General features: G+C 38.9%; 2 protein-coding genes and 1 pseudogene across 4 annotated transcripts in view; 2 read left to right on the top strand and 1 right to left on the bottom strand.

Annotated features, from left to right (window-relative positions):
• Positions 1–17,076: 17,076 nt before the first annotated feature.
• On the top strand, positions 17,077–34,589 carry LOC150025887 (uncharacterized; annotated as a pseudogene).
• An 11,191-nt stretch (positions 34,590–45,780) lies between these two features.
• On the bottom strand, positions 45,781–47,067 carry LOC137829142 (uncharacterized). The gene has a single exon (XM_068635937.2). The coding sequence runs from the start codon at positions 47,065–47,067 to the stop codon at positions 45,781–45,783; it is 1,287 nt and encodes a 428-aa protein (XP_068492038.2).
• Positions 47,068–69,444: 22,377 nt separating this feature from the next.
• The window catches only part of LOC137827713 (ethylene receptor 2), a 4,700-nt gene continuing 2,055 nt past the window's right edge, over positions 69,445–72,089 (top strand). Inside the window, exons 1-3 of one of the 3 annotated variants that reach the window (XM_068633989.2) lie at positions 69,813–70,528; positions 70,832–70,912; positions 71,013–72,089. The exon at positions 71,013–72,089 is cut by the window's right edge and continues 765 nt beyond it. In XM_068633989.2, coding sequence (XP_068490090.1) covers positions 71,118–72,089 — 972 coding nt within the window. In that variant the 5' untranslated portion in view covers positions 69,813–70,528; positions 70,832–70,912; positions 71,013–71,117. Of the gene's footprint in view, positions 70,529–70,831; positions 70,913–70,991 lie in introns of all 3 variants that reach the window. The other 2 variants (XM_068633991.2, XM_068633988.2) reach the window with 2 other exon arrangements.

Below are 72,089 nucleotides of genomic sequence, written 5' to 3'. Positions count from 1 at the left end.
TTTTTGTGAGTGTTAAATTATAACATTTAAAACTTTTAAACAAAAATCATATTAATCTTTATCTTATAGTGAAAACCTACCTCATACTATATAAAACACTAATAATTTCAGTATTAATTTTCTGAACACTTGCGCTTGATTTAAAACCATGTGAATATTTTATGCAAATCAAAACTCCTTCTCTGACCATCCACACATTTGAGCACGTGGATAAAATGTTTCATTTAACATTTTTTTTATCGGCAATACCTAGAATTCTAAGCAAAAACGATTCAACGACTGGTGAAGAGAAAAGTCAACTATAACAGGAGACGAATCTTTAGACTTGAGGAATTAAAATTAGTAAAAACGATTTTCACACAGTTGCATCTTCGTCAATCGCTAATATTATTTAGTTTTTATTTTATTTTATTTTAGAATAAACAAATTTAGTTTACTTTCAGTGGTGCTGCTTTTCTTTAGTGTAGCCCATGGTTGCAGTAAACAAAATTATTGTACGTCAAAATATCAAGTAGTGGAATTGTTTTTGTAAGTATGATACTGATTCAATAAAAAAATCACACCAATAGTTTATTGTACTAATATTTAATGTACTAATAATAATAATATATTGTTTCGTCCGGTTGATCTGGGACGTCTTCGTGCGCGGCCTCAACCGTCAGCTAGGGACTCCTTCCCACTGGTTACCTGTGTAATCCTACAAAGAAGGACAAAGGGCGCCCTAGCGGCCGTTTGCACTCCGACGCTCAAGTCAGCCAGCAAGAAACACCAAAAACTATGCACCTCTGTATCGGAGCACCGTGTATGGCACTCTGAAGGTGGTAAAAAGGAAACTGTGTCTAGTGTATATTTCTCCTTCTAGCAAAAATCTTTCCCTAGTCCCTTGTGCGTAACCTCAAGGCTCGAGCAAGCAACTAAAGAGTTTCTGGGAAATTTGCCAAAAGTTCGAACCCCCTTTCCAACATTCGAAACGCTATTTAAGCTACCCCGCATTCAAAGCACCTTAAAGCGCATTTAATTATAAAACGTAGCGCATTTAATTAGCGCATTTAGTTATAAAACGCAGCGCATTTAAGACGTTAAAAACGCTTGGGAGCCTTTATAGTACCTTAAATGCTCGAAACGGAAACTGTATTAAATGGCTTTAATTACCTGGCACCTGGCTAAATGGCGTTTCTATTCTGACTTGGCTGCTGTACACGTGGAGGGCCTCACAGGCCATGACCCCATCTGGGGGCGTTTCTTCGTGTGAGTCCTCCTGCTTGGGAGTGCTACTGCGCAAGGGGTGACTTTTTGGGTGCCAACTCACGCCCCCAATCATCTAGTCACTCACTTTGAGAGCGTATCTGCCTCCCTCTCGTACCCTGCACCCGGCTACCCTGGGCGTGACCCTCCTCTTGAGTTGTATCTGTCCCAAAGGCGTCTCTGGGGCGGCAGGGGTACTTCACGAGTCAGGCTGCCCTACACTAGTGCTATCACTATGGCCTTGAAGCCACCTTTCTCTTCACCTTATTACTACCCCGGATTATCGGGACCGGACGCCTTCCCACGGTGTCGCTCCCTCCATGGTCTTTCCTACCCATGGGTATCGGGGAACCACACTGTGATTGCCTTGCTTTAGTGATATTTGATCTTGGCGACGCCCTGGCTGGGCAACGCCTTAACTGGGCGATGCCTTAACTAGGCGACGCCTTGACCTTGGCGACGCTTCCTCTTGGCGACGCTGGCACTTGGCGACGCCTGCGCTTGGCGTCACCCCCACCTGGGCGACGCCTTATGTTGACTTTGGCCTCGACGCTGACTTTGACCTTGACTTCGTCAACGCTCGGGTACGGGACGGTACATATATATATATATAAAAGATACTTTTCTATACTATCAACACTATCTATTTTATTAGTTATCTAAATTATAATGTTTCTATAGACTTGTAATGTATATATTATTAATTTGATTTTCACTAGATAAAATTTATATCAGTGAAGATTATTACCTAATTCAAATCTATTTTTTTTAATATGTAGTTTTTATGCACTAGTACAAATTACTTCATTAACGACACCCTTTAAAGACGGTTTGGAAACAACCATCGTAATAAGCGAGGCAGTGGCAGTTCCGTAACTTTTTTGAATTTCTTTTGCCTTTTTAACGATGGTGTGACAGTTCCTTTTTAACATCGTAATAAGCGAGGTAGGCCATTGTGCCACACGCGCTGTGCGCCATCACCGCGCCAGTGCCGTCGAGCTCCGCCAACGCGACTGCGCACCCCGCGCCCCTTTCCCACTGTGCCAGCACTGCCTTCTTGTTGTCCCGTTCGTTGACAAAGTTCTCGCTCGTACGCGAGAGGTTTTTTTTTCAGTTTCGTTTCACTTTTGATGTTAGTATATTTTTATTTATTATTTAATTATATATTAAATATTATTAACTATATTTTCAAAGTGTTTGTTTTGAGTTAGATATTGATTTTATATAATGAACGCACTGAGTCTGAGTCCGAGGGTGTCCGACCTTCGACAATCTGAATTTATTTTTTTATGATTAGATATTGTTTCTATATATTAAGCTAATTGATTGTGAGTCCGGAGGTGTCCGACCTTCGACAATTTTGATTTAGTTTTTAATGATTATATATTGTTTTGACATATTGAACGCACTGGTTCTGAGTCCGGAGGTGTCCGACTTTTGGCAATTTTGATTAATTTTTTAATGATTACATATTGAACGCATTGGTTCTGAGTTTGCACTGTTCTTAGTTTAGCAGTTCTATGGATCGGAGTTGGATTAATACACCACGAATAAGTGATGCTTACAAAAAAGGGGTGGAAGAATTCATACAATTCGCAGAACATAATGTCGTTAGTTGTAATAATGGAGTAAGAATAAGGTGTCCTTGTGTCAATTGTTTGAATGGAAGGATATATTGTGTTCAATAGTGTCAAAGTTCAAGAGGGGGGGGGTGAATTGAGCTTTTAAAACTTTCACGCAAATTCAGATTTTATTACAGTACACAGAAAATAAATCGATTTATTTAGCAATGAACAGATTTATTTTTACACTGTTTATGTATTAAAATCGTTTATATCAGTTAAGTAATTCTTGATTTTAAGCAGATTAATTCTCAAGATACACACACATTGATTTTAGAGATGAAACTATGAAAAGCAAAATCAGTGAACTTCAACTTCTAAAGCAAGTGATAAATGTTCAATTACTAGCTTGACAATTAATTGGGTAACCTTCCACAATCAAACGGTTCCAGTTGTATTCAACAGTTCATATACCTTTTTAAAAGAACCAAATAGGTTTTCCAGAAATCAAGAACAGAACGAACAAGCTCAGAAAGAACAGATTTATTTTTAGTTGAACAGATTCAATTTTTGACAGATTAACCGATAAAGCAATAAAAGAGTGCAGGGATGAAGAGAGATTGAATACACAACGATTATACTGGTTCACTCAAATGAGCTACATCCAGTCTCACCTAATCCAAGGTGAAATCCACTAAACAAACGTATCAAACACAATTACACAGCCACTGTTCTTGAACCCTACAAGAAACTTGGCACACTAGCTGGAAAACACTATTCCAGCACACACACTCTTCAAGAAACACTATCAAGAAGAGTTCACAACCACACTTTACAAGAAATTGAAGTATGAAACGAAAACACCTGATAGAGAATGCAGAAATTTGCCTTAGACCAGTAGAACAGATTGCTAACATGGTGACAACACCTCTAAACAAGCCTTAGAACCAACCAAGAACGACCACACTTTGTGATTTGGAAAATCTTTCAAGAACACATGCTAATCCTCTGAAAATCCTTATTTCTCTGTTGTAAACTTGTTTCCTCAATTATTTGAACAACTTTTAAACGCAAGAACAACCTCTCCTTTTATAGAAAAAACATCTTATAACAGATTTTCAAAAAACAGTTAAAGCTGTTATAAAAAGAATAGATTGAAAATAAAATGAACAGATTTATTTTCAAAGGCAGTTAGAGAATCTGTTATGGGAAGGAGACTTAGTCAAAACCCTTGGTGCAAGGATAAACCGTGAAAAGCCTTTTAAGAGAACCAAGGCACCAGACTTAAAAATAATTTATTCATTTACAGAAGAATAGATTTATTTTCAAAACGATAACAGAAACTTCTTAACAAGTGAAACACAGTCGTTTTGATGGAATGAAGATTTAGTTAAAATACTTGATGCACAAAACATGATTTTCAAAAACACTTAATCAAGGCATCAACTTAAGAAAAGAATTCATTCATTTAGAAAAGAACAGATTCATTTTTTTTATGTAGTAAGGATATTTTGCAAAACATGTGAAAAACAGTTTCATAAAACTTGTGTTTGCTCTTATCACATGGTCAGGGGTTAAGAGGTGAGTTACCTAGCAAAAAGCTTACTCTAAACAACCTCTAAACTATACCTAATACATTCTTAAAGCAAATGTAAATACCAATGAAATTTACACAAATGGCTTTGTGAAACACATGTCTTGAAGGGGCAGCAACCATCTTCAACAGGATATTGAGTGTTTTCGAAATTAGAGAACATATCTTATGTGATGGATTTTTGAAAATTTATACAACATTGACGTGGCATGGTGACTTGTTAGACTTGCCAAGTATGCGCGGAGCTTCGGAGGGAGTTCATTTCTCAATGGATGATAGATTAGAAGACATGATTCGTGATGTGGGAGTAGAATCTTTTGCTAATGCAATTTTCGAAAATATGTCTAATGATGCAGAGACTCCTTTGTATCCTGGTTCAACTAACTTCACACAATTATCAGCAGTGTTAAGGTTGATGAATTTGAAGGCAATGAATGGATAGATCGACAAAAGCTTTACAGAATTTCTCGAATTGGTTAATGTACCGCCCTGGAAGTCGGAAGTGATGACGTGGCAACAAGCTACAGAGTAGGCGTGTGGATAAGGCGCCAGAGTGGCAGAAGGGAAGGAAGTCGGGTGGTTCGTGTAATCGCCAGTTATTAAGTTGGCGTGCTCCGATCTTCAAAATACCAGGCGATCGCCCAGTTGAAGATGAAGTCGCCAGATGTGAACTCAGGCGACCAAGTGATTGGAGATCGCCAGAACAAAGCACATCGCCGAAGGTAAAGGTGGTACAGATTACGAAGGCGGCCGGCGAGACCACAGGGAAGGTGTACGAGAGCACCCTAACTCGCCCGTTCCAGTAAAGATCGCACTCTTAAGATAGCTATGCACTGGGCAGAACCATGCATAAGTAACTTAGCCAAAAGGAGAGTCAGAAGCAGCGCCCAAGTCAATGAGGCTCCAGATGATGGCACGTGTACGACTGGATGCGAGCCACGTGTCCAGGTCTGCAACTGCCAGGAGAGAGAAAGTGACCAAGTATATAAGAGTTCTCAACGAACTTTCTGAGGTACGCACGTTCAGATTACACTCTTTACGCTTGCGAGTTCTAGAGCTTACTGTGAGAGAGAACATTGCACGGTTCCTTGAGATTTCTTGAGTGTTCTTGCTCGTAGTATTTGGTGGTTCTGTCACTGACTTGGGCGTTGGAGTGCGATCGGCCGGAGTGGCGCCGCTCTGTTCTTTTGCAGGTTCTTGAGGTGGATCTCGAAGAGGAACGGAAGCTTGAAGCGGTGCACACGTCGATCCTTTGACGAGGCAGTTTCCAGCGTTCTGGTCAACAGGCAGGATCATCAGGCGCCCACCGTGGGGCCGTGTAAAACTTGCTCCCATCCACAGCGTGAGTTCTTGGAGGTTTTCGAAGTTTCTGCGTGGAAGTGTGCTGGTGCAACCATCGTTCGCTGTTTGTTTGAGATTTGTTCGGTGAATTCGCGTTTTATCCCGTTCGTTGGGGTTCTCGATCGGTGAAGTGAGGTTTTCCTGCTGTTTACGCGTGATTTGTTCGGTGGAGTCGAGTTCTTTCGATCGTCTGGTTATCCGCGAGAAAACCGGTGGTTTCTGGTGGAGTTGTAAGTTTGTTGGAAGGTTTGCGGTGTTTTTGAGTTTTCTTGCGGAGTTTTGCACAGTTTTTCCGATTGATCGTTGAGTCGATCGTAGCTGAAGTAAGTGTCGTTCGCTGCATTCTGTGATTCGCTGAGTTTCATGAGAAAAATGAGAAGCAATCGTTCAAGTCCAGTTGCGCCCGTCGCTGCTGAAGGCGCCGCCGCCATGACCATGGCGCAGATGGCAAATATGATGCGTTCGTTGCAGGCAACTGTGGAAGCCTCGCGCATAGAACAGGCGAGAATGCACGAGGACCTGGTCGCCTCTCGCGCTAGGAATGAGGAGCTCAGCAAGGTGACTGAGGAGTTGCGTCAAGCCCTTCAGGAGCAGCAGGGGCGTTCTTCTGCTGAAGAGGTTGCGCCGTCGTCGCCACCTCGTGTTTTTCCCTTGCCTTTTGTTCAGGCGATTACTGACACGCCTATTCCCGTGAGTGTGGTTCCTGTTAAGGCTGTTTTCACCGACGTGGAGGATCCTGAAGCTCATCTCACCACGTTCCATACGCAGATGATGTTGTCAGGGGGATCAGATGCCGTGTACTGCAAGATGTTCGTTAGCACGCTCCAGGGAACGGCGCTGGAATGGTTTGTGAGCCTGCCTAACGGTCACGTAACCAGTTTTCAACAGTTCTGGAAGATTTTCGTCGAGCAGTACATCGTGAATAAGGCACCGCCCAGGGTGTCTTATGATTTGTTCGATATAAGGCAATATCAGGGAGAATCCCTCATAGACTACCTGAATCGCTTTGGGGCGCAGATGGTCAGATCGCCGGCCAAAGATGAAGAAATGCTGGTCTATGCATTCAAGAAGGGCGTGCTGCCGGGACCATTCTGCGAGGCGTTGATCAGGGCACACCCCGCCACGTTTGCTGAGGTTAGGCGACTTGCAGTGGCTCACATCGCCGACGAGAGTGAGGTCGCCGAGAAGAGAGAGAGCGTGGCTCCCGCTAGGCCACGCGCCCAGACCAGGATCCAGCCGCAAAGGGTGCTGGAGACAGCAGCGGCGGCCAGGAAGGATCAGAGGACTCGCCATCCTTATGATAGGAGGAACAAGGGGAGGGGCCAGGGACGCCAGCAACCAGCACGCCGGGAATACAATCGCCCGCCTAAGCACAAGTTTGTTATGGGATTGGCGGATCTGATCGCCATTCCCAATATATCTGCTAGGTTGAAAGCGCCTGAGAAGGTGGGCGACAAGGTGCTGGGACCAAAGCCAGACGCCTGGTGCGAGTTTCACCAGGGCTTTGGCCACACTTTGGACTCGTGTTTGTCCTTAGGGTATCAGCTCGATGATCTGGTCAAGAGCGGGTTCCTAAATGACTATCTGCTGGACAGGAGGACGGGGGGAGCGTCGAGTTCCCAGCCAGTGGGTGGAGAAGCCCAGCAACACGAGATGCCTATCCACGGGGAAATCCACACCATTGCAGGAGGCTTCTCAGGTGGTGGATGCACCGCATCGCAGAGGAAGAAGTACGCGCGGTCGGTGATGTCAGTGGATATGTTTGAAGATCACTCGCCGGAGGTAGACATTACGTTCACCAAGCAGGATCTTCGGGACGTTGTGCCCCATGACAACGATCCCATAGTCATTTCGTTGATTACGGCGGGAAGGAAGGTCCACAGAGTTCTGGTGGACCAGGGTAGCTCGGCAGACGTGATGTTCTGGCCGACTTTCACGCAGCTGGAGTTGCCCCTTGACCAGCTAAGGCCCTATGGGGGGTGCCTGTATGGGTTCGCGGGTGACCAGGTGGAGGTCAGGGGGTACATTGAGTTGAGAACCACGTTTACAGATGAGGCTGGTTCGAGGACGGAGAAAATCAAGTACCTCATTGTAAACGCTCCTTCAGCATACAACATCCTGTTGGGAAGGCCCACGCTTAACAGGATAGGCGCTATACCGTCGACTCGGCACATGAAGGTGAAGTTGCCGTCTATGGAAGGGGTGGTGATCACGATCAAGTCTGATAAAAAAGAAGCGAAAAAGTGCTATGAGAATAGCCTGAAAAACAAGAGATCAGTGAGTTATGTAACAACCACCTCACCTCCCGGGGTGAAGCCCAGATCGACGGTAACAGAAGAGACCGCCGGAAGGGACGTGGAGATGGTGGACGCTGAGCTGAGGGAGGGGAACACTGGTCTGGAGGAGGAAGAGGCGCGGAATCGCCCTGAGGAAGCGAGAGAGCAGGGAATCGCCAGGGCGGTGATCGCTAGAGAATCCAGGCCAAAACCTGTCGAGCAGTGGCTCGAGAAAGAGATCGGAGGAAAGATCTTCAAGCTGGGAAGATCTCTGGAGGTCGAGCTCCAGGACCAGATCGCCAAGGTGATTGAACGGCATCTGGACGCGTTTGCATGGTCCGCTTCGGACATGCCCGGGATTGATCCCGACTTCTTGTGCCATCATCTGGCGATGGACAATTTGGTGAGACCAGTGCGACAAAGAAGAAGAAAGTTCAACGAGGAGAGGAGGCAGGCGATCAGGGACGAAACACAGAAACTCCTCGCTGCAGGCCACATCAGGGAGGTCCAATACCCTGAATGGCTGGCAAATGTCGTACTGGTGAAGAAGAGTAACGGGAAATGGCGCATGTGCGTCGATTTCACCGACCTGAACAAAGCTTGCCCAAAGGATTCGTATCCTTTACCAAGCATAGATGCCCTGGTTGATAGTGCTGCAGGGTGTAAGTTGCTGAGCTTCCTGGATGCCTTCTCGGGATATAATCAGATCAAGATGCATCCCATGGATGAAGAGAAGACAGCCTTCATGACGGAGAAATCGTGCTATTGCTATAAGGTGATGCCGTTTGGGCTGAAGAACGCCGGGGCCACGTACCAGAGGCTGATGGATCGTGTACTTGCACCAATGCTGGGAAGGAATGTGCAAGCGTACGTCGATGACATGGTCGTGACCTCGCCGGAAAAGAGCAAGCACGTTGCAGACTTGGAAGAATTGTTCACGACGATCGCCAAGTTCAGATTAAAGCTCAATCCAGAGAAATGCATTTTCGGCGTGGAGGCTGGAAAGTTTTTGGGTTTCCTCTTGACTGAAAGAGGCATAGAGGCCAACCCTGATAAGTGTGCCGCCATCTTGGCGATGAGGAGCCCAGCTACGGTGAAAGAAGTCCAGCAGCTAACAGGCCGGATGGCAGCCCTGTCTCGCTTCGTGTCAGCTAGCGGAGAGAAGGGCCATCCCTATTTTCAGTGCCTGAGGTGCAATAGTACGTTTGCTTGGACGAAAGAGTGCGAGGAAGCTTTCGTAAAACTGAAGGAGTATCTGACGAGCCCGCCGGTTCTGTGCAAACCGCTGGTGGGAACCCCTCTCAGGTTGTATTTTGCTGTAACTGAGAGGGCGATGAGTGCGGTGCTCGCCCAGGATCAAGATCAGGCTCAGAGGCGTATTTATTTTGTGAGTAAGGTGTTGCAGGGCCCCGAGACGAGATATCAGGCCCTAGAAAAGGCTGCGCTGGCTGTGGTATTTGCGGCGAGGAGGTTGCGCCACTACTTCCATAGCTTCACAATACTGGTGATGACTGACCTGCCCATCCAGAAGGTCCTGAAGAAGCCTGACGTTGCGGGAAGGATGGTGAAGTGGGCAGTAGAATTGTCAGAGTTTGATATTAAATATGAGCCCCGAGGCCCGATCAAGGGGCAAATCTTTGCAGATTTCGTGGTCGAGCTCTCATCTGAGGCAACGCGAGTTGAAGGGGACGATTTCCGTTGGGTACTCTCGGTGGATGGATCGTCGAACCAGCAGGGTAGCGGTGCTAGAGTCATTTTGGAAGGACCCAACGGCGTGCTGATCGAACAATCTTTGAGATTTGCCTTCAAAGCCAGTAACAATCAAGCAGAATACGAAGCGCTGATCGTCGGGATTTTGCTGGCCAAGGAGATGGGAGCCAGGGTGTTGATGGCTAAGAGCAACTCGCTGCTGGTCACGGGGCAAGTAACAGGCGAGTTCCAGGCTAAAGATCCACAAATGGCGGCTTACTTGGCGTATGTGCAGGAATTGAAGAGTTCCTTTGCCTCCTTTGAAGTAGTGCATGTGCCCAGAGAGCAGAATGCCCGAGCTGACTTGCTAGCTAAGCTCGCCAGTTCAGGCAAGGGGGGTAGACAGAGGACAGTTATTCAAGAAACTCTGAAGACGCCAAGAGCATTTGTGGCAGATCACCTGGTTCTTCAGATAAGCAAGTCGACGGAGAGGGCAGCGAGAAGTCATAAGTCCCTGACGCAAGAAACTCTCAGATCGCCGAGAATTAGAGCATGTCGAGGAGAGAAGGTGAGCATGACGCAGGTATGTGCGATCCATGAGCCAGATACCTGGATAACACAGTACAAGCGATGCCTGGCAGATGGCCTTCTCCCACTGGATCCGACAGAAGCTAGGAAGGTAAAGAAAAATTCTAGCAAGTACACGTTGATTGATGGCGATCTGTACAGGTTTGGGTTCACTCACCCACTCCTGGAATGTGTATATGGCGAGAAGTGCACGAGAATCATGGCAGAGCTCCACGAAGGTATATGCGGAAGTCATGTCGGGGGTCGAGCTCTGGCAGCGAGGACTCTCCGTGTAGGTTACTACTGGCCATCGATGAGAGAAGATTGCAAGAAGTATGCCCAATGTTGCAAACAATGCCAACAGCACGCCGATTGGCATAAGGCGCCTCCCGAGGAGTTGAAGTCGATCTATAGCCCTTGGCCGTTTCATACCTGGAGAATCGACATCCTGGGACCTTTCCCGTTGGCGATCCGGCAGATGAAGTACTTGGTGGTGGCGATTGAATATTTCACCAAGTGGATCGAAGCAGAACCAGTGGCCCAGATCACCGCACACAAGATCGAAGGTTTCGTGTGGAAAAACATTGTGTGCCGGTTCGGAGTGCCTAAGCGCCTGGTGTCGGACAATGGGACTCAGTTTGCAAGCCATTTGTTGAAGAAGCTTTGCGAAGGGGTAGGAATTCAACAAGTGTTTGCATCCGTCGAGCACCCTCAGACAAATGGCCAGGTAGAGTCAGCTAATCGGGTGTTGCTGAGAGGTTTGAAGAGAAGGCTAGAGAAAGCCAAGGGAAGCTGGGCTGAGGAAGTGCCCCGTATAGTCTGGGCATACCACACCACCGAGCAGTCAGGAACCCATGAGACCCCGTTCAGCTTGGTCTATGGGTGTGATGCGATGATTCCAGTAGAGATTCAGGAGAGCTCGCCGAGATTCCAGAACTTCGTAGAGGAAGACTCGAATGAAGAGAGAAGGCTGAACCTGGATCTACTGGATGAGGTCAGGGAAGAAGCGAGATTGAAGGCTGAAGCAGTGAAGAGAAGGGTTGAACGAAGATATAACTCGAGGGCGATGCCAAGGCAGTTTAGAGAAGGCGACCTGGCGATGAGAAAGGCCCACCAGTACGAGATGGAGAATAAACTGTCGCCCAAGTGGACTGGACCGTTCAGAATAACCGAGGCACTCGGGAACGGTGCCTACCGCTTAGAGACATTGGAAGGAGGGGCGATTCCTCGCACTTGGAACGCCACGCACTTGAAGTTGTATTACAGTTGAGAACTTTGTAAGTAAAGATAAACACGAGTTACATTACAATGTCTCTGTTAAAACAGTTGAAGGGGGCACTCTTTTTTCCCTAAGGAGGGTTTTTAATGAGGCCACCCAATGAAAGAAGAGTTTTCAAAATACAAGTTGTTCTAGATTGCGTGCCTGTTGTTTTTAGAAAGTTTTGAAGAAAGACCTTGTCACTTATATGCGACTCAAGGCAAGTTAAAGAAATATAGCATGCTTTCTGAAAAGTTTTAAGTCCTCATCGTTTTTCGGCGATTGGAGGCATCAGTTGAAGTTTTTAAGTCCTCATCGTTTTTCGGCGATTGGAGGCATCAGTAAAAGTTTTTTAAGTCCTCATCGTTTTTCGGCGATCGGAGGCCCCAGTTAAAAGACCTCAACGCCCTCGCGCGTCCTGAGGCAAGTTAAAGACCTCCTCGTCGTCAAGCGAGTGCAGGCAAGGAAGAGTGAAAAGTCCTCAGTGTTTCTGGGGGCGAGAAGATGTAACCCCTGGAGCAATGTAGAGGCACCAGTGAAAAGTTCTCAGTGTTTCTGGGGGCGAGAAGATGTAACCCCTGGGGCAATGTAGAGGCACCAGTGAAAAGTCCTCAGTGTTTCTGGGGGCGAGAAGATGTAACCCCTGGGGCAGTGTAGAGGCACCAGTAAAAAGTCCTCAGTGTTTCTGGGGGCGAGAAGATGTAACCCCTGGGGCAATGTAGAGGCAAGAAAAAGACCTTCTCGCCTATGAGCGAGTTCAGGCGAGTTAAAGACCTCCTCGCCTATGAGCGAGTTCAGGCGAGTTAAAGACCTTCTCGCCTATGAGCGTGTTCAGGCAAGATAAAATCCTTCTCGTCTCGAACGAGTTCAGGTATGGTGTTAAGGGTGGACGAAGTTTGGAAGGTGGCTAAGGCAGGCTCGAAGAGAGCGCCTAGCCACCCGGCCTGTGGTCCTGAAGTTCAGGAAGGTAGAGGAGGATCCGAAAGGCGCCTCTACCCCCAGATCAAAGAACAATGGCCAAGGCGTGAAGCCAGAAAGAAGCTGATCGCCAAGAGTCTCTGGCGACCAGGAAAAGTTCAAACAGTGGCGAGAAAGTTAAAGGACCCGTTTTGATGGAGCAGATCGGGTGAGTGAAGTTTACGAATTTAAACCAGTAGCGGAGTCAAAGTTTGTTGCTTAAGGAACGTTTTTACGATAAGGTTAATTGCCTTAAGTTTACGAATTGATAAAGTGATTGTTGCTTAAAGGTTGAAGTGGTTCGAAGCAGTTAAGTCAAAGATCGTGCCTACGGTTTTGCTAAGTCATTTCTTTGAGATTAAACACGCAAGGAAAGTTGAAGCGATTGAAGAAGTCATAAGAGGAAAAACGTAGACTTTGTCATTAACAGTGAATAACAGTTCAAAACATATATACGAAAGGACATAAAGTCTATTACAAGTTATATACAAGGGGGAGTATAAAAGCGATGGATGAATTAAATTGATCAGTCTTCGGCGGGCACCACTTTTCCATCCACCACTTCATTATTCAGCGACACCATGCTGAGATCCAGATCAGGGAAGAAGCAGGCGAACTGTTCCCGTGCAGCCTCGAATCCGGCAGCCAGAATTTGAGCGGAACTCAGATTGAGATCTTCAATTTGCTTATTCAGCTCTTCAATCTGTTTCTCGAGTTCTTCAGCTTGTTCTTTCAGCCCCTTATTCTGTTGCTCCAGCTCTTCAACTTGCTTTTTGAGTTGTTCGTTGGTTTCTTGAGCTTGGAGAAGGTCTTCAACAACCTTCTTGGATTCCGCTTGCACTTGGCCCAATTCAGCAGCTATCTTTCCCTTCTCTTTGTTGGCCTCGTCGAGATCAGCCATGGCGTCGTCCCTCGCCTTTTCCACCTGTCCAAGGAGTTTCTCCCGGTCGGCTGACCTTTGCTCTAGTTTCTTCACCTTGACGGCGTCAGTTTTTATAAGAGCCTCCAGGTCAGCCACCTTGACGCGATAGGGCACAATCTTGCTCTCCAGTTCAATCTTTTCTTGAGCAAGTTGTTGCACCTTGTGGCGAAGGTCAGTGGCCTCCTTGCGCGCCAGCCTGAGCTCGGTGCTCATTGCGTCCTCCACTCGGGAGTGTTCAATTTCCGCGAGCGTTAGGTTGAAGGACAACTTCTCCACCTCGACCCTCATGGTGCTGTTTTCAGTTTTGAGGTTGAAGAGGTCGTCCTGGAGTTTCCTGGTGGAGCCCTCCACGGCTCTTGTTATGACGGCGGAGATGTCATCTGCTATCGTCTTCAGCTTAGCAGATAGAGGCTCCCACATCCTTGTAACCTCGAGAGGGAGGTTTGCTGCTTGTAGAGGCGCTGTGGGAGCCTGTTGTTGGTTCTCGTCGCCACCTTCCTTAGCAGGTTCTTCAGTAGGCGCCTGTTGGCGTGGTGACGGAATCGGGGATTCAGTGATCAGAATCGGAGAGGTATGAGCAACCTCATCCCCGATTGGAGCAACCTCCGCAGCTGAAGCATTTGAAGGGGGACCCCCTCCAGCTGATACGTATGGTGTGGAGGCGCTCGGGGGGTCCTCCATGAAATTTGGCTCTTGGGCCTCAACTGCAGGTGGCGCAGTGGCCAGCGGGATCGCTTGGACTGGTGAAACAGGAGCTTGTGGTGGTGGCGATGATGGAGGAGGGGCAGGCGTGGATGGTGGCGTTGACGTAGGAAGAGAGGGTGGTGCAGGTGGTGAAGAAGGTTCCACCCTCTTCCTCTTTGTGATAAGGCCGTCTTCAGTGGCCTCGTCGTCCTCCTCTTCCTCTTCGTGGATCACTTGAGGAGCTTTCCTCTTGGGCCTCTTGAGGACTAGTTTCTTGCGTTGGGCGGCGGGTTCCTTAGGTGGCGATCGCCCGTGGACGATGGCTTTCTCCACCACCGAATTGGGCACTGTTTGAGAACCCGTCGCCAACCCGTGGGTTCGGGCGAGCGCCCTCAATTCCGCGAGTTTGCCTTGGCCCAACATGTTATCTGCACAGAGCGAAAATGCAGGAGTTAGTTCAAAGTCAAAGCCAAGGCGCGAAGGCAGTATGAAGCAGCAAAGCAGATAAAGAATGCAGGAAAATAAAACCCAAGTCTTGCGCGCAGCGCACAAGACGCCCAGAAACAGGTTGACAAAAGCGGTATTGAAACAACAGTTTAAATGTTCTAACCTATCCGAATTTCTAGTTGGTCCTCGTAGAATTCGAAGCATATCAGGGTGGTGGTGAGGAAAGTGATGTTGGCCTCCGCCACACTCTTCCAAAAGAGACAGAGGTCTCTGTCCAACGCACCCATGCTGTCAGGACTTTTGGGCCTCCTGAAGCAGCTCTTGGACTCTTTCTTCCCCTTGTCCACCCAGTACAAGGGGAAGCCGTCAAGTAGGGTGGCGTCCTTGTCGTTGGAGCGCACTTGGATGAACCTCCCTTTCCAATCTTTATAGGATTGCTGGAAGATGGAGAAGATCGATCTCTCAGCAATCCCATTCAAGCTAACCCATAGGCGGTCTCCTGGGTGCTTGGCTTCGAAGAGAAATAAAAACACGTCTACGGATGCAGGCAACCCCAGGTGGTCGCACATCACTTGGAATGCTCGCACAAACGCCCAGCTGTTGGGGTGAAGCTGGGCGGCGACAATGTTGAGCTCGGTAAGGAGTTCCCTCTCGAATCGGGTGAAGGGAAACTTCAGTTTCACCTTCTTGAATAGCGTTGTGTAGACGAAGCAGAAGGGCCCGTCAGCACTCACCTTGTCATCAGCACAAACGGGCAAATCGGGGGGGCAAGGTAGCACTATCATCTTCTCATCGTGCTCCTTATGAAACGTTTGGTTAGGTTCATCCCCCTTAGTCAATCGCAAAACTGCCCCAGCAGTGTTCACGGAAGACGTTTCCTTCAACAGGGTCGAGTTGGCCCAGGGGTAGAGTTTTTTGAAGTCTGGTGGGGGAACGGGGGCTCCTCCGGTGGTAGGTGGAGTCGCCTAGACCAGGTTCGGGCGGGAGGGTGCAGGCCTCTCAGCCTGGGAAGATGAAGCACCGCGTGCTCGCGGTTGCGGGTTGAGTGCTTGAGAAGAAGGGTTTCGCGATGAAGGAGGACGATTCGGGGTGATCTTTGAGCGAGTCATTCTCGAAGCTGCAAAGGAAGAAGAAAAGGAGAAACGATCAGGGTTCGCAAAGGCTAACTCGATCATGGGAGGAGGGTGAAAGACGAACGAACGAAGGTTCGTTGTAACGATAGACGAAGCCCTAAGTAACGAGAAAGGAGAAATGGAAAAAAAACCCACAACGTATGCACCAGACAATTAGAGGATGATGCGAATCGGTTAAAATGCAAGAAAAACCAGCAGAAGAAGGAAAGTAGGTACCTTTTGATGATCAGGAAGACGATGAAGGATGATGATGTACCAGGATGTTGAAGAGCGCTGAGAGAGTTTTTTGCAGGAGAAGGTGAGAGCGTTTGGGAACACGAAGAAGAGTGATGGAACAGTAGAGTGAAAATGGGTTTAAGAGTTTTTTCGAAATGGGTTTGGGAAGCGCAAACGGTAACTGAAGGTAACCGTTGATGAAGCCGCGTGTCGAGTGATGGACGAGGGGTTTGGTGGAGCGTCGGAGCAGCAGAAAGTACAAACCGCTTGGAATTCTGCGTCAGTGCCACGTAGACCGGTGTTGACGTGACTCTTTCAGTCTTTTCGCTGGACAAGTCTTCGCTTAAGACTGGGGGGCTTGTGTACCGCCCTGGAAGTCGGAAGTGATGACGTGGCAACAAGCTACAGAGTAGGCGTGTGGATAAGGCGCCAGAGTGGCAGAAGGGAAGGAAGTCGGGTGGTTCGTGTAATCGCCAGTTATTAAGTTGGCGTGCTCCGATCTTCAAAATACCAGGCGATCGCCCAGTTGAAGATGAAGTCGCCAGATGTGAACTCAGGCGACCAAGTGATTGGAGATCGCCAGAACAAAGCACATCGCCAAAGGTAAAGGTGGTACAGATTACGAAGGCGACCGGCGAGACCACAGGGAAGGTGTACGAGAGCACCCTAACTCGCCCGTTCCAGTAAAGATCGCACTCTTAAGATAGCTATGCACTGGGCAGAACCATGCATAAGTAACTTAGCCAAAAGGAGAGTCAGAAGCAGCGCCCAAGTCAAGGAGGCTCCAGATGATGGCACGTGTATGACTGGATGCGAGCCACGTGTCCAGGTCTGTAACTGCCAGGAGAGAGAAAGTGACTAGGTATATAAGAGTTCTCAACGAACTTTCTGAGGTACGCACGTTCAGATTACACTCTTTACGCTTGCGAGTTCTAGAGCTTACTGTGAGAGAGAACATTGCACGGTTCCTTGAGATTTCTTGAGTGTTCTTGCTCGTAGTATTTGGTGGTTCTGTCACTGACTTGGGCGTTGGAGTGCGATCGGCCGCAGCGGCGCCGCTCTGTTCTTTTGTAGGTTCTTGAGGTGGATCTCGAAGAGGAACGGAAGCTTGAAGCGGTGCACACGTCGATCCTTTGACGAGGCAGTTTCCAGCGTTCTGGTCAACAGACAGGATCAGTTAAGGACATGCTTCCAAAAGGAAATACATTACCCAATCGAAATTATGAGGCAAAAAAAATACTTTGTCCGATGGGTATGCAATATAAAAAAATACATTCATGTTCTAACGATTGTATTTTATACAGAAATGATTACGAAGATTTAAGAAGATGTCACAAGTGTGGTTTGTCATGTTATAAGGTTAGAGTTTGTCAGAATGATGAAATTGATGAATTCACAAAGGAAGGTCTTTCTTTTAAGGTTGATTGGTATCTTCCAATAATTCCAAGGTTTAGGCATTTGTTTGCAAACGCAGATGACGCTAAACACGTTAGGTGGCATGCAGATAACAGAAAATGTGATGGACTACTTCGTCACCCTACTGATTCTTTGTAGTGGAAGAATATTGATAAAGAATTTCCTGAATTTGGAAAAGAATCAAGAAACTTAAGACTTGGATTGGCAACTGATGGTATGAATCCCTTTGGAAATTGAAGTAGTAATCATAGTTCATGGCCCATTTTGTTAGTGATTTACAACTTGCCTCCTACTTTGTGTATGAAGCGCAAATACATGATGTTATCTATGATGATCTCTGGTCCAAAACAACCTGGAAATGACATATATGTTTATCTTAATCCATTCATTGAAGATTTGAAGTTATTGTGGAATGAAGGGGTTGATGTGTTTGATGTGTTTAAGAATGAATCTTTCTGATTGCATGCGATGTTGTTTTGTACTATCAATGACTTCCCTGCATATGGGAACTTGTCAAGTTATAGTGTGAAAGGCCATAGAGCATGTCCAATATGTGAAGGCAAAAATCTTATGAGCAGTTGAAACACGGAAGAAAAACCGTGTATCTTGGGCATCGTAGATTTCTAAAGAAATACAATTTGTATCGTAGATTGAAAAAAGCTTTTAATGGATACCAAGAACATGACATTTGTCCCACTCCCTTAAGTGGTGTTGAAATTTATGAAAAAATAAAAAATGTTAATGTGACTTTTGGAAAGATGAAGAAGAAGCAAACTGTAAGTGAAATATGGAAGAAGAGATCAATCTTTTTTTATCTTCCGTATTGGCGTAAGTTTGTTGTCAGACACTGTATAAATGTAATGCAAGTAGAAAAGAACGTGTGTGATAGTCTAATAGGAACACTTCTAAACATTAAAGGCAAAAAAGGATAGTGTGAATGCATGTCTGGATTTGATTGAGATGAATGTACGAGAGGAATTGGCACCGAGAGAAGTTGGTAAACGTACATACTTGCCTGCAGCGTGTTACACTTTGTCAAAGAAAGAGAAAACAAGTTTTTGTGAAAGTCTTAAAGGTGTTAAGGTACCACAAGACTACTCTTCAATTGTGAAGAGGCTTGTATCTATGAATGATTTGAAACTAATTGGCTTAAAGTCACATGATTGTCACGTTCTAATGCAACAATTACTACCGGTGGCTATTTGTGGAATCTTACCAAAAAATGTTAGACATACAATCACTCGACTATGTTTATTTTTCAATTCCATGTGTAGTAAAGAGATTGACTCTCAGAAATTGGATGAACTTGAAGAAGAAATAATTGTTATCTTGTGTCAACTCAAGATGTTTTTTCCTCCATCTTTTTTTGATATTATGGTACACTTGGTTGTTAATCTTGTAAGAGAAATCAGATTGTGTGAGCCAGTTTATATGTGATGATGTATCTAGTTGAACGATACATGAAGATTTTGAAGGGATATGTGAAGAATCAATGTCGTCTGGAAGCTTCCATTATTGAAAGATACATTTCAGAAGAATCTATTAAGTTTTGTTTCGAGTACTTTTCAAAAGCCAAATGTATAGGAGTTCCTAAAAAAGGTTGGCACTCTCGTAGATTGATAAGTAAATCTTCAAAAGGTGGACATGTCATAAGCAAATATAGATAAGAGGTTCTGCAATCACACTTGTATATCTTGAATAACATTGATCAGGTGTTACCATACTTAGATACACACAAAGACATTTTCAAATATAAAAATCCAAGACAATCAGAAAAATGAGCGTTAATTGAGCATAACAAAACTTTCATGTCATGGTTTAAGCAACAAATAATGAATGATCCATCAGCATCTGACACATTAACATGGCTTGCAAACGGTCTCAAGTTTGATTTTTTATGTTGTTCTGGCTTTGAAGTAAATGGTTGTTTGTTTTACACAAAGTCTCAAGATGATAGGAGTACAATGCAAAAATAGCGGAGTCATCTTGGAGGCAGAGTCTATGCAGTTTTCAACAGTAAAGGATAAAAAACCTATTGTGGGATCATTGCCTTATTATGGTGTCATAGCAGAGATTTGGGGAGTTAATTATACCAAGTTTATTGTACCAGTTTTCAAATGCAAGTGGGTTGACAATAAGACTGGTGTCAAAGTTGATGAATCAGGAATGACTTTGGTTGACTTTCGAAAAATAGCTTATCATGACGAACCATTCATAATGGCACATCAAGCTTCCCAAGTTTTCTATATCCAAGATCCTACGTCTGAATACTGGTTTGTTGTGCTACATGGAATAAAATAACATAATGACCCAGAAGATACAAACAATGACATTTGTGAGATTGAATCAATTACAAGAACGACCATCAATAAAGAGTACGAGGATGTTGCTGATGTTGTACATGCAACTCGAAATGATCATGACGAAGGAATATATATTTGTATGTGCATGTGATTCATGTTTAGTTTTAAAATATATAATTTTAATTGTATTTCATATTATTGATGCTTATCGTATTTTTTTTATAACAAGAACATGACAGATGATAAATTTTCTCGTTCAAAAACTAGTATAAGACTTACAAGATTAAAGATGACAAAATACCTTTGTCTATTGATGTCCACACTGTTGTGGCCACTGGGCAATATGCAAAGAAATATAGGAGTTATCTTGGAGTACTGTCTCGTGAAAGGATCTCTATCTTAACTGAGTCATGAGATCACATGACCGACCACGAGAAAAACATGATTTGGCAAGATATTCTGGTATGTAATTGTTTTTACTTTGTTCAATCTAAAGTTCTTTTATACTTTGTTCTTGTTTATGAACTAATTCTTTCAAATAATGTAGACGCATTACAAGATCCCGAATGTGGAAACCTTGAAAGAGAAGGTTCTTTCTTATGTGAGTGTCCAGTTTCGTCATTTCAAATTGTTGAACCCAGTGGTGTTCAAGCTTTAAAGAATCCAAACCCTTTGAAGGATGTTGAAGCCTTGGTTGTGCTTGCTGTTGCTGTGCTGGTTTAGTCTAGTTCTGGGGTAGTTTGAGTGTTGTAATCCACCCCTTGATCGAATCTAAAGCATAGGCATTCTCAATCTTTGTGAAAGTAAAATGTTTTCAAACTAAGTTAAAACAACCGATTGTTTTGTCGAAACAACCGATTGTTTACACTTAGATGTTTTGAGAAAAGATTTGAAACTGTTTTTCAAATGGTTGAACTGTTAAAACCAAAACAACAACCGATTGTTTTTTTTGGGACCATAACAGAAAAACTGTTTTATCTTTGACTGAGCTTTAAATGATTTAACTGCTTACGCTCCAGTCATTAAATGTTTTGACCAATCTTTTAATGCAATTTAAGAGTTTGTTAAGATTTGATAACAAACTACATGTTTGAATAAATTCAGAAAAACAAATTTGAGAATTAATCTTTGACAAGTTTTTTTGCTAAGAGTTTTTGAGTTTTTCAAAGAGCTGAGATTGTTGAAAGTTTGTGATTGATCAAAGTTTGTGGAATAGGATTCTGCTTGTATTGATTTCAGATTATCTTCTGTAACAAGTGTAATCCTTGTACCTTTGTGAAACAAGTTTCGTTTCTGTGTTTGCTGAGATTGGTTGTGTGTTCTTGAGGGGATCAAGATCACCAATCTTAGTGTTGGTGTGTTGGCCAAAAAGAGTGTGTGTCTTGAGGTGTTCAAGGTCACTTTCTTGGTTGTGGTGTAAGTGATCAAGTTGTGATTGCTTAGTGGATTTCCTCAGGGTTTCTGAGAAGACTGGATCTAGCTCTGGATTTGGAGTGAACCAGTATAAACATCTGTGTGCATTCTATCTATCCCTAACTCTTTAAATTCAGTTTTGATATTTGTTAACTGGTATAAACAACCAATTGTTTCGGTAAAACAACCGATTGTTTTTACTAGTTTGGTGCCTTTTGCTTTATGTTTTGAAAAACTGATTTCTTAATCAAGGCTGAATAGATTGCGAAAACTCTCTTTAAACAATTCAACCCCCCCCCCCCCCCCCCCCCCCCCCCCCGCCCTCTAGTTTAAAGCCATATATTCTAACAATTGGCATCAAGAGCTTGATTTTTGAAAGTTATTCAAGTTTATTCAAAAAATATTTTTTCTATGGCTGGAAAATTATCTTTTAAGGAAGGTGCTTCAATCTACAAACCACCTTTATTCTGTGGATTGAATTATAAATATTGGGAAGCAAGAATGAAAATATTTATGGAATCTATTGATCAAGGAATTTGGGATTCAATTGAGAATGGTCCTTACATTCCAAAGTTTAAAAAGAATGGTTCTTTCATTGCAAAACCTTGGTCTCAATGGACCAATGATGAATGTAAGATGGCCAAGCTTGATTGTACTGCTCAAAACATAATGGCTTTTGCACTAGATACTAATGAATTTTTCAGGATATCAAAATGCAAAAGTGCTAAGGATATGTGGGACACACTCAAGGCTGCTCATGAACACAGTGAACTAAAGGAGGCAATGACAAAGAGTCAAGCAAGAAGGAAAAGAAGGCAAAATAAGAAAAGCCTCAACCTTTGCTTCATGGCCAGAAAGGAGGATGACTCAAGTAGTGTAAGTTCATCAAACTCCTCAAACTCTGAAAATTATGGTCAATTGCTTCAAGCCTTTCAAGAAACACATGAAGAAGCCAACTGATTGGCTCTCTTGAACAATCGGTTGAAAGAAAAGAACAGCTGGCTTAAAAACAGAGTAAAGACACTGGAAGAGGAATTAGAAAATTCAGAAACAGATTTTGAAAATCTTGAAATCATTTACAAAAACTCCTCTTGTAAGTGTGATACTCTAGTTTGTGAAAATTGCGAAAATCTTGAAAAGAAGGTCCACTATCTTGTTAAAACTGTGGATAAGCTTTCTAAAGGCCAATCCAACTTTGAGAGTGTTCTAGCATCTCAAAACTGTGTTTTTGGAAAAGCTGGATTGGGTTTTAATCCAGAAAACAAACAAGATAGATTTTCAAAATCTTTTTCGAAAATGCCAGAAAAACAATCGATTGGCCCATCGAAACAACCGATTGTTACATGCTTCTATTGCATGAAAAGAGGTCATTCTGTGAGGTTCTGTAAAATAAGAAAATATGTTGTTCCTAAAGGTCTTATGAAGTGGATTCCTAAGAGTAATAAAGCTTTAATTGATGAGTGTAAACCAAATGGACCCACATTCATAAGGGGACCAAATCTTTGTACTCGAAACTCCTTTTTGTAGGAAATCTTGGAGGAGAGCAAGCAACTGTGGTACTGATATTGGATGCTCCAAGCACATGACAGGGGAAAAATCAAAGTTCCTGAGCATCTCCTTTAAGCAAGAGGGTCATGTCACCTATGGAGACAACAACAAAGAAAGGATTCTTGGGAGAGGATCCATAGGAGACAAAGACATCTTGGTAATCCATGATGTGCTTTATGTAGAAGGTGATCCGGTCGGTCATCGGTAGTCGATGACGTCAGCAGAAGATAACCACGTGGACCACCCGCAAGGTGACACGTGGATTAGGTGGCAGAGAAATCAGGGAGGAGATCACCCGGTATGGAGATCGGTGGTCAGTAACCGAGTGGCCACCGATAGATCAGTTCCAAGATAAACACCCGGGGGGAGAACGTGAGAAGCAATAGAGCACCGATCAGTCATCGGGTGCATGGTCATCGGGGTTTCGTGTTACACGCAGTTAAACTGGGACTAAGATTCCCAGCGAGAGCGTTACGCATGGACTTCGCATGATCATATCTCAGAGAAAGAGTAGCTGCTCGCCGGAAGAATCGTGCATGAGGGTGGCCTGAGAGAGTTAGTAAACCAGTCAGTGATTGGTGACTCTCTTAACCCATTACGTGCATGACATCGTGAAGGGGAAATCGTGTATGCAGGGAGCAATGCTTGGTGAGTGTGCCTAGTCCAGCCACACCTGGCGTCCTCCTGGGAGTGTGCGATTTACCCAGATGGAAGAAACGCGCTAAGTTACTCCGCAAGGGAATAACTTAGGCGCACAAAGAGATGCGCTAGAGCCCTTCAGGTAGTGGCACGTGTACGGTTAGATGTGAGTTGCATGCCTCCACGTGTCACCATCTGAGAGGGGCGCGGCCAAGATAAAGGTGCACTCCGCGTCGTGAAAGGGACACACACAGAAAACACAGACACCCACGTCTTTACTGATTGTGGTACGTTTTCGGAATAGCGTAACAGAATTCTGACACACGCAGAGAACAGCGTAACAGAATTCTGTTAGGCACAGACACAGAGAGAGAATAAAAAGGAGATTGAGTGAGATTATTTTTGTTGGTGATTCTGTGACCTAACTTGAGCGTCGGAGTGCAAACGGCCGCTAGAGGCGCCGTCTGTGTGTTTTGCAGGTTGCGTTTGAAGTTCCCGGAGAAGGTTCTAAGAGCATTCTTGCAGATAGCACAGTTGCATAGGCGGGGTAAGGAAGCGACAAAGCAATTCCTCCACGTTAGAGTTGGCGACAGGATCAGAAGGTCTAAAGCATAATCTGCTGAGCATTAGCCAACTATGTGACAAGGATTATCAAGTGATGTTCAAGGCAAACACATGTGAAATCTGTCTACCCAACACCAAAGAGGTAATGTTGGTAGGTAAGAGAGTTAATAATGTGTATCTTCTAGATATCTCTTCACCATGTTCAATTGGATGTCTTCTATCCAAGCAAGATGAATCTTGGCTTTGGCATAGAAGAATTGCTCATATTCACATGAATCACTTGAACAAGCTAATTTCAAAGAATCTTGTGATTGGGTTGCCAAAACTCAAATTTGAGAGGGATCACATTTGTGAAGCATGCCAAAAAGGGAAACAAGTGAAAAGTTCTTTCAAAATTAAAAATGTTGTTTCATCTTTGAAACCTCTTGAACTTCTTCACATGGATCTCTTTGGACCCTCAAGAACTATGAGTCTTGGTGGAAATTATTATGCTCTTGTTATTGTTGATGACTTTTCTAGGTACACTTGGACTCTTTTCTTGGAATCAAAGAGTGATGCCTTTTCTGCTTTTAAGAAGTTAGCAAGAAGGTTGTAGAACACAAAGAACAACAACATAGGTTCTATTAGAAGTGATCATGGAGGAGAATTTCAGATTGAGAAATTCAGCAAATTCTGTGAGAAAATGGGGATTCTGCACAACTTCTCTGCTCCAAGAACACCACAACAGAATGGAGTAGTAGAGAGGAAGAACATGTCTCTTGAAGAGCTAGCAAGGACAATGCTTAGTGAATCATCACTTCCTAAGTACTTTTGGGCAGATGCAGTGAGCACCTCATGTTATGTGATGAATAGGGTACTTATAAGGCCTATTTTGAAGAAAACTCCATATGAACTCTTCAATGGAAGGAAGCCTAACATCAGTCATCTCAAGGTCTTTGGCTGCAGCTGTTTCGTTCTCAACAATGGAAAGGAAAACTTGGGAAAGTTTGATAAGAAAGCAGACCTTGGTATCTTCATAGGGTATTCACTCACAAGTCATGCATATAGAATCTACAACAAGAGGTTGATGACTGTAGAAGAATCAGTTCACGTTGTCTTTGGTGAGGTAGATCGCAGAATCAATCAAATCCCAAAGACCAGTGTTGAAGAAGATGAACAGAGCATCAGTTTGGAGAAGCTGGAAATTTGTGCAGATAAACAACCGGTTGATTCGCAAAAACAACCGATTGAAATTTTGCAACAGAGTGAGCTGCCCAAGGAGTGGAGGATTCCTAGAGATCTGTCAGTGGATAACATCATAGGGCAGATAAAGGAAGGTGACTCCACACGTAGCTCCATCTCAAACTTCTGCAGGCACACAGCTTTTGTCTCTCAAATTGAACCAAAGTCAATTGAGGAAGCTTTCAAGGATGAGAAGTGGGTTGAAGCTATGCATGAAGAGTTGAATCAATTTGCAAGGAATGAGGTATGGTTTCTTGTGCCTAAAACTAATGAAATGAATATTATTGGTTCGAAATGGGTTTTCAGGAACAAGCTAGATGAGGATGGTGTGATCACAAGGAACAAAGCAAGGCTAGTTGCCAAAGGCTACAATCAAGAAGAGGGCATAGATTATGGTGAGACCTTTGCTCCTGTTGCTAGATTGGAGGCTGTGAGGCTGCTGCTGGCTTTTGCGTGTATGAGTGGTTTTAAACTCTTCCAAATGGATGTCAAGAGTGCCTTCTTGAATGGCTACATCAAAGAGGAAGTCTATGTAGATCAACCACCGGGCTTTGAAGATCATAAGTATCCCAACCATGTCTTCAAGTTGAAGAAAGCTTTGTATGGACTGAAGCTAGCTCCAAGACAATGGTATGAGAGGTTTAGCAACTTCCTTCTATCTCATGGATATGAAAGGGGAATGGTAGACAAGATTCTCTTCATCAAGAAGTCAAATGCAGAAATAATTCTTGTGCAAATCTATGTTGATGATATCATCTTTGGTGCTACACAAGATAGTTTGTGTGAAGAATTTGTGACTGCAATGAAAGGTGAGTTTGAAATGTCTATGATGGGAGAATTGTCTTTCTTTCTTGGATTGCAGGTTAAGCAAACAAAGGATGGGATCTTCTTAACTCAATCAAAGTATTGCAAGGAGATTCTCAAGAAATTTGAAATGGAGAGTTGCAAAGAAGCAAGCACTCCAATGCCATCAAGTTGTTACATGTATGTGGATGTTGTTGGAAAGAGTGTAGATCAAACAAAATACAGAGGATTAATTGGATCTTTGCTTTATCTAACAGCTAGTAAGCCGTGTTAGAATATATGGCCTTAAACGAGAGGGGGGTGAATTGTTTAAGAAAGATTTTCGTAAACTTTTAAGCCTAGAATGAATATACTTTAATAAAACCTTGATTAAGTAATCAGTTTTTTAAAACATAAAGCAAAAGCACAATACTGGAAAAAACAATCGATTGTTTTACCGAAACAATCTGTTGTTTATACCAGTTATCAAATGACAAAACTGAATTTAAAGAGATAGGGATAGAGAGATTGTACACAGTTGTTTATACTGGTTCACTCCAAACCCAGAGCTCATCCAGTCTTTTCAGAAACCCTGAGGAAATCCACTAAGCAACCACACCTTGATCACTTACACAACAACCAAGAGAATGACCTTGAACACCTCAAGAAACACACTCTCCTTGGCCAACACACCTACACCAAGATTGTTGATCTTGATCCCCTCAAGAACAAACAACAAATCTTAGCAAACACAAACGAAACTTGTCTTTACAGAGAATACAAGGATTACACTTGTTACAGAAGATAATCTGAAATCAATACAAGCAGAATCCTATTCCACAACTTTGATCAATCACACACTCTTAGCAATCTTAGCTCTTTGAAAAACTCAGAAACTCTTTGCAAAACTTGTCAAAATATTTATTGTCAAATCTATTTTTCTGAATATATTCAAAGATGCAGTTTGTTATCAAATCTTAACAAACTCTTAAATTGCATTAAAAGATTGGTCAAAGCATTTAATGACTGGAGCGTAAGCAGTTAAAACATTTAAAGCTCAGACAAAGCTAAAACAGTTTTTCTATTATGGTCCCAAAACAAACAATCGGTTGTTTCCTCGAATCAATCGGTTGTTTTGGTACTTAACAATTCAACCATTTTAAAAACAGTTTTCAAATATTTTCTCAAAACACCTAAGTATAAAGAATCGGTTGTTTCGACAAACTAATCGGTTGTTTTAACTTAGTTTGAAAACATTTTACTTTCACAAAGATTGAGATTTCTAATGCTTTAGATTTAATCAAAGGGTCGATTACAACATATAAACTGTACCGCCCTGGAAGTCGGAAGTGATGACGTGGCAACAAGCTACAGAGTAGGCGTGTGGATAAGGCGCCAGAGTGGCAGAAGGGAAGGAAGTCGGGTGGTTCGTGTAATCGCCAGTTATTAAGTTGGCGTGCTCCGATCTTCAAAATACCAGGCGATCGCCCAGTTGAAGATGAAGTCGCCAGATGTGAACTCAGGCGACCAAGTGATTGGAGATCGCCAGAACAAAGCACATCGCCGAAGGTAAAGGTGGTACAGATTACGAAGGCGGCCGGCGAGACCACAGGGAAGGTGTACGAGAGCACCCTAACTCGCCCGTTCCAGTAAAGATCACACTCTTAAGATAGCTATGCACTGGGCAGAACCATGCATAAGTAACTTAGCCAAAAGGAGAGTCAGAAGCAGCGCCCAAGTCAAGGAGGCTCCAGATGATGGCATGTGTACGACTGGATGCGAGCCACGTGTCCAGGTCTGTAACTGCCAGGAGAGAGAAAGTGACCAGGTATATAAGAGTTCTCAACGAACTTTCTGAGGTACGCACGTTCAGATTACACTCTTTACGCTTGCGAGTTCTAGAGCTTACTGTGAGAGAGAACATTGCACGGTTCCTTGAGATTTCTTGAGTGTTCTTGCTCGTAGTATTTGGTGGTTCTGTCACTGACTTGGGCGTTGGAGTGCGATCGGCCGCAGCGGTGCCGCTCTGTTCTTTTGCAGGTTCTTGAGGTGGATCTCGAAGAGGAACGGAAGCTTGAAGCGGTGCACACGTCGATCCTTTGACGAGGCAGTTTCCAGCGTTCTGGTCAACAGGCAGGATCATAAACTACCCCAGAACTAAGCTAAACTAGCACAGCAACACCAAGCACAGCAAAAGGCTTCAACATCCTTCAAAGGGTTTGGATTCTTCAAAGCTTGAACACCACTTGGTTCAACAGGCCGGACATCATGTTTGCGATGTGTCTATGTGCAAGATATCAAGCAAATCCTAAAGAGTCACACTTCAAAGATGCAAAAAGAATTTTGAAATATCTCAAAGGAACATCATCTGTTGGAATATGGTATCCTTCTCACTCTCCAATTCATTAATTGGTTATTCAGATTCTGACTTTGCAGGTTGCAAGCTAGATAGAAAGAGCACAAGTGGCACTTGTCACCTTCTTGGCTCAAGCCTAATCTCATGGCATAGCAAGAAGCAAGCATGTGTTGCTCTCTCTACTGCTGAGGCTGAATACATTGCTGCTGGAAGCTGTTGTGCACAGATTTTGTGGCTAAAACAACAACTTGTAGACTTTGGATTACAAATCAACAAGGTTCCTTTGATGTGTGATAACACAAGTGCCATCAATCTTACCAAAAATCAGATTCAGCATTCAAGGACCAAACAGATTGAGATAAGGCATCATTTCATCAGGGATCATGTAAACAATGGGAACTGTGAAGTGAAGTTTGTGGAGACCAAACTGTAGTTAGCTGACATCTTCACGAAGCCATTACCAAAAGAAAGGTTTTTCTTCCTAAGAAATGAGTTAGGTATTCACGATCTTAATAATCTCTCCTAAATCTGTTTTGATACATGCTAAAGTCTATTTGTGAAGACAAATAGGGGAAGAATTAATTGGTTCTTGTATATCTTTATCTGATACTGTATAAACTGTTAAAATCTCTGATTTAAAACTGTTTTCTGATGCTGCTAATAAAAACAACCGATTCTTTCGTGTAAACAACCGATTGTTTATCATGTTTTATGCTTTGAATACATAAAAATCTAACCTGTTGCTGTAAGAAGCACTAGATAGTATAAATGTTATTTTTGCAAGTATTGCTTCAGATTCAATCAGATTAAACACAAGCACCAGGGATTTGTCTTCATCAAATAGGGAGAGATTGTTGAACCCAGTGGTGTAAAAGCTTTGAAGAATCCAAACCCTTTGAAGGATGTTGAAGCCTTGGCTGTGCTTGATGTTGTTGTGCTGGTTTAGTCTAGTTCTGGGGTAGTTTGAGTGTTGTAATCCACCCCTTGATCGAATCTAAAGCATAGGCATTCTCAATCTTTGTGAAAGTAAAATGTTTTCAAACTAAGTTAAAACAACCGATTGTTTTGTTGAAACAACCGATTGTTTACACTTAGATGTTTTGAGAAAATATTTGAAAACTGTTTTTCAAATGGTTGAACTGTTAAAACCGAAACAACCGATTGATTCGAGGAAACAACTGATTGTTTGTTTTGGGACCATAACAGAAAAATTGTTTTATCTTTGACTGAACTTTAAATGATTTAACTGCTTACGCTCCAGTCATTAAATGCTTTTACAAATCTTTTAATGCAATTTAAGAGTTTGTTAAGATTTGATAACAAACTACATGTTTGAATAAATTCAGAAAAACATATTTGAGAATTAATCTTTGACAAGTTTTTTTGCTAAGAGTTTTTGAGTTTTTCAAAGAGCTGAGATTGCTGAAAGTTTATGATTGATCAAAGTTTTTGGAATAGGATTCTGCTTGTATTGATTTCAGATTATCTTCTTTAACAAGTGTAATCATTGTACCTTTGTGAAACAAGTTTCGTTTCTGTGTTTGTTGAGATTGTGATGGAGATCAAGATCAAGAAGAGGTAGAGGCCGAAGATCAAGATCAAGAGGAGGTAGAGGCCGAAGTTGAAGAGGTTCAAGAAGACATTAGCCTACCTCAAAGGCTTACAAGGAGCAAGATTAAAGAATTAGGAAGTAGTGGTAGAATGTTTTCTCTTTTTATAGTGTCTTTTGTATAATGTTTAAATATATAGTTTTTAGGAAGGTGCTTGGAGGGAAACATTAGATACCTCTTTTGTAAAGCATCTTTAGGCTTTAGTTTAGAATTTTCTAGAAGGTGACTCTTCATGACTCACTATAGGCATTTGGAGTGAGTGAAAGGGGACCTTTGGTTAGCTTGTAGTGCAAGCTTTGTAGCCTTATGACCGGCCCTTGCTCCTATAAAAGAAGGGCTTAGGTCCTTCAAATAATAGAATTGATTTTTGAAGTAATGAAACTCTCCCAAATTAGTGATTGAGTGTAGTGAGAACTTGCCTTCTCCTCTTCCTAGTCTCATCTTTAGTGCCTTGGTTCCTCTAGTGGCGGCAATTCACACTTATCTTGGAGCATTCACACTTCAAGTGGCGTGTTCATCAACCAAGTTCTTCAACCACATAAGTCTTCTCTCTTTTCCATCTATTTCTTCCATTTTCGTGCTCATATGAACTCTTAAACATGTCTTAGGTTCCTTTCTTGAATTTCTATTCGGTGCTTTAGCTTTAATTCATGTTTTGTTCGGTTCATCTTCTTCCTTGCTGAGTTTAATCGGTTCATCTTCTTCCTTTCTTGCTTTTGTTCGGTGCTTTTCAATTGTTAAGCATTTTAATCGGTTCATTTGAGTTCTTAAGCATTTTAATCGGTTCAATTGGCAAGAAATGGACTTCCATATGAGTTTTGGCTTGGTTACTTAAGTTTTGGTGAGTTCTTGAATGATAGAACATTGATCCAATTCTAGAAAAGTGCCTAATCATATTCCAGCTCAAGTTGATTCCATAAAATGTCAAAGAATCATCTATATCTTGCTATTGGAATCATATCAAATTGGTTGTGTGTTCTTGAGGGGATCAAGATCAGCAATCTTAGTGTTATTGTGTTGGCCAAGAAGAGTGTGTGTGTCTTGAGGTGTTTAAGGTCACTTTCTTGGTTGTGGTGTAAGTGATCAAGTTGTGATTGCTTAGTGGATTTCCTCAGGGTTTCTGAGAAGACTGGATGTAGCTCTGGATTTGGAGTGAACCAGTATAAACATTTGTTTGCATTCTCCCTATCCCTAACTCTTTAAATTCAGTTTTGATATTTGTTAACTGGTATAAAAAACCGATTGTTTCGGTAAAACAACCGATTATTTTTACTAGTTTTGTGCCTTTTGCTTTATGTTTTGAAAAACTGATTTCTTAATCAAGGTTTTCTCGAAGTAATTTCATTCAAGGCTGAATAGATTGCGAAAACTCTCTTTAAACAATTAACCCCCCCCCCCCCCCCCTCTAGTTTAAAGCCATATATTCTAACACAAATCAAAATTGATAACAGATTTTCTATATGGTGAAAGGAAAGATGAAAATCCTTGTACAAAATATGCATCCCTTGATGAAGAAACTTGGCAGCAGTTTATGCAGATTCGACAAACTGAAAAATGCCAGGTTAATATCACTTTTATATTTGGATATAGTTTATATTAACGTATTATTAAATTTTGAATGTTGATGATAGGTTGTTCGAAACAAAGCAAAAGCCAGTCAAGCACATAATGATACCCCACACTTATTGTCCTGTGGTGGTTATAAGTTGTTAGAGCAGAAGATGCTTGAAGAAAAGATTAAAGCACGTTCTAATTCCATTGAGGAAATGAATAATGTAGATTCTTTGAGGCCTCCATCCCCACCACTCTGACATGAGATGTCGAAGGGTGCTCGTATATACCCATCAGGGACATTGTCTTCTAAGTCTACAGAACAAACAGTTCAACGAATTGTAAGAAATATGTTTTCCATGTGTTATTTTAAATTCAATGTGTTGAAGTTTGACAATTTCTTTTCATTTGTTTTATGATTCTCTTGCTGAGCAATCAACACAGGGGACTTTTGCTCCATGTGGTTGCAATGATATTCTTAATGTTGCTCTTGGACGACCTGAACACCCTAGACGTGTTCGTGTAGCTGGATATGGGGTTGGGATTCGGTCATACTTTGGACCTTCATCACATAGCAAGGAACAATCGTCCAGTCAACCTACCCAAGAGTATTTACTACAGTTATGTGAGCAAATAAAGGTTGAGGTAACTCAAGAGCTTAGAGAAAGCTTAATGGAGGAGTTTAATGTGCGGTTGGAAAGGGAGTTCGAAAAACGGCGGGAGGGTTTAGGACTCTCACATCAACCACCTACTATGGTAGAAGATTAACCACCTTTGCCTCCTATTATGAAAGTCATCACTAAAGGGAGTTGTTCGACAGTTGATCTATCGGGAGATGACTTTGGCTCAACTAGCCAATACGAGATATATGTTGAGTGTAATTCTTTGACCCGATTTGTTGCCCTGGGTAAATGTTATGAAGGGGTCACAATGTTACACAATGTACCTCTTCCTTCTAATTTCATGAAGGTCACGGTGGAGAAGGTCCTGTATGGTGATGTTGCAGTTCCTGTGCCGACATCATAGGTCACAATTGTAGCATAGGCATTACATACTTTCGTTGCTTGGCCTAGACATCTCGTCAGACCTATAGACTCTACGATATATCTTTGCACTAATACTAATAGGATTATATATCAGATATATTGGAAGGCATAGTGATGTACCATTGTACATTCACATGTCTGATTTGTTGGACCTTGCATCCGGAGATCAAGAGATTAACATAACAGTTCTGCAATTATGGATTATGTAAGTTCAAATATTAAAATATTTATACTTTTGATTTATTAAATATATTAGTACTAACTTATTGAAATTTAGGTATCTTTGTGGATTATGCTTCAATGAGGGGAAACATAATATATATATATATATGTGTGTGTGTGTGTGCGTGTGTGTATTTTTAGACCCTCAACTCATTCAATTAATTGGAAACAAGAAGTCAGAAACACAAACATTCATTACCATTGCCTTAAAGAATGGAGGAAAACAAATTTATTTTGCTTCGTACATTCATGAGTAAGTCCTTATTTATTAAATAAGTTATACTAAATTATTGACATAACAAAAACTAATTGATTTGTTATATAGGTGTCATTGGCAACTATTGATCATATTTGTTCAAGATCATACCGCTACATGGTTTTGCTCTTTGCATAAAAACCCCTACCTATTTTAAACACATTATAGATAGGTACGACAATTTCATTTAACATTTATTATTACTTATACATTATATAATATTATGTATTCTAACATGAAATTTTATTATTTTAGTGCTTACTCTGGATATAACATGTTGTGTGGGAGGAGAAGTGCAAACTCACAAAGAATCACTTGGATGTACCTTAAGGTATTTAAAGTATATTTGTTCACTCAATTTTAAGTGTCTCAGTCATTCATTTAATACATTTATTTTCACATGCAGTCCAACAAGCAATCCAGAAGTTATGAGTGTGGTTATTATGTTATGCAGTGGATGTTGACTATTGTGCAAGCTACAATTAATAAAGATTGGGATCAGGTAGTACCTCAATACAATAAACACTTTAAAATTTTGGGTTTATTATTCATGTACTAATTCAAAAAAATTTCACACGTACAGTTTTTCAATGACCAACACCTGCTAGATTCGGAAGCATTGGAATATGTGAGAACAACATGGTCAAAGTATTTTTTAACCAAGTATAACACCTTACGAATCATTAGACTAACATACTCTTTTATATATTAGGAAAACTTTTTGTAAAATGTTATAATTTTTTGTATTAATTTTTTATATTTAAAATATGATTTAAAATGTTTTGATTTTTTGGAATTGGATATTTTATGCAGGTTTGATGTTTTTTAAAAAACAAATTATTTTTTTAAAACCTACATATAATGAAGGTTCCACGTGGAACCGTCTTTAGAAGTCAACATACAACGACTATTCCTATGGGAACCTTCTTTAAAAGTCGACATATAACGATGGTTCCTATGAGAACTGTCTTTAAAAGTTTGTTTAAATTTTTGTATTCCTATTCAGCATCCACTTATAAAGTCGATTAGATGAATCGTCGTTATACACTTGTTTATAACGACGATTTAACAACCGTCGTTAAAAAATGATAACTTATAATGACGCCCACAATAACGACGGTTTGGGAACCGTCTTTATATATCCTTTTTAACCGTCGTTAATGTACCTTTTTGCACTAGTGATGTAATGAGGGTGAGGTAGTTATAAAAACACTTTAAAGTAAATGATACACGGGGATTACTAGATTTCTAGCTTATAGCTTTAATATGTATAAATGACATGTTTCACTTTTTAAGCAAGTTGAGCAGTGGTGTCGAAATTTTATTTGAATTGGTGATATTTTAAAAAAAAACATAGTTACGGTTAATTGGGATACGATTTATTCTCCTCTTGAGAATGGAGGTTTAAATATTATTAATCTTCGTCATAAAAATAATGCATATCTTCTTAAACTTGCTTGGAACCTTGCTTATAGAAATAGGACTTGGTCTTTTCTCCTGAAAGCTAGGGTTTTTAAATCCAAATACGAGTTTAGAATGGTTTATAGATCCTCATCTCTTTGGCCTGGAATTAAGCAATTTTATTTTGCTATACTTGATTATAGTTCTTGAATTGTTGGTACAGGTACTTTTATTAATTTCAGGAATGATAAATGTTGTTCTACTACTTCTTTAGCAAATATTGCAGGGTTATCTGATGGTGCAAGCATTCTGGATACAGTCTCTCAGTTTTGGACAGGTTGTGATGGGAATATTCTCTTGTCTTTATAAGAAATGCCTCAACTTTTTAATCACATAATGGTTAGGGAGGAACGTGATATTCATAATTGGATTCTAGATGAGTCTAGTTGTTTTACTCTTAAATCGGCAAGGACTTTTTTCTTAGAATCAGGAGTTCCTTGTGGTTGGGGTTCATCTATTCTGCCTTCCAAAACTCTAGGACTCTAGAAAGTTTTTCATGGGTGGCTGCCTATAGATCAGCATATTAAGAATAAAGGTTTGTATTTATGTTCTATATATACGCTTTGGGAAAAGCACGAGGGATCCATTCAACATTTATTTTTTTAATGTTCTAATGCTTTGGATATTTGGAGTTGGATTCGACAAATTTTTCTTCTCATTTCTCTAATAAGGATGATTTTCTTTCTTTTATTAAGAGTGATGGTAGTCCTTTGGTTAAATTGATTAAGCTTGTTGTGATAAATTTTTCTATTTAAATGATATGGCGCATGAGGAATTATGCTAGATTTTAGGATAAGATTGATGTTTTTAGGGCTATTTCGGTAATTAAAGATTTAAGTTGTCTAGTGGGAAATTCGTCTAAAGATTCAATGAAGAGTGATATGTTAGATTTCAGCGTGATTAAGTTTATTGGTATTAATACTCGTACTGATAAATTTCTTCATCCTCTTCTGGGTAGATGGGAGTTCCTTTCACTAAGCTGGGTTAAAATTAACACTGATGGGGTTGTTACGGGATATCCTGTGTAGAAAATGAAGCTTTGATGAAACCAAATTTGTGAAAGAGCTTGATACCCGTGCAGCTTTGTTTGGGGCTTAGTTCTAGGGTGTTTAGAATATTTGTAAAGTTCATTCTTAAGCCTATGCACAACTAAATTAATCTGTTTTGAAAAAGAAAAAATGTTTTTCTAAGCTAAGTGAAAAACAACCAGTTGATTTCACAGTTTAGTCAGTTGTTTTACACCCAACTTGTTTGAGGGTTTTCAAAACTGATTTTGACTTGGTTGACTAACTGTCAAAACCAATTCAACTGGTTAAAACGACATTTCAACCGGTTGATTGTCAAATTTCTTAACAGCTTTTCAAAAACCTGTTAAATCTGTTTTCAGTTGATTTGAATATGTTTTTGCTCATGATTAACTGCCTAAAACGGCTAGATTTGATAGCTATAAATCTGGTTACCCTTCATATTCAAGCACACATAGAAAGTGAGATGGAAAACGTTTTTTGATAAGAGATTTGATTCAATGTTTTGCAAGATTGCCTAAAGGTTGTGCATTGGTTCAAGAACTGATTTTAGGAGCTTTGTGATTTCCTGAATACCAGGTGTAGTTTGTTCCTTTCAATTCTTGTGGTTGTTTTCTTTATGTATACTTATAAGTTTGTAAAAATGTGTACTCAAAGGTTTGTTCTGACAGTGGTTGTGTGAAAGGCAAAGAGGGTGAGTGTTCTTGTGTGGTCAAGATAACCTCTTTGTGGTGTTGAGTGTTTGTAATATGTTGATTGATTGTTAGTGGAATACCCAATGGTTTTCTAGGGACTGGATGTAACTCTGGTAAGGAGTGAACCAGTATAAATTGATTGTGTAATCTTTCTCTCTCTCTCTCACTCATTACAAACTGTTTGATGTGGTTTTGTCTCTACTGCTATAAACAACCGGTTAAAACAAAATTTCAACCGATTGTTTTTCTGCAAATAGTTTTAACAACTTTAATTTTTAGCTTCCCTAATTTCTCTTTCTATGATAGTTGATAAATCTTCATTCTTAGCCAATCTTTGTGAAAATCTTTTGTGAAACAATTCACCCCCCCCCCCTCTTGTTTAGGTCATTAATTATAGAATCCTGGTCTTGTTACTTGTGGAGGTATTTTCCGTGGGAGTTTATTGGTGCTTTCTCTGAGTTTCTTGAAGTTCATACTACTATGGTTGATGAGTTTTATGAAGTTATACATGCTATGGAGGAAGCTCAAAAGATGGGGCTTACTAATGTTTGGCTTGAATGTGATTCTGCCTTTGTTTATGTTGTGTTTATTGCTAGGACTAATGTTTTGTGGATGCTTCGTAATCGATGGAATACTTGTGATACAAACCAGCAGATACTAAGGACCTAGCAAGCATTTCACAAATAGGTCAATCATCCCAGTATACAAAGTCAGGCCCCACCAAACCTCGAGAAAGCATCAACAAAAGAAGAACCAGATACAAACCTGATGTGAGTTGATTTTAGATTTATCCATTTTAAGAGTGACACTTTGTTTATGATTTGGATTTTAGCAAATCTAAGGTGAGACCTAGGGAAGATCCCCACTGGACACGAACTTATCCAAGTGGTTAAGTAAGTGTGAAGGTTCACTTCCAAAGGCAATAGGAAAAACACATTATATCGTGAAGATGATGCATATTGCGGAATTGAAAGACATAAAAGAAACAAATATGATGAAGGAAGCCGAATAGAAGTTGGAAAAGCAAAACAAGAACATAAACACAAAACACAAAGTTGTAATGGAAAAGGGAAAAATAGATGAAGGAAAGAAAGCTTATGGTGGTGGATAAGAGAAGAACATGCCACTTGAAAATCTCTCAACAATCACAATATAAGACCTAAGCTAAGAGAACACAAGTCTCACTCAAAATGTGCAGATTTTTCCTTCTATATCAAAATTCAACATCCAAATAAATGGAGTAAGGCACCCTATTTATAGGAATGGGTGCCTTGGAAAACAATATGAGCAAGGATAGGATGGTAAATGTGTGAGGGGCTGCCTTTAGGGTTTGACCAAGTCAAAATTGCACCCTAGGCTTGTTCTTCTAGAACTAGGTCGATTTTCCTTCCTAAAGGGCTAGGCACAAGATAAAATGATAACTACACCCCTACATTATGCTAAAGGCACCTATTATAGCATATCTTAGTATTTGGTCCCCTAAAGTGAGCACAAATTATTTACAACATGTTTTATTCTTAAGAAGACAAGAAAAAAGAACATTTGGTGTTCTGGTCTATGCCTACTTCTTCTTCTGGTGAGGTTCGCTAGATCTTTTGTGGGGTCTTGACTTGATTGTTGAGATGATTGTTCATAGTGTGAATGGTCTCTTGATGCATTGGTCATCTCCTTGTTTACTTGGATTGTATCAAAACCAGAATATCAGAATTTGTTCCTTCTTATTTTCCACAAAAACATGCTTATAAATAATTTGGGTTCACTTTGGGGGTCCAAATAGTAGAATAAGCTAGAGTAGAGTTCGTAGAGCATAAAAGGGAGTGTCCTTCACGAAATGGGTGTGCACCAAGCCCACTTTTTTAAGACAAGGCACCTAGGTTGGGAAGGGAAACCTTAGCTTCTAGAAACTAGGTAAACCCTAAGGCCGCCCCTCTTCATGAACATTGAAATTTTAAGTAAAGAAACTCTGCTTAAGTGAATTGAGAGTCTGAGTACATATTTACCAATTATATAGTCTTAAAAATAGCCATTTAAAACTTTTAACTAAGGGCCAAAACAGTTTAGAATCATGCAAAACATATTTACCAAACTTAACAAATTCTGTTAAGATTTTTAAAAAATAATCGATTGAAAACTTGATTTAATCGATTGAATTGGCCTTGACTGTGAGGTTAGCCAATTTCAGCTTTTTCAAATCCTTTTCAAAGGCACTAAGTGCAAAACAATCGATTGAAACGATAAATCAACAGGTTGTTTTTCACTACTTTGAAAAACATTTTCTTTTTGAAAGAACTTGATTGATTCAGTTTTGGATTAAGCTAAAAGTGGATTGACAAATTCTAATCTACCTAGAATCCATGCCCATAAATAGAAACCCAGCCTTCAAGCAATCTTTATGGATTTAGAGACATCAAAGCTTTAAGTTAAGTATGAACAAGATCGAAGGCAGAGAAAATCGCTCTTAAGTGTTAGAATATAAGGCTTTAAACTAGAGGGGGGTGAATGGTTTAAAGAGGGATTTCAAAAACTTTTAAGCCTTGAATGAAATTACTTCGAGAATATCTTGATTAAGACATCAGTTTTTCAAAAACACAAAGCTAAAAGCACAGCACAGGAAAACAATCGGTTGTTTCGCAGAAACAATCGATTGTTTATACCAGATTACAAATATCAAAACTGAATTTAAAGAGTAAGGGATAGAGAAAATGCACACAGAGATTTATACTGGTTCACTCTAAACCCAGAGCTACATCCAGTCTTCTCAGAAACCACTGAGGAACACCACTAAGCAATCAAACCTAGATCACTTACAATCACAACCAAAAAAGTGACATTGATCCCCTCAAGACACACACTCCTCTTGGCCAACACACCAACACTAAGAATGTTGATCTTGATCCCCTCAAGAACACACAGCACTTCTTAGCACACACACAAAGATTCTTGTTCAACAGATACAAGGATTACACTTGTTACAAAAGCAAATCTGAAATCAATACAAGCAGAAATCCTATCTCACACACTTTGATCAATCTCAATCTCTAAGCAATCTCAACTCTTTGAAAAACTCAAAAACTTGTGTTAATTGTCTTACTCAAATCTGTTTTTCTGAATATATTCAAAGATTTTGTTTGTTATCAAATCTTAACAAACTTATTCATTGCATTTAAAGATTGGTCAAAGCATTAAAGACTGGAGCATAATCAGTTAAAAACATTTAAAGCTCAGTCAAAACAAAAACCATTTTTCTGTTATGGTACCAAAACAAACAATCGGTTGTTTCCTCGAATCAATCGGTTGTTTTGGTTTTAATAGCTCAACCATTTGAAAAACAGTTTTCAATCTTTTCTAAAAATACCTAAGTATAAAACAATCGGTTGTTTCGATAAAACAATCAGTTGTTTTTCACTTAGTTTGAAAAACACTTTTCTTTTAAAAGAATTGAGAATGCCTATGCTTTGGATTCGATCAAGGGTGAATTACAAAACTCAATCTACCCCAGATCCTATCTAAGACAGCTTAGAAATAGCAAGCACAACCTAGCCTCCAACATCCTTCAAAGGGTTTTGGATTCTTCAAAGCTTGAACACCACTTGGTTCAACATTAAGATCCTTACATACTTGAGGTATAAGGTTAGTTGTGGGTCCTTGGCCTAATACTCGCATGTGACTTGCCCGGTTACGAGTAATGAGTCACTTTTCACCAACTAGCTCTAAGCTCCCAATTCCTTGGCCAACAACATCCCTACTATCAAGGCCTCATATTACTTCCGCTCTTGGCTATCACCACAAAGGGAGATTTTTACTTATTTTTGCAAACCATACTATTCTCGGACTTGGTGAACTTACGTAAGAGGGAGGTCCACACGGGGGACCATATTACTTCCGCTCTTTACTTTATCACTACAAGGGAGAGGTTCATTTATTTCTGTTAACCATACTATTCTCAGACTTGGTGAACTCACGTAAGAGGGAGGTCCACTTGGGGAACCATGTTACTTCCGCTCTTTTCTTTATCACTACAAGGGAGAGGTTCATTTATTTCTGCGAACCATACTATTCTCGGACTTGGTGAACTCACGTAAGAGGGAGGTCCACTTGGGGAACCATGTTACTTCCGCTCTTTACTTTATCACTACAAGGGAGAGGTTCATTTATTTCTGTGAACCATACTATTCTTGGACTTGGTGAACTCACGTAAGAGGGAGGTCCACTTGGGGAACCCTGTTACTTCTGCTCTTTACTTTATCACTACAAGGGAGAGGTTCATTTATTTCGCAATGTACTTTAACTGAATAACTTTTATTCGGGTGACCTCATTAAAAAACCCTTTCAAGGGAAAAAGAGTGTCCCCATAAACGTGTACAAATGCAAAGTTTAACTAAAGTAAAATTTCAGGTTGGTTGCAATCCAAGTGTGAGGAATCGCACCACCTTCTAACGTCTCGAGCCTATACGCCCCATTTCCGAGGGTCTTTGTTACTCTAAAGGACTGGTCCACTTGGGGGATAACTTGTTTTCTAACTGGAACGGGTGAGCTTTACTCATTACCAGGTCGGCGACCTAGAATTGCCGAGGTCTCAGCTTAGAGTTGTACTTGTACTCCACCCTCCTTTTCAAAGCTTCGGCTTTGATCTTTGCTTCTTCCCTCACCTCGTCCAGTAGGCCCAAGTTCACCTTTCTCTCTTTGTTTGATTCTTCGACTACGAAGTTCTGGAAACGCGGTGAGTTCTCCTGGATTTCTACTGGGATCATAGCGTCCGAACCGTATAACAAATTAAATGGCCTTTCCTTGGTGGTGGACTGAGGGGTGGTGAGATAGGCCTAGACAATTCTAGGAACTTCTTCTGCCCAGGTCCCTTTGGCTTTGTCCAATCTTCTTTTCAGACCTCTGAGCAGAACTCGGTTGGCCGATTAGACCTGTTCGTTTGTCTGGGGGTGTTCTACCGATGCAAACACTTGCTTTACTCCCAACTCTGCGCTTAACTTACCCAACTGTTGGCTTGCGAACTGGGTACCATTATCAGATACTAACCTCTTCGGTATCCCGAATCGACATACAATATTCTTCCACACAAAGTGTTGAACCTTGTGGGTCGTGATCTGTGCCACCGGTTCCGCTTCAATGCATTTCGTGAAGTTCTCTATGGCAACCACAAGGTACTTCATCTGCCTTACTGCCAAGGGGAAAGGCCCCAAGATATTGATTCCCCACGTATGGAATGTCCACGGGCTGTATATTGATCTCAACTCTTCTGGGGGTGCATTGTGCCAATCAACATGTTGTTGGCACTACTTACATCGTTGGGCGTATCTTGTGCAGTCTTCCCTCATGGTTGGCCAGTAATAACCTGCACGGAGGGTTTTCAACAAGAGAGATCGGCCGCTGATGTGGCTACCGCATATTCCATCGTGCAGTTCTGCCATGATGCGTGTGCACTGGTCACTGTCCACACATACCAATATGGGATGGGTGAACCCGTGCCTGAATAACTTTCCATCGATTAGGGTGTACTTACTTGAATTTTTCTTCACTTTTCAGACTTCTGCGGGATCTAGTGGGAGTATTCCGTCGGCCAAGTAACACTGGTAAGTTATCATCCAAGTTTCTCCTTCTTCGATGTAATAAACATGTGGCATTACCACTCCAACAACCAGGTACCTGCTTATTCTAGGCATTTTCACTGTCTCCTGTGTTAACGATCGATGACTCCTCCTTATCCCTTCAAGGGTTTCTACACTCTGGATTTCGGCCATCTTGTTTGTGGTCGTTCGAGGCGTCCTCAGGGTTTCCTGAATCACCGTCCTCTATCGGGCCCCCTTGCCCGAACTAGCGAGTTGGGCAAGCAAGTCAGCTCGGGCATTTTTCTCTCTGGGTACATGGACTAGCTCGAACACATCGAATGATTCTTTCAACACCTGGACGTATTCTAAGTATACGACCATCTGAGGATCCTTAGCTTGGAACTCCCCCGTGACCTGTCCTGAGACTAACAAAGAATCACCTTTCGCCAGCAATTCCCTCGCTCCCATTTCCTTTGCTAGTAGCATTCCTACGATCAGGGCCTCGTACTCTGCTTGGTTGTTACTGGCTTTGAAAGCGAAATGGAGAGCCTGCTCGATTAGCAATCCCTCCGGACCTTCCAAAATAACACATGTTCCATTACCTTGTTGATTTGACGAATCATCTACCGAGAGTACCCACTTGAAATTTGTCCCTTCTTGATGGGTGGCTGCTGAGGAGAGTTCCACTACGAAGTCGGCATAGATATGGCCCTTAATGGGGCCCCTGGGTTCATAATGTGCGTCAAACTCAGATAGTTCTACCGCCCATCGTGTCATTCTTCCCGCTACATCTGGTTTCTGTAAGACTTTGCAGATTGGAAGGTTCGTCATTACCATGACGGTGAAACTTCGAAAATAACGGCGAAGCCTCCTGGCTGAAAATACTACGGCTAAGACCGCTTTTCCCAAGGACTGGTATCTTATTTCGGGTCCCTGCAACACCTTACTGATGAAATAGATTGGCCTTTGTACCTGGTCTTGCTCTTGTAACAGGACCGAGCTAATAGCTCTTTCTGTAACTCCGAAGTACAAATGGAGTGGAGTACCTAGCTCGGGTCTGCACAATACCGGCGAGCTGGCTAGGTATTTCTTCAAATTTTCGAAAGCCTCCTCGCATTCGTGGGTCCAAACGAACTTGTTGTTCCTACTCAGGCACTGGAAATAAGGATGACCATTGTCTCCTCCGGCCGACACGAATCTGAACAGAGCAGTCATGCGCCCTATTAAATGTTGTACTTCTTTCACCGAGATTGGGCTTCTCATGTTTATTAGGGCAGCACACTTCTCGGGGTTTGCCCGAATTCCTCGCTCAGTGAGTAAGAAACCTAGGAATTTTCCTGCCTCTACCCCAAACATGCACTTCTCCGGGTTCAATTTTAACATGTACTTCACTATCGTAGTGAATAACTCTTCTAAGTCGATTGTGTGTTGTTCCTTTTGCTGGGTGGTGACCACCATGTCATCCACATACGTTTGGACCTTCCGTCCCAATATAGGAGCCAGTACCCTGTCCATTAGTCGTTGGTAGGTGGCCCGTGCGTTCTTTATCCCAAAAGGCATGGCTCTATAGCAATAGCAGGATGACTCGGTCATAAACGCGGTCTTGCACTCGTCCCTGTGATGCATCGTGATCTGGTTGTAGCCGGAGAAGGCGTCCAGGAAGTTAAGCAATTTGCACCCGGATGCACTGTCTACTAGGGCATCGATACTGGGCAATGGGTAGGAATCCTTTGGGCAGACTTTGTTAAGATCCGTGAAGTCGACACACATTCTCCACTTCCCATTTGCTTTCTTTACTAGCACCACGTTGGCCAGCCATTTAGGGTACTGGATTTCTGATAGAGATCAAATAAGGGAGGATTTTACTAATGGAGGAAGAGGTCATTCACCCAAACATTTAAAGTTCTTCCTTCTAGTCTTCTAAAAAATTAAAGAAGAATTAAAATAAAGAGATGACCAAACCTAAAGCCAAAAGAAGACTCAAGAATGGGCTTCAATTAATATCTCTCTTTATAGTTTCTTTTGTATAAATTTGTAAATAATATAGAATAGTGTTTAGGTAGGTGCTAAAAGGGAAACCTAAAGATACCTCTTGTGTAAAGCATCTTTAGATATTAGCTTTAGAAAATTCTAGAAAGATATCCCTTCCTCCTTCACTTTAGGCGCTAGAAGTGGAAGAGTTACAAGGAACTTTAGTTAGCTTCTTTTGTAAGCCTCTTGTACTTTCATGACCGGTCCTTCTCCTATATAAGGAGGGCTTGAGTCTTTCTAATACAGATTTGATATTGAAACTACAGAAATTCTCCCAAATTGGTGAGTGAGTGAGTGAGACTTGTCTTCTCCTATTCTAGTCTTATCTTGAGTGCATCTTGGAACCTCAAGTGGCGGCATCTACACTCATCTTGGAGCCTTACACACTTCAAGTGGCGTGTTCATATCCAAGAACTCCAACCACATAAGTTTCCTTCTCTTTTCCATCTTTTTCATCCATTTCCATGTCCATATAAACTCAAGAAACATGTCTTAGGCTTTTCTTGCACTTTTGTTCGGTTCATTTGTTCCATTTCCCATTTTGTTCGGTTCATTTCATTTGTTAATCATTTTAATCGGTTCAATAGCTTTCTTTCTGGCTTTTGTTCGGTTCATTTACTTTCTAAGTAGTTTTAATCGGTTCCTTTGCTTTCTTGTGCTTTTCAATCGGTTCATTTGGCAAGAAATGGGTTTCTACATGAGTTTTGGTGTGGTGGCTCAAGTTTTGGTGAGTTCTTCAATGAAAGAAAATTGATCCAATTCTAGAAAAGTGCCTATTCATATTCCAAGTCAAGTTGATTCCATATCATGTCTATGAAACATCTCTATCTTGCTATTGGAATCATATCAATTTCCCTGATGTGGCCACCTTTCAACAATTTCGTTGTCTCTTCCCAAATGACTTGTCGCTTCTCTTCGTTAAAATTTCGTCTTCTTTGGCAGACAGGCCGGACGCTAGGGTCCATGGTGAGGTGATGACACAGGAAATCAGGGTCAATGTCAGGCATGTCAGCGGCGGACCATGCAAAGGCGTCGAGGTGTCTCGTTATGACTTCGAAGATTTGGTCCCGTAACTCTATGCTGAGAGATTGCCCAAGTTTAAACATCTTCCCCCCGATCAAGAACTTCGGCCTTCCCAGTAGTATGTTGTAAGCTAAGTGATGTGATTCCACTAGCCATATAGAGAAAGGTTCTTGACCTTCTTAGGAATCACCTTGAGTTGGACATTATAGAGGCACTTTTCTTAGAGTTGGATCATTGTTCTAAGACAAGAACTCACCAAAAACTAGTACCAAATCCCAAACTCATTTGGATGAACCAATTATAGTCAAATTGAACCGAATAAGGTGGAAGAAAAAGCAATTGCACCGAACATCATACTTATGGAATGAATTGAACCGAACAAATGAGCTAGAAAAACAAAGAAACAAGATGAATGGACTGAAATATAAAACTGCCGAACCAAAACTCATAAAAACAGCAAGAACACCAAACCAAAACTCAAGAACACAAGCTAACAAAAACAATAGAAAGATGAGAAAGGAAGGAGAGAAGAATTGCTCATGAAGATGGAAGGATGTTGGATGATCTCGCCACTAGAAGTGTGGAATGCTCCTAGATAAGAGTTGTTGCCGCCACTTGAGGACTCCATGGATCCATCAAGATAAGACTAGAGAAGAAGGCTCAAAAGCTCTCCAATGATCACTCAAAATTTGAGTAGAGTTTTCTTAGATTAATTCCAATCTGAATTTTACAAAGGAAGCACCTCTATTTATAGCCTAAGGTGCTGAAAAATAGGTGGGAAATTTCAAATAAACTCATTTGAAATTCCCACCAAAAACAAGTCAGATGGGAGGTGTGACCTTTTTCTACTATGACACCTCCCAAAAACTACATCTACACCACTCTCCTAAGTCACATGGGTAATGTGACTTTATTTTACATTTTCACACTCCTTTATTTAATAACCATACCTCCTAAAACTATACAAGAGTATTTCAAAGCTTGGCATTGCCCCTCATGGGATGGACTTGGGCTCTTTGGGCTTTGGCCTTCTTGGACTTGGGCTTGGGCTTTGGGCTTGGGCCTCATCTTTATTTTATGTCTTCTTTTAATTTTGAGAAGACTAGAAGGAAGAACTTCAAATGTGAGGGTGGATGTCCTCTTCCTCCATTAATAAAAGCCTCCTTTATTTGATTCTCATCACTAAGGGTGCATCGACAACAAGGTACCTGACTTTAGTAGTGTGCGAAGACAGGTTGTCTGTGAATGTGGTACTTAGTTCAATGTACCCATGGACTTTTACCTCGTTCCCGGAAAACCCGTACAAACGTCTGGCGTAGGGTTTCAACTGGTCCGCGGACAACCATAGACGATTGAAGGTTGTTAAGAACATAACATCGGTCGAACTTCCTTGATCTACGAGGACGTGGTGTACCCTCCTCCTGGCGGCGATTAGAGAAATTACCACCGGGTCATTATCATGTGGTACGACACCTTGGAGATCGACTTGCGTGAAGGTGAGGTCGACGTCGAGAGCGAGATCTGTCTTTCGTGCCTCTATTGTTGCCTGGGAGGCATATTCCTCTCTTGGGAAACCTCTTGGGATAGAGTTTACCTCTCCATGAATAGGAACCTCGTGCCTCTGATCTGCTCTCGTAGCCACCAATGTCTGATCGTTCGTTTCTTCTTGCATGTAGTCCTTCAGGAATCCGCTCTTTACTAACTCGTCTAGTTGATGCGTCAGGGCTAGACAGTTTCGTATATGGTGGTCATTCGCCTGATGGAATTCACACCAAGCGTTCTTGTTGGGCCCCATCTTTCTATCAGTCTTCGCTGGTACCTTCAACCTTGCCGCTATGTTGGGGATGGCGATCAACTCCTTGAGCTCCACCCGGAAGTTATGCTTTGGGGGAGGATCTCGTCTTGTGTGTGCCCCCCTCGGGGTCCGTTCGTAGGGTTTCTCCGCCCCCTTCTTCTCTGTTGTTGGTTCGTGAACTCTCATAGGCAGGGGTCGGGTGGTTGCCCGTGGCTGAACAGGGGCCACGAGGCCTTGCTTCTGTGTCACACGATCATCTGCAGCGATGTGTGCTAACGCTCGGCGTCGAATCTCTATGAACGTCCTCGGGTAGATCCTTAGCAACGATTCACTGACGGGCCCAGGTAGCATTCCCTTAACAAAGGCATGAACTATCATGGCCTCATCGGTGGGCTTTAGGCGGACCACTTGAATCGCAAATTTATTCAGGTAATCCTTCATGGACTCCCCCTGGTACTGTTTGACATCAAAGACGTCGTAGGAGAGTCGTGTGGGGGCCTTGTTGACAAGGTATTGTTCCCTGAACAATGTGGCAAACTGATCAAAACTAGTGATGTGTCCGTCGGGGAGGCTAATGAACCATTCTAGCATTGCGCCCGATAGGGTGCTCATCAACATCTTACAGTAGACGGCATCAAATCTCCCAGTGAGCATCATCTAGGTGTGGAATGTCGTAAGGTGGGCCTCCGTGTCTTCTACCCTTATGAAGGAGACTTTCGGACCTAAAGACGTTGTTGGCAACACAACATTCATGATTGCTCGCGAGAACGGCATAAGACGTGCCCTAAGTGGTACCGGTGGTGCATGCTAGTCCGTCGCTCGTTCCCTTACATGTTGTAAGCCCCTTCGTAATTCCTCATTGGCTCTACGCAATTCTGCGTTGTCTGCTCAAGAAGCTGCTACTTCTGCTTGGAGAGCGCGCATTGTATCTAGGACCTGCTGTGTGGTCACATTATCGCCTTCGGGGGGTGCCCTCCCCTCAGATCTAGCTTTCGCTCATCTCGTACTCCTCATATTGTTGGTTAAGACTCCTTACGTGATTCTGAATGGGACCTTGTTTTAACGAGCCCCACGGTGGACGCCAAATGTTCTCGCCGGTTGACTCGCCTCGCCGGTCAACTCCAATGGCTGCTTTGGCCCTTCTATCCTTGCCTAAGAACTGTGCCTTCTCTGTTAAGAAACTTCTCACCTGCAAAGACAAAGGGGCGCCCTAGCGGCCGTTTGCACTCCGACGCTCAAGTCAGTATTAGGGCAAAGAACACCAAGTGTATAAAATAGCTTCAGTCTTAAAAGCTGCGTACCTTACTAGGGTTCTTAGCACCCTTTATATAGGTTGAAACTAGGGTTTACCTCTGTTCTTTTACCATGATCTAGGGTTCCTTGAGGAGTGTCCCTGTGCCGCTATTGTGTAATCTTAGCGTATCTGGCACATGAACTTCTTTTAACTGGAACACAACGGATAATCAGAGCGGCCGCCTAGGTCCCATCTTGGTATACCTAATATCCAACACCATTTGTTTTTGCGGGTGCCCTATGTATCCACGTGCCATGCATGCTACTTCCCTGGAAACCCTAATTCAGTTGGACCCTTACACCTCCTAGAATTATCCATGATGTTGCGCCTTCATGCGTCATACATCCCATATGCATGGATCCCTCGTGCCTTAGGCTTCCCACACATCTCTTGTCTTTAACTGTTATCTTAACGAAATCCTAGGGCCCGCCTTACGGGGCCTTTCACTTCAACCTGCCAGTCGATGTCCGATCTTCTTCCTTTACTGGGAAGGTTCGACATTGATCTCTAACATCAGGCTTAGGGTAGCAATGTCAAAGACCAACCAACCCCCTGGTAAGTGTGTCTGGGACCCACCTTAAGTGACCCACTTCCCTTACCATACATCAGTGTGCGATGTATGAGGTCAATCTCTGGATTGATGACCGAGAACTGGTCGGGACAATATTGTTTTACAACTATCAGATGTTTCTTTTCCTCTTTCAAATTATTAAACATATACCTTCATTCCCAAATAGTCTCAGATTTTATTCTTGTTTCTCTTCTAGAGATATTGTTTCCAATTTTCTTCAAATTTGTGCATTAATTGTAATTGATTCCAACATTGTTGTGAGAGATATTGCAAAATATTTTCTTGAATAATATCTTCAAAGTATATTTTCTCTATTTTTGAAGGATTTTGCAAAGGAATTTTAATTGCAGGATTTTTAAAGAATATCTTGATAGAAATTTGCATTCAATTCCTTTTCTCAGATATTTGCATATTTAATACTTTAATTTTTTATTTCAGATGTTGTTTCCTGTTTTGATCCAAAAGAAGCAACTTAGGTTAAAAATACAAAATAAATAGGAATAACAATAAAGGTTGAAATAAACCCAATTAGAATAATATTAATTAAAACAATAGATTTATTTATTATTATAGTCCAATAATCTATGATTAAGGCCATTGAGTGTGAATAAATATATGCTCATCAGTCGGTCATGAAAGGAGACCACAAATTTTGGGATGAGTGCCTTCCTCATATTGAGTTTGCATAGACTAGAGTGGTCCATAAAACTACTAATATTTCTCCATTTAAGGTTGTATATGGTTTTAATCCTCACGCTCCTTTGGATTTGTTACCCTTGCCTAATTTGTGCATAAGGAATGAGTAATAAAAGCTGAATTTGTTAAAAAATTATATGAGAGGATTAAAAATCAAATACAAAAACAAACTGAGAAATACATAAAACATAACAATAATGGGAAGAGGGAGATAGTTTTTTAAAGAGGGAGAGTGGGTTTGGCTGCATGTTAGAAAAGATAGAGTCCCTAGTCACAGGAAGCTTAGTCCTTGAGGGGATGGTCATTTCCAAGTTCTTAAGAGAGTCAATAATAATGCATATTAGTTGGATCTTCCTGAAGAATATGGAGTACATGCTACTTTTAATGTTATAGATCTAACACATTTTGCAGGTAGCATAGATGATGAGGCAGAGACTTTTGATTTGAGGATAAATCCTCTTTCAGAAGGAGGGGATGATGGAAGAGGCCTCAGCTCAGAACCAACCACTAGAGTTATGGCAAGGAGAATACAAGAAGATTGAGACTCTGCTACTGATGGCAGATACACTCTCTTGTACATATTCAAAAATGTCATAACCTAGTGTAAGTTCTAGAGTAGTATTTAAATTTTCTTGCTTAAAAGTAGAGTCAAATTTTTACTTGTAATTTTGCTTTAAGTAAATTAGGGTAAGGGTTAGGGTTCTAATTGGGCTTAATTGCAACCTGATGTGAGTTGATTTTATGATTGCACATTTTAGAGCTTTCACTTTTGTTTATGATTTTTAAGATTACAATTTAAGGTGAGAACCCAAAGATGATCCCCGCTGGACACAAACTTAACCAAGTGGTTAAGTAAGTGTGAAGGTTCACTTCTAGAGGCAAAGACACAATTATAAGGTGAAGATGATGATGATTGCGGAAGTAAATGAACAAAATGAAGCAAGGAATAAAGTGATGACCGAATAGTAAAAGAAGAAAACAAGAACAAAAAGAGAAAGAATGAAAGCGTAACGAAGAAAGAACAAAAGAATAGGGATTAAAAAAAGGATTATGGAGGATGAAAGATGGTGTCACACCACTTGGAGGGTGGGATACTCCAAAATAAGTGGTGCAGAATTGCCACTTGAAGTGCATTGCACTCAAGATAAGACCTAATAAAGGGAGTACTCAAACTCACAAAACACTCACACAGAGTTTCTTTACATAATTCAATTTCAATGTCAATGTGTCCAATACATGAGACAAGACACTTTATTTATAGGAGATAGTGTCTTGGAGAACAAGATAGAAGGGTATGAGTGTCATTTGTGAGAAGCCTTCTAGAAGGTAGGTCAAAGAAACCCTAAACCTAGAAGCACTTGTCATGAAATGTGGGTTTGGCACAAACCCAAATTACTAAGCACACCCTACTCAAATTACTAAGCACGCTCTACTCAAATTACTAAGCACACTCTTATTTATGCTATGTAAACTTACTCTAACTTATTCTTCTATTTGGACCCCCAAAGTGAGCCCAATTTATTTACAAACACTTTTGTCTTGTAAGAAGACCAAAAGAAAGAACATTTGATGTTCTATTCTATGCCCAGTTCTTCTTTTGCTGAGGTCCTTGTGATATTTTTGGTGGGTCCTTGTCTTGTATTCTGAGATGATTGATCAAAGTGTGAAGTGTATTTTGTATCCTTGATCATTTTCTTGTCTACTTGGTTTGTATCTCAACCCACTTTAAAACCTAGGTCGATCATTAGACCTAATTAGCTCACATGATGCACACTTGATCATGCTTACCTTGTGACTTAAGTTTAGGCACCTAATTCAAACATCTTTGCATTTGAATTTTCCCACCAAATTGTGTGTAGCTTGGCTGAACCTCTAACCTGTCAATTGAGGGGCTTGGCTCATGAAAACATATATCAAATATAGAAGTGTTATGCTTCCAAATTGAAACCCTAAGCACTTTCTTTTCTAAACCTCTCTTGGATATACATGTTTGGTCTCCTCTTCCACCTCTCCAAGTGATATGGTCGAACCAATCACTTTCCACACTCTTCATGGCAACTCCAAGGAATCTATAGCTCCAATGGAGCCATCCTTGACACGTCTCTTCCATTAAGCTTTCGCCAACTCTCACAAATTTGAAGAAAAACCTATACGAATGAAGAGGATGCTATCAGTTGCTCTTGGGTTTATTTCGCTCAAGAGAGAGAATTCTTGCTCAAGTGAAAATAGTACTATAACTGGACTTTTTTCGACCTCATTTTTCTTAAGTGATGAAAATTTCTCTCAAGCTATATTATTTTCGCTTAAGCAAAAAAAGGTTAAACTTTGAAATTTCTTTTGGAATACTATTTGATAATAGTTTATTGTTTTAATTAAATTTTATGTAAATTTTTATTTATATATGTAATTGAAAACAATTAGTTTCCGTGTTTATGTGATTTTCTTTGAAATTTTTGGATTGTTTAAAAATCTAAAATTTGGTGTGATTGACTGATGTACTTGTGCGTGATATAAAATATGAATTATGTGAAAGTGTGATCAAGACATAGTATTCTCAAGAAAGGAAATACAATGTTAAGATTGTTAGAAGGGTGTATATATTGTGAGACTCCATGAAAGGAACGATCATGACTCTACTGGTATAATGGAATCATATAGATGAAGAGTATCGGGTGGTGAAAGTCGAAGGAGATTCATATGACTGAGTCTAAGGTTTGAAAGAACTTATCAAAGTAGATCATATGGATTTACCTTTATCATATGAGGATGAATTTTTTGAAAAGGAGACTATGTTGTGATGAGAACATAATAATATGACAGGTGTAGGTCTTTGAGTTCTAATTTCAGTACACTTGTCTTGTGGAAGTAAAGACGAGTGTCTATTTGTTAGTTTTCAATGGATTTTTTACATGAGTGATGTAGAACCTAAGATAATTGGAGCTAGTTGGTTGTTTAGTACCTTGAAAATGTATAATAATTTATATATTTGTGAATGAATTATTTTAAATTTAAAGTTTTATTGAAATTTTTAAAAAGGCTAGCTTACCCTACTTTCTATTTTGTGTTGTTATTTCTAAATTTGTTATGATCATGTGTTACACGGGAGCAAATGATGTTACAGGTGGTCAAACTCCAAATTAATCTTGAAGGAGTTTATTCTTTTCTTTCTTTTGGATATTAGGTTTTGATATATGTATATATTTAAATTTCCTATGAAGAAGGATATATTTTGAGATTCATGAAAGAATTGTATATATATTTATATGTTCAATTAGATATTTAGTTGTATAATTTAGTACTTAGGTAATGTACCTAGGTATGTTACAAATATAATGTACAAACATATTCACTTGGTATATAAAACATATTATAATATATTGGAATATAAAATCTTTAAAAATAATAGACTCTACAAGAAAACGATATATTAGCTGCATAACACTTATAATTATTTGATGTGTTGGCCTAGTTGATGCATAAGTATAACCTTATAAATTTATTTTTATTATATGTATAGATTTATTTATTTTAAATTTATTGAATCTATAATATTGTAATAAATATTTTAGTTTTGAATAATTTATTTTTTAGTGAAATTTAAATTTTGATATAAGTAAATTAAATTAAATTTATTTAGTTGATTAAAGTGTTTTTTAATATTAAAATTATTTAAAGAAATTATTTGAAAAGGTTAAGAAAGAGTTGAAAAAAATATAAAAATATTAATTGAGTAAAGAAAAAAAATACTTATTTAACTTTTGCAAATGTTGTATAAAATATGTATAAATTTAGGGATATAAATTTGACATCAAGTAATTAACGTAAAATTTAATGGATGTATTTAAAAAACCAATTATTGTGATAAAATTTGAAAGTAAACTTAAAAAAGTAAAATTCAAGGTAAAACCTTTTATTAGTAATTTTAAAAAAATATGAATCTCATAGTATCTATAATGTATAAAAGAATAATTTATTTTGAACTCGAGATTTCTCTTTGATGTTCATTGTGGTTCAAGAGAGGTGACTTCTCATAAATGAGACATAAGGTCATTTTAAAGATTTATCCACAAAGTATATAATACAAACATTAATAGTGAGTGTGAATGAGTAATTTATTCTTAATTGTTAGATTAGTACAATACCCAAAGTGTCTCAAACTTTACCACATGTTCTATAAATGCAAATTGAATATATAATAAAATTATTCTTTAATTATTGGACTTCCTTTCCATTTTCTTATGGAGGAACATGTGACTAATTCTGAGTGCGCTTTACAAGTAATCATTTAGGACATAACATGCAATAGTTGAAATTTTTAATGTAAATATAGTAATAAAAGAAATAAGTTCGTTAATAAAGTTACCCAATACACTAAAGAACATATTCATAAATTTAACTTCTTTTATTGTATGTCATTGACCTCCTATTAAGCAACATAAATGTTGTACCATGTAAAATAATCTTGATTGCATGAATAATAGGTCATTGACATCTAGTAATTTTACTAGGTTTCGTCCTTAAATATGCCATTTTAAGGAGTTTCGACTACTTAAAATATTTTTTCTCAAAATTCCAAGAAAAAATAGAACTACACATTTTTTTCGTCTTAGGTAATTAATATTTACCTTGATTGTGAATTCAATCAATCAACACATATAAAAGATTTCATATTTTTCCAAATCATTTATATATCACACTATCAATCAAATTGTCTTTCCAAAGAATAATAAATGAACAAGAATCAACCTCTCTCTCAACAATAACAAATCTAACATTAAATGTTGTTATAACATTAAAAAAATTTCATATCCTATGTTTAGTTTAATTTTTTATTTATTTATTTTGTATGAATTAAATTATTTTCTTTAAAATTCTGTTTTAGTTTATGAAGGTTTAATTAAATTTTCAAAATATTTTGAAAATGGTGAATTAAATATACATTTCATTTATTTGATTTATTTATTTTGAAAGAATTTATAAAAGTATAAATTTATATAATATTTATTAATTATATTTGTAATGAATTTTTAAGTTAAAACTTAAACAAAAATTATAGATTTGCGTTGGCCTAGCCGACGCTAAAAAAAGTGAAGTTATTTTATCGGCTGATCGACGCAAATTGAGGTAAAGTTGCATTGACTATCGTCAACTTAAGCCGACGCAAAGTCTGCCCCCACATCGGTGATGACCGATGCGAAATGTGTGTCTGCATCGTTTTGCTTCGGTCACGACCGACATGTTTACATGTTTGTGTCGTTTTGCGTCGGCTTTAGTCGATGCCAAGCTTTTAAAAACCTAACTCTAATTTTTTTCTCTTATCTATCTCAACTATCGATTCTCCTCTGCCCCCAATCTTGGCTCCCACTACCTCTGCCTCCGCCATCGAATTTCTCCCCCACTGCCTCCATCGTCGCAGTTCGTCGGTTGCTTCGTCAAAGTTGCCTCCACCACCACTAGTCTTCTCTACCTTCTTCCTTTTCTCTGTACCTTGTTTCTTTTTTTTCATGGTTATTCTTAACATTTATTTTCTTCATTTCAGTTCCAACTTTGTACCTCCACCGTCGTTGGTCCACCACATTGTGCTCCAGCTGCAACTCCGTCTTCCATCTGCTTTTCCATCTTAATTGGTGAAGGTAAATTTTAAAAATTTCAAACTTTGTTTTTGAGATTTTGATTCATTTTTGTTTTTTTGTTAATGTTGTTTTTATGTTTATAATTTTATCTGAATGGTTTTTTTTGTTAGTTTACTGTTCATAATTCTTTTATTTTATGGTTAGTTTTATCTTTTGTGGGGGAAAGAAAATGCATGTTACATGCATAAAATTTGTGTAAAAACATTAATGGGTAGCTAAATTAGGTTAGTATAATAAGTTTAGAAAATTAATGAATTAATTTATTTCAAATTGTTTTTAATGAATAATGTTTTATGTTTTAAATAATTCTTTAATAGCATTTGAAATTTGCAAATCTAATCACCGAATAAAGTGATATACTATCTTAATAAAAATGATTATATCTTTTATAGTTAGAAATAAAATTATTTTATAATTAAGTAAACAAATTTTTTATTTCACTTTTATATATATATATATATATATATATATATATATATATATATTCTTATAGTCTTGATGTATTAATTTACTTTATTAGAATGAAAGTGATAAGATATCTAATTATTTTCAATACATCGATTATAATCTCGTTACCATCTAAAGTATCTTTCATCATATATGTTCTTGTCGATTGACCTGCTCGCCGGTTGACCCCAATCCCAAGCTCTAGCTCCGTCGATCTCTGCTGGAATCTAAATGTTCTTCCCTTTGGAACATTGGAACGCGACTTCGTTGAGATAGAGGGGGTCTTACCTGTTGATTGCACTCTGATGATCAAGTTTGTACAAGGCTTATAAGAAACAAGAAGTAACTAGTTTCAGTCTTAGAAACAGCGTACATTTACCTGGGATCTTGAGTCCCTTTTATAGCCTACCTCTTGTAACAACTTTCTATCACGAGAGTATCATCTCAACTGAAAGCCTATGCAATGGAAAGATATTTTGTTTTTAGGGCACACCCTCTTAGTGTTGCAACTGAAGTGAACTTTTCCTCTCTGGAGTGCATAAAATCTTAACAGAATAACCACCACGATACCAACTCATGTACCAGCTTCAGGGGTCCAATCTGTTTCACGTAGGCACCCTCAGCGAGGCGCTACGTATCATACATGCAACCTAACTCATCGTGCCCTAGCACACATGGGCTTAGGTTTGGAGAAAACATTTTACTTGTACTAGACCATACACACTAAGCGCACCCATATGTCCATTACTACCCCTTGCTGACTGCCTAGGCCCTGCACACGAGGGGTTACGCTAAGTATACAGAAAAGAGTTAACACACACGAGGGACTACATATCATACATACATTATATATATATATATCACACCAATTATTGATCTCATTACTCTTATCAACATACATATCGCATGAACATCAAATATTAATCACATATATAATAATATATAATTAAAAAAATATGAAACATTATATCATCATAACTAAGTGTTGTTCGAGCAACCTTGTTTTTCATAGCTAATAAATATTTTTTTTATCATACTATTTGAGCAAGACAACTATAAAAAGCCTAAGTAATACTATTAGTTAGCTACCACTTGAGCAATCACACATGAAGGCATCATTTCTCAATTCATTGATAATGAAACTATGAATGTAACATCCTAAACTTACTCCAATTCATCAAACATATCAACTATATTATTAATCATCTCTAAAATAATCGTGAATATCATATAGACTTCACATTACTCTAAAAACTATAGGCAAAGGCATGCACATTAACTTCAATAAGGACCTAGAAAATAATTTTAAAGTAGAAGTGGTATAACTAAAAGGATACCTTAATATTTTATTATTAAAGTGAAAAGTGTATATAAATAGATAAATTAGTTATTCAAGTTTCATTTTAATATAACCGCCATCTCTCTATAAACTTTTCTCTTTTTATCCTTTGCCTTCTCTTTAAATTTCTAGCTCCATCCCTTATCAGACCAAAAATCGGGGGCCACCTTGGAATCCTAGTAGTGAATAAAGTAAAATTGTCCTATCAAAAATTTCATTAGAGTAAGTTCATTTTTTCTCATTTTCCCATTGAGTCAATTTTGAGTTGTATTGTTTTCCTGGGTAGATGTGTTTGCATGTGGTACCTGAGATTTCAGGATAAGTCTCTGTTAGTTCAGAATCCTAGTGATATGTTTGGATCATTGATTAGGACTTTGTGATGCAGGTTAGGTTATCCTATTTTCTTTAGAAATTGGAGCTCTTTGTGAGTACACCTACTTCTGACTAGGTAAGAAAAGCTAGTTTTACTTTTCATAGAATCCTAGGTTAAAATATCTGGATGTGAAGGTGGTGTGGTCACAAGCTTTAAATTTTCTTTTATAGGTTTTGTTGTTGAGTAAAATAGATGTAGATTGATTTTTTTTATTTTAAAAGTATAGAAATAATAGATTTTAATGATTTGGTAAATTATAGGTTGATTTTGATGCTGAAAAAGTTATTGATTATGATTGAATTGTATTATGAATTGTTTGAAGAGCAACAAATAATGAATATTAGTTGTTTGAATTGGGATTTGCGTGAATCTTATTTAGAAATTTTGAATATATATATACATATATATATATAGAAGAAGGAGATTACAGGCTTGGGATCTTCTAGATTAGGGATCTAAGTACCAAGTAGGCAAGAATGCACGAATCTGTAGTACGCCATTCTAGCCTTGATAAGAGTTCATTGATAGTATAACTGAAATTTTGAGCAACGTAGTATTATATTGAATCTGATATGTGTTGTTAGAATACAATTTTGATAAATGATTTTGAGTGAAAACATAAATTTTTATTAAGTTAACATTAAGAAAATTACATTGCTTTTGGGTTATTTTTCGCTCAAGCAAAAAATGGAGTCCAAAAATTGGCTTGCTCTCGGTCTATTCTTGCTCGAGCAAAAATAGTACTAGAACTAGACCTATTTTCGACCTCATTTTTGCTCAAGCGAGATCATTTTCTCTCAAGTGAAGCCATTTTTGCTCAAGCTAGATTATTTTCACTCAAGCTAAAAAAAATTAAGAAAACAAAAAATCTTAAACTTTGAATTTGGAATACTATTTGATAAATGTTTATTGTTTTAATTAAATCTTATGTAATTTTTTATTTGTATATGTATTTGAAACAATTAGTTTATGTGTTTATATGATTTTCTTTTATGTCTTTAGATTTCTAAAAATCTATTTTTTTTATTGAATGGTGTACTTCGTGTAATATGAAAATTGAATAATGTAAAATTGTGATTGAGACATAGTATTTTTAAGAAAGAAAATAACATGTTGAGATTATTAGGATGTGCATTGACTAGGGATTCGTCTACAAGGAGGTATCCTAACTCTATTGATATATTGGAATTATACAAATATAAATTATCAAGTGGTGAGAGCTGAAGGATGCTCATGTGATTGGGTCTTCAGTTTGAAAGATAACTCTGTTATGACTTGTCATATGAATTAAACTTGTCATATGAGATAATTTGATATTGATATTGTTATGCACATGACTATGTGAATATTACAGAAGGGTAGTGTGACATGTGCAAATATTTGAGTCTAAGTCATAATGCATCAGTCTTTCAAATGTAGAGTCAAGTGTCTATGTATGTTGGTCAATGGAGTTTTGACATGAGGAATATTGATTATGAATTCTTTATAGACACTTGGTTGCTTTGTTAAAATGTAATGTATGGAAAGTGATGAATTACATGTTTGTGATTGAAAATTACACTTATGTTGGAAGTTTTGAAGCACTAGTTTATCCTAATTTATGTTTTGTGTTTGTTTTAAATTTGCGATGATTGTGTGTTACACAGGAGTAGATGATGTTGCAGGTGGTAGAAAAATAAAGTAGAAGAAATATTCATTGCCCTGTATTCAGCTTCACATGAACTCTTTGATATTGTTCCTTGCTTCTTTGATTTCCAGGATATGAGGGAATTCCCAAGATACATACTAAAATCAGTCTGATGTGATTCCAATAGCCACATAGAACAAGATTCTTGACATTTTTAGGAATCACCTTGAGCTGGAAAATGTAGAGGCACTTTTCTTAGAGTTGGATCATGGTTCTAAGTCAAGAACTCACCAATAACAAGTACCAAATCCCAAACTCATTTGGATGAACCAAATATTGTCAAATTGAATCAACAAAGGAATTTAAAAAGAAAAGACCGAACAAAAATAAACCAAAATCAATTGTACCGAACAGAATTAAGAAACAAAACAGAATATAGGTGCTGGAAAATTGGAAGAACCGAAACTAAAACAACTCAAAAACACAAAGCAACATGAACAATTGAAGAAGAAGAAAGGAAGGAGAAGAGAATGCTCATGAAGATGGAAGAATGGTTGGATGATCACGCCACTAGAAGTATGGATGCTCCTAGATGAGTGTGCAAGCCGCCACTTGAGGAAACCATGGTCCTTCAAGATAAGACTAGAGTAGAAGGCTCAAAAGCTCTCCAAATGCTCACTCCAATTTTGAGTATAGTTTCTTTAGATAAATTCAAATCTGAATTTTACAAAGAGAGCACCTCTATTTATAGCCTAAGGTGCTGAAATGTAAGCTACACAAATTCAAAAAAAACTCCCTCCCAAAAAGCTTCTAGAATTTGCGCCTAAAACAAGGCATGAGGAAGGTGTGATCCTTTCTCTCACTTTGGCACCTCCTTATTTACTCCTACACCTATCTACTAATACACCCCCCCTAAGACTCTTAACTAAAGACTAAAAGATGCTTTAACAATAGAGGTTTCTAATGTTTCCCTCTAAGCACCTTTCTAAACAATATTTATTTAAAACTTGGCCTTGCCCTTCATGGGATGGTCTTTGGGCTTTTGTGGGCTTTGGACTTCTTGGGCTTGGGCTTGGGCTTTATCTTTTGCAAAGATTAACAAGAAAAACTTTAAATGTGAAGGCGAATGATCTTGTTCTTCATTATAAAAAGCCACCTTTAGTTGATTCTCATCATACTCCCCGAGTTGGAGAGAATTCGCCCACGAATTCTGAATCCCTGCATATAACAAAGTCAGTGTACTTTTACAATCAAAAGAGTAAGAAAAAGGAATACATGACTTAGTAGAGGGAATCAAAGGGATTGCAGAAAAGGAGGTCCTATGAATCAACCAAGTTGGACAAATTTGTTTGGGAATGATGATATTTTTTGGAAAAAGACCTCTTAAATGGTGAAACCCATTAGGAGGTATGAAAAAATCATCCCTAACATATTTTAACCAAGGTGGTGTTGAAATAGGAACCTTGGGTAATGAAAAAGATAAAGAAGAAGAAGACCTTGGAGGGTCCGTTTGAGGTATAGCACGAGTCAACATGATGGATTTAGAGGAGAAAATGGTGTGACTCGGTGTAGTACTTACTTCTTTTTCTTTCTCATTTTCTCTTTTAGTTTTCATTTTTATTTGGTCCTCATGAACCTCTTTGGGAGAGAGGGGTTTTAATATAACCTTGCGCCCTAGGAAGGAAAAAGACATTGTATTGGATAGGCCATCATGTAAAACATGTCTATCATATTGCCAAGGCCTTCCTAAAAGAAGATGAGAAGCTTCCATGGGCACAACATCACATAAAACCTCATCTTTATACTTTCCTATAGCGAAGTTAATGAGGACTTGTTTATTCACCATTATTTCACCTACTTCACTAAGTCATTGTAATTTGTAGGGCTTGGTATGAGAGATAGTGGGTAAGGCTAACTTCTCCACAACTCTTGTACTAGCCACATTAGTGCAACTTCCCCCCATCAATAATCAAGGAACATAACTTGTTGTTGATAAGACATCGGGTGTGAAAAATATTTTCTCTTTGAGTATCATTCAAAGATTTTGGAATTGTGCCCAACATACGTCTTACCATCAATAAGTCACCTTCACAAGGACTTTCACTCTCATTTTCACTTGATGGTCTAGAAGGTGAAGAATGCCTAGGTGAAGTGGAATCATGCTCACTAACTACAATGCCTTCATGCATGTACATACTTCTTTTAGAAGGGCAATTAGTAGCAATGTGACCATATCCCAAACATTTAAAACACTTTTGACTAGACGATTTAATTGGGGATTTAGGCCTAAAAGTAGATGGCGTAGGATCCTTGGGTTTGAAAGAAGAATCTTTGGAAGGATGTTTAGAAAAAGAATTTTTGGTTCTCCAAGACTTGGAGTAGTATCCATCATTGGAAGCATTTTTGAAAGAGTTTTTCTTAGCAAGTTGGGCTTCCACCTTCATTGCAAGATGAACTAAAGAACCCAATGATGAATACTCTTGTAACTCAACAATGTCTTGAATATCCTTCCTAAGACCACTCACAAACCTAGCAATCATAGCTTCCTCACTTTCCTCTAATTCAATTTTAAGCACAAGCGTTTCTAGCTCTTTATAATATTCATCCACATTTAGCGTGCCTTGTTGAAACCGTTGGAGTCTCAACATGAGGTCTTTCCTAAAATGTGGGGGCACAAATCTAGCGCGCATTTGATCCTTTAAAGAGTTCCAAGAGTCCACGGGAGGACCCTTGTGATAGATAATGTCCTTTACAATTCCATGCCACCATTTCATGGCATAATCACTAAACTCTAGGGTGGCTAGCTTAAGCTTATGCTCATCTTGGATCTCATGGATCTCAAATATTTGTTCACACTTAGCCTCCCAATCTAAATATACATTAGGATCACTTGAGCCATTGAAACAAGGAAGCTTGACCGAAGGTAGCCTAGCCTTTGCATCTTGGTAGTAGCCATTGCCATAGTGAAGTCTCTCCCCTTGGTTGTGATGTCTATGTCCAAGGAATTGGGGTGGAGTTCTCCTTCTCCTATGGTCATCTTCACGGCCAACATCATTTGAAGAAGCTCTTGAAGATGGTCTATGAGAATGATGTCCATCATGGATAGAAGGAGATGGTCTAGCTTGTTGGACCTCCATCTTTTGCATTTTCTCCTCCAACCGTCTAATGGTTCTTTGAGCTTCATGTAATTCACCAAGGATTGAAGCTTTGGAAGGAGAATTCTGCTTGTAGGATGCATCACTTGAAAATCCAGCCATTTGTAATTAAAAAAAAAAAAACAGCAAACACACAAAAACAGCAAACAAGTTAAAAAAATTAGCAAAAACAGTGAGCTGTAATGAAACTGCCGAAATGAACTAAGGCTGAAAAAGATATCACTCTCAAAGAAATAATGTTCTTGCTCCAATCTGATCTTGAGGCCTTGGAATCCTCAAATGAAATATGCCAAAGCAAGCACACCAATCTTAAGAGCAAACCACCACAAAACCAAAGAAACAATAAAGACAAACAAGAAAAGGTATAAGCAAGGAAAAGGTAATTGCAAAAGGAATACTATATGTAAGACAAACTCAAAGAGTAAGAATGAAAGACAATCAAGAAAATAAAGAACTCAATGAGAAAAGTAGGCACACAAAAGAATACTTAAGGAAAAGTTCTAGAGTAGATGAAGAAAACAAAAAAATTAGCTACTGGAAATTTTTTTTTTTTTTAAAAGGCAAACTGTGCTTGATATTCACTGATTTAACTGGAATGATGTAGAGCGAACTGGATTATGAAATTTAAACCACCGAAACTTCAAGATGTTAACTCAATAATGGCACTGGAATCAATTAAAAACAGTTAGCCAATTGAGAGAAATAAATTTTTCAAAATCGCTGCCAGATTACCGTATTTTTTTCGGCAGAATTGTACACTTTTTTTATTTTATTTATCATTTTTTGTGTACTTCGTATTTTTGAATGATTCTTTTTTCTATTCTTTTCTAACACTTTGAATATCTCAAATCCAGAATTTCAGAATTTTCCAGGAAGTAAATCAATTGCAATAAGGAAAAATAGTAAGCACTTTTTTTCAGAAACAGAGGAATCCTAATAGGAATAAAAAAACAGGATGATGAACTAGCAAAGACATAATAGAAAATGATGTATTGGAACTTGTATAGGTCTAGAATACAAGTATGAACTCAATTCTAAAAAGAAAATGCACAAAGGATCAACATCAATTCAGAAAATTATATGACACCAAAGCAAGAAACAATCAAAACAATAAAAGTACTACTAGAAGTAATGACATATATGGAATAACATGACTAAGACAAAACTTGACATGATTCAAAAATTAAAAGACACATCACAAATTGTAACAAGTGAAAGGAAGCTTAAGGTAAACTCTAGGAAGGATAATGCCATTCCAAAAGAGCAACCATACTCATAAGAATTATGAGTGCCATAAACCTTTCCACAAACACTTGGAGCAAAAGAAAAACAGCAAGAATACTCAATTAAAATTCTAAAACAGAAACTTAAATTGCAAGAAATTAAAGAGCTCTTGAAATTAAAGTGCACACAACTCAACAATTAAACAAGAAGAACCTAAGACTCATGATACCACATGATGTGATTCCAATAGCCACATAGAACAAGATTCTTGACATTTTTAGGAATCACCTTGAGCTGGAAAATGTAGAGGCACTTTTCTTAGAGTTGGATCATGGTTCTAAGTCAAGAACTCACCAATAACAAGTACCAAATCCCAAACTCATTTGGATGAACCAAATATTGTCAAATTGAATCAACAAAGGAATTTAAAAAGAAAAGACCGAACAGAAATAAACCAAAATCAATTGTACCGAACAGAATTAAGAAACAAAACAGAATATAGGTGCTGGAAAATTGGAAGAACCGAAACTAAAACAACTCAAAAACACAAAGCAACATGAACAATTGAAGAAGAAGAAAGGAAGGAGAAGAGAATGCTCATGAAGATGGAAGAATGGTTGGATGATCACGCCACTAGAAGTATGGATGCTCCTAGATGAGTGTGCAAGCCGCCACTTGAGGAAACCATGGTCCTTCAAGATAAGACTAGAGTAGAAGGCTCAAAAGCTCTCCAAATGCTCACTCCAATTTTGAGTATAGTTTCTTTAGATAAATTCAAATCTGAATTTTACAAAGAGAGCACCTCTATTTATAGCCTAAGGTGCTGAAATGTAAGCTACACAAATTCAAAAAAAACTCCCTCCCAAAAAGCTTCTAGAATTTGCGCCTAAAACAAGGCATGAGGAAGGTGTGATCCTTTCTCTCACTTTGGCACCTCCTTATTTACTCCTACACCTATCTACTAATACACCCCCCCTAAGACTCTTAACTAAAGACTAAAAGATGCTTTAACAATAGAGGTTTCTAATGTTTCCCTCTAAGCACCTTTCTAAACAATATTTATTTAAAACTTGGCCTTGCCCTTCATGGGATGGTCTTTGGGCTTTTGTGGGCTTTGGCCTTCTTGGGCTTGGGCTTGGGCTTTATCTTTTGCAAAGATTAACAAGAAAAACTTTAAATGTGAAGGCGAATGATCTTGTTCTTCATTATAAAAAGCCACCTTTAGTTGATTCTCATCACAGTCACTGATTGTCTTGAATTACTATTGGTGTCTCAATCACTATCACAAAAGGCTTTTAAATGAGCAAAAGTGTTGGAAGAGAAAAATAAACCAAGACTCAGAACTCTTTTAATATATATGAGAATTCTAATTATTGCATTATATAGTGAGCAGTTGCAGGATTAGAAAAAAATTGAAAAATTTGTTGCACAAAAAAGGTTATGTCAGGTCGGGTATTAGTGAGATACACAAGCCTTCCAATCAATTTTCTATAGGCTTGAACATCTGTGAAAGTAACACTTCTAGTAAGAGATAATTTTGTATGAATATCAATTGGAGTAGATGCAGGTTTGCAGACTAAAAGACTTGCATATGTTAACAATTCTAGTGCATATTTCCTTTGATTCATCATTATCCCCTTCTTAGTTCTTGTTATTTCAAGACCAAGAAAATATCTTAAATTCCTAAGATCCTTAATCTTGAATGTTCATTTTAAGGCTTTTTTAATTCACTCAATCTCATTTTTATCATTTCCTGCCAATATTATATCATCCACATACACCAATAATGTTGTAAAAGATCATTCAGAAGAATTAATGAATAAGGAATGATCATTTATAAATTGAGTATAGTATATCCCACAGAAAGCAAAAAGGATGACAGTTTGGAAAACCACTCTTTGTTGGCTAGCTTAAGGCCATATAAAGCCTTTTTTAATTTACAAACTTGGTCCTAGTTGAATAGGAGCAACCATGTATACATCTTCTTTCAACTATCCATGTAAAAAGGCATTGTTTATGTCTAATTGTCTCAATTCTCAATTATAGATAGAAGCTAGAGAAAGAAGCAATCTTATGGTGGTCATCTTTTGATGGATATCCAATAGGAGAGGATTTTATTAATGAAGGAAGAGGATTTTCACCTACACATTTGAAGTTCTTCCTTCTAGTCTTCTCACAGATTAAAAGAAGTCAAAGAGAAGATCAAGCCTAAAGATAAAGAAGTCTACAAACTCTCAAATAATAGGCTTCATTTTGAATATCTCTCTTTAAGTAGAAAATATATAGAATAGTCTTTAGGAAGGTGCTTAGAGGGAAACATAAGAAACCTCTTTTGTAAAAGCATCCTTAGTTGTAGTTTAGAAATAGTAGAAGCTTAGGGGGGTGTGAACTTAGTAAGGGATGCTAGGGGGAGTGTAGATATGAGTTAGGAGGTGCCAAACTAGGAAGGAAAGTCACACTTCCTTCATGCACTAGTTGGCGCCGAAATTACATGTCATTTAGGGGCACATTTGCATTTGATTAGCTTTGCATTTCAGCACCTTATAGGCTATAAATAAAGGTGCTTGGCTTGTACAAATCAGATTTGGAAATTGAAGTAAGAAAACTCTACTCAATTTGAGAGAGAAATTGGAAGAGCTTTGGTGCCTTCATCAAGTCTTATCTTGGGTGTCTATGGTGAACCTCAAGTGGCGGCAACACACTAATCTTGGAGTACCCACACTCTAAGTGGCGTGATCACTCACCTATTCTTCCATCTCCATAAGTTTTCTATTCTCAAGCTTTGTTTCTTCTTCATGTTCATGTTCTAGTTTACTTGTTCTTCAATTCTATTTCGGTGCCTTGCTGTATTTTCAATTTCTGTTCGGTAGTTTCCTTTCTTTGGCTGAGTTCAATTGTTATTTCTTCAATTCTTGTGATTGTGATTCAATTTGACAATACATGGACTTCCATGTGAGCTTTGGTTCGGTGCAAAGTCTTGGTGAGTTCTTGAAGTAGAACCTTGATCCAATTCTAACTAAAGTGTCAATTCATGACCAACTCAAGTTGTTCCTAAGAATGTCAAAGAATCATGTATTCTTGCTATTGCATTCACATCATCTTTGCTACTGGAGAGAAAGTATTAAGATAGTCAATTCCTTATGTTTGTGTGTATTCCTTTGCTACTAGCCTTGCTTTATACCTTTCAATTGCCCCATTAGCCTTATATTTTATTTTAAATATCCATTTGCAACCTATGGTTGTTTTTTCTTTAGGCAGAATAACAGTCTCCCATGTTTGATTTGACTCCAAAGCATATATCTCACATTGTATAACTTTTCTCCAACAGTCATGTTTCACAACTTTAAAATAAGTGTTTGGCTCAACATGTGAAGAAAGAGATATCACAAAAGATGTGTAAGAAGGTGATAAATTGTTATAAGAAAAAACAGAATTCAAAGGATATTTAACTCTTGAAGATGTATTGGAAAGATTAAGATTACAATGATAATCCTTTATATACTCAAGTGATCTTTTTATTCTAGTAATCATTCGGATAGACTGATATGATTCAAAATGTTGTTCTACATCATATTTTCATTGAGGTTTTTGTCTATATGGGAACAAACTTCTTTTGGAATATCAATGTCTGATTCACAATTATTATTACTGTTATTTTCAGCATTATCACAAGGTGCGAGAATGACTTGTGATGGCTGACTCAAAACAAGTTGATCTTCACTAAAAAAATTTGATCATGAATGTTAAGACCATTCATTTCATTTGTTATTATCTTGAACCCTTTGATATGGAAAAACATGTTCATAGAATATAACATCCCTAGACACAAAATTTCTCTGGATTGAATATTCAACAAAACATATCCTTTTGTCCCCCTTTTAAAACCAATAAAAACACATTTTGATGCCATTGGATCAAATTTTCTTTTGTTTGTTGATAAAGTGCTAGCATAACATAAAGATCAAAACACTTTTAATCTATTAAAATTTGTTGTAGTTTTGTAAAGCATTTCATGAGGAGAAAAATAATTTAAAACAGGTGTTGGAAGCATGTTTTTAATATCTGCAACATATATCACAAAATATGACCAATAAATTTTGGGTAAATGAGATTGTATCATGAGAGCTCTTACTACATTTAATATATGACCACATTTCCTTTCAATTATGCTATTTTGTTGTAGAGTATTCGCACATTATGTTTGATGCACTATTCATTTGTTAACACATAAATTAGTCATGAAAAATTCAGTCACATTATCACTTTTTATTATTTTTATTTCTATCTCGAATTGTGTTTGAACAAAAACATTTTTTTTCAATGTCTTGACAACTTCAGATTTTTGTTTTAAAAGAAAAATCCACGTGTACCTCGAATAGTCATCAATTATGGTAAATAAATATCATGACCATGAATTGATGGTATTGAGTATGGTCCCCATACATCTACATGAATCAATTAAAAATATTTTTTAGATTTAGACGTACTAATAGGAAATGAAAGTTTTTTTTGTTTTGCAAAATGACAAACATCACAAACAATTAATTTGATATATTTAATAAAATAAAATTTAGTCATGATAACATCAATACATTTGTTAGAAACATGTCCTAATAAAAAATGCCAAAGGGTTTCTAGATCACTAGCACTGACATTAACAACATTGATGGTATGTGCATATTTGATGGGTTTGATTTGAAGTTTTTGATAGGATGGAATCCTAATTATATAAAGTCTATCTTGAATCTTAACTAAACAAATTATTTTCAAGGAGTTCTTGTCCTGGATGTGACAACCATTAGAGTCAGAAGTAAGAACAAAAGATAAATTATCAATCAATTTTTCTACTGAAAGAAGATTAAAATTGAAACAAGGAATATACAACACATTGTCTATGACATAATTTTGAATGAGAAAAATAGTTCCAGAATAATTGACAATGACTTGATTTCTCTTTGGTAGTTTGACATAAAATAGGATTAATTTGATGATATGAAGTGAAATGACTTGATTTCTCTTTGGTAGTTTGACATAAAATAGGATTAATTTGATGATATGAAGTGAAATGAGTTAAGGATCAACAAACGTGGTCAGTAACACCACTATCAAGAATACAAGAAATGGAGGAAGAAAGAAATTTATTACCAGATTGTGTTGTCATGTTGGAAGGAATAATAGAGACTTGATTAGAAATATTGTCACTGGACTTGTTGTAAAAGAGCTAACAATGTTTGATACTGCTCAGGAGTACAACCAATTTGTTGAGACTACACTTTTGTCTTTGAACTAACATGGTAAGGAGAACAAATTTTTTGTGAGGGATCAACAACTTCACCCATGGATAAATGTAGCAACCAAAGCTCTTCAAAAACTCTAATACCATATTATAAAAAAAACTGAGATAAACAAAAGAGTAAAAGGAAGACAAAGGATATGAGAATGAATATTTATTTTATTTTATTTTATTTTCCTTACTTAAATCAAAGCAAAGAGTATGAATATATATAAACAGTACACTCATTCTAAGTCTAGTTAAAGAGACATAATGTAAAATAAAGAATAGAATAAGAAAAGACAAAATAAAAACTAGACATATGTAAAAAAAAAACTAAGAATTAAAAAAGACAAAATTAATATTAACTTTTTTTTATAAATCTTGTATCCATATTCTTTGTTAATATATATATATATATATATATATTTTTTTTTTTCTTGAGGATTGTAATAAGATATTAATTTTTAAGATATATAAATTTTGTATAAAATTGATGATTTTAATAAGAACTCTCAACACAATAAGGTTTCATCGTTTAGCAATTTGTTGTAATCACTAACTGTTATTAATTAAATTATTATTGGAAATTCCAATCAAATTTATTAAAAAATAATAAAAATTTCAATTAATAATATTTCATCATACATGTTATTTAGAATATAAAGGTTTTCCTTCATGAAACTACATTTATAAATATTAAATTATCTGAAAGTTGATAAATATGGTTTCTAAGATAATGTCACATGATTATAAAATTAAAAATATTATTTAAAACATAATATTATAAAAATTTGACGTTTATTGTGAATAAACTTGTCTGTGTCGTCCTTTATCATATTTCCAATGATTTTATTCCATGGGTGTCTTTGAAAATTTCAAATCAACCAGCCTCTTCAAGTTATTTCATTATTAAGCAAGATATGCATACATGTTTTTTTTTTCTTTTTATTTGTACTAAGAATATCCGTATAAAGTTGGAAATTAATTTGTTCACTGAAACGTAAAGTACTACCAATTCATCTACCACAACCAACTATTTATCAACTGGACAATGTTGGCGTGAGATTTACACATTGTACTTATCTAACGCAAGTTTTTTGTTTTTCGATTTACACAGCTTAAATGTATTATTTTCACAAGGTTTTTTAATTAAATTTAAAATTGGATCCAAGAATCCATTAAATATGATATTATGAAAATAAAATTAAAAAAGAAGACCTACAATATTACATAAGTTTTTGTCCGAATTTAATGGTGATGGTTATTTGGAATAAGTAAGAAGTTTGGAATACAAAAAGACTACAACTTGAATCTTACATTAGTGGGATGTCTTATTCGTACACATGTTTTGGTGCGTGTGTTAGTTCGCTATATGTATATAAATTTTCTCATAGTGTTTTATAATTTGGGATAACACAAAAACTTCCAGGCATGCGGATAATTCTGTGTGCGCGTCTGAATTCACAAGATGACCCAGCTTTGCATATGCTACAGCCACGTGGCGCCTAATTCCAAACACCATTGCAAGAAATTCTTCTTCTTCTACTCTCCCAGAAGAGAGAGAGAGAAGGAAACGGAAAGAGGAGGGAAACAAGTCGTGCTTCTGACACAAGAAGATCGAACATTGAATGGGGAATTCATAGGAAATAAAAAGCAATTTTTTATTGAAAATAAAAAAGTATAGTATAAAAAATGGAGACATGAAGAAAGACAGAGAAACTGAAAAGGAAAGAGGGTGAAAAATAAAACAAATATTTTTTGGTGTGAAGGGGACGTTTTGGTTCGTAAGAGCGTCCAAGTTCTCTTCATGTAAGAAAGTGGGGTCCTCCTTCTCTCTCCTCTTCTAAATCCCATCCAACTCACCTCTTTCTCCTCTCCCACGAAACAACGGCGCTTTCTCTCTCTCTCTCTCTCTCTCTCTCTTCTCTTTCTCTCTACATGGTTTGTGGTTTGGCATTGCCAAATACACAAAGGGTATTGCTCAAAAGGTTAATAAGATTCCCTGCATACATCCGCAACACTTCGTTTTTCTTCTTCGCTTGGCTTCGCCTGTGGCAAAGAGCCTGCGTTTTCCTATCTGTTGTTTTCGTTTTCCTACCGGCACTGGTCTTGAGGAGTGGTTTTCCGCAAAAGGGTCGCACCCGGTTTCCTGCTACAGCGTCTTGTGCCACAGTGAAGATGCCTTTTTTTAATTGATATGTTGGGATTTGGTGGCTCCCTCAAGTGGGTTTCTTTCTTTGGTCTTCCCAATGGTGGAGGTGGGTGCACTTGTTGGTGTTGTTGTTATTGTTGATTAAACGTGTATAAAGTAATGGACTTTGCTGCTGGAGCCTTATGATTTGATGCTCAACAAGCTACAGGAGATTTGGTTAATGTGTTGTTAGTGAGGAAGGTACCTTTAAACCGGTTTTGCTCTTTCCCGGTAAGGTTAAGATCTGATGAAGGTGGGATATCTGATTGCATTAAGGGGCTGTAATTCCTCAGGTACTGTTGCCTTTTATTTTGGACTACATTACTGGGTTTTTGGTGTCCTTTCTTATTTCTTTTTTTGTGGGTTGGGAGGGGGTTGAAGAAGTATTAACCTGTTGGCCTTTGTTTTTTTAATAATATTTTTTTTGGCTTTGTCTTCCCCCAGGTTTATAGCATAGCTTGGGTTTTCTTGATTCTTTTATTCCTCTTTTTTATCCTTTTAGTTTGCATGGGTTTTTCTTCGTTTGGGTTGATGGGAATGTCCTCTTCACCTGTTGGCACTGTATTATTCACTGATTCATACCACTCCATTCATAGGGGCATGAAAGAAGGTTAAAACTGAAATTACAAGAGTGAAATGTTTCAGATCGTTTAATTCGGGAAAAGAATTAAAGATTTGTATGTATTTTATAATTTTTCATTGATTTGGATCTCGTGTATTTCTTTTTCTTTGTTTTGGATCTTACTGAGATTTCAGTTTTTGTATACCTATTGATAGGGAAATACAATTGAAAGGGAGGAGGTTGGGTGCTTACTGGGGTGTGCCATGGCCCATTAAATTATATCCTTTGATGGATTGAGGAGGCAGCAACATATTGGATCAATGTTAAAAACAGTAGCATCTGGGCTGTTGATTACCTCTGTCCTCATATGCGTATCTGCAAATGATAATGGTTTTCCTAGATGTAACTGCGATGATGAGGCCAGCTTGTGGACTATTGAAAGCATTCTGGAGTGTCAGAGAGTTGGTGATTTCTTGATTGCTGTGGCCTACTTTTCCATCCCTATTGAGCTGCTTTATTTTATCAGTTGCTCTAACGTCCCATTCAAATGGGTCCTGATTCAGTTCATTGCCTTCATTGTACTATGTGGATTGACACATTTGCTCAATGGATGGACTTATGGCCCTCACACTTTCCAACTTATGGTGGCACTTACTGTCTCTAAAATTCTCACTGCATTGGTGTCGTGTGCCACCGCCATAACCCTCATCACTCTGATTCCTTTGCTTCTCAAAGTTAAGGTCAGAGAGTTCATGCTGAAGAAGAAGACATGGGATCTTGGGCGTGAGGTTGATAATATTATGAGACAGAGGGAGGCTGCAGTGCATGTAAGAATGCTTACTCAGGAGATACGAAAGTCACTGGATAGACACACTATTCTGTATACCACTTTGGTGGAGCTGTCTAAAACACTGAGATTGCAAAATTGTGCTGTGTGGATGCCTAATGTTGATAAAACTGAGATGAACCTTACTCATGAATTAAATGGGAGGAATTTTAATTTGTCTATACCCATCAATGATCCAGATGTTGTGAGAATTAAGGGAAGCGACCGGGTGAATATACTTGGCCCCGACTCAGCACTTGCTCTTAGAAGCAGTGGAGCTTCTGGAGAGGCAGGGCCGGTTGCGGCAATCCGAATGCCTATGCTACGTGTTTGTAATTTCAAAGGAGGAACTCCTGAACTAAGACAGACTTGTTATGCAATATTGGTCTTAATTCTTCCTATTGGAGAGCCTAGATCTTGGAGCAATCAGGAGCTGGAGATAATTAAGGTGGTTGCTGATCAGGTT

Source organism: Phaseolus vulgaris, chromosome 7 (genome assembly GCF_051622355.1).
Source record: "Phaseolus vulgaris cultivar YP4 chromosome 7, ASM5162235v1, whole genome shotgun sequence".
NCBI lineage: Eukaryota > Viridiplantae > Streptophyta > Magnoliopsida > Fabales > Fabaceae > Phaseolus > Phaseolus vulgaris.
Note: the sequence above shows the minus strand (reverse complement) of the source record. Positions and strands in the feature narration are given on the sequence as shown.

What these genes read in the sequence shown, in the direction of transcription:
- LOC137829142 (XM_068635937.2), bottom strand. Translation starts at nt 47,067, where the DNA reads ATGATGCTCACTGGGAGATTTGATGCCGTCTACTGTAAGATGTTGATG.